This window comes from Prunus dulcis, chromosome 6 (genome assembly GCF_902201215.1).
Source record: "Prunus dulcis chromosome 6, ALMONDv2, whole genome shotgun sequence".
Taxonomy (NCBI): domain Eukaryota; kingdom Viridiplantae; phylum Streptophyta; class Magnoliopsida; order Rosales; family Rosaceae; genus Prunus; species Prunus dulcis.
The window spans coordinates 19,057,451-19,129,539 of NC_047655.1; the positions used below are offsets into that span (position 1 = coordinate 19,057,451).

At 37.8% G+C, this 72,089-nt stretch overlaps 5 protein-coding genes, 1 non-coding gene and 1 pseudogene across 8 annotated transcripts in view; 5 read left to right on the forward strand and 2 right to left on the reverse strand.

The window, feature by feature from the left end:
- Positions 1 to 12,284: 12,284 nt before the first annotated feature.
- LOC117631684 lies at positions 12,285 to 14,215 on the forward strand (annotated as a pseudogene).
- Positions 14,216 to 27,491: 13,276 nt separating this feature from the next.
- Positions 27,492 to 28,484, reverse strand: LOC117631347 (classical arabinogalactan protein 4). The gene has a single exon (XM_034364447.1). It carries the CDS (start codon positions 28,273 to 28,275, stop codon positions 27,841 to 27,843), a length of 435 nt encoding a protein of 144 aa, XP_034220338.1. The 5' UTR covers positions 28,276 to 28,484; the 3' UTR covers positions 27,492 to 27,840.
- Positions 28,485 to 31,683: 3,199 nt separating this feature from the next.
- Positions 31,684 to 31,788, forward strand: LOC117633326. The gene has a single exon (XR_004586635.1). It is a non-coding gene; the product is annotated as a U6 spliceosomal RNA (small nuclear RNA).
- A 5,309-nt stretch (positions 31,789 to 37,097) lies between these two features.
- LOC117632534 (GLABRA2 expression modulator) lies at positions 37,098 to 40,949 on the forward strand. The gene is made up of 4 exons (XM_034366034.1): positions 37,098 to 37,655; positions 37,751 to 37,852; positions 38,540 to 38,811; positions 40,575 to 40,949. The coding sequence occupies exons 1-4, from the start codon at positions 37,331 to 37,333 to the stop codon at positions 40,758 to 40,760; spliced, it is 885 nt and encodes a 294-aa protein (XP_034221925.1). The 5' UTR covers positions 37,098 to 37,330; the 3' UTR covers positions 40,761 to 40,949.
- A 15,738-nt stretch (positions 40,950 to 56,687) lies between these two features.
- Positions 56,688 to 60,039, forward strand: LOC117632980 (zinc-finger homeodomain protein 1-like). 3 transcript variants are annotated; one of them, XM_034366635.1, is made up of 3 exons: positions 56,688 to 57,738; positions 58,730 to 58,803; positions 59,685 to 60,039. In XM_034366635.1, the coding sequence occupies exons 1-2, from the start codon at positions 56,907 to 56,909 to the stop codon at positions 58,759 to 58,761; spliced, it is 864 nt and encodes a 287-aa protein (XP_034222526.1). In that variant the 5' UTR covers positions 56,688 to 56,906; the 3' UTR covers positions 58,762 to 58,803; positions 59,685 to 60,039. The 3 variants fall into 3 exon arrangements, with proteins under 3 accessions (XP_034222526.1, XP_034222525.1, XP_034222523.1); XM_034366634.1 differs by lacking the exon at positions 59,685 to 60,039 and adding an exon at positions 59,020 to 59,343; XM_034366632.1 differs by lacking the exon at positions 59,685 to 60,039 and having other exon boundaries at positions 58,730 to 59,343.
- Positions 60,040 to 63,265: 3,226 nt separating this feature from the next.
- Positions 63,266 to 64,335, reverse strand: LOC117632595. The gene is made up of 3 exons (XM_034366122.1): positions 64,282 to 64,335; positions 64,138 to 64,199; positions 63,266 to 64,020 (listed from the first exon to the last, which is right to left on the reverse strand). The coding sequence occupies exons 1-3, from the start codon at positions 64,319 to 64,321 to the stop codon at positions 63,559 to 63,561; spliced, it is 564 nt and encodes a 187-aa protein (XP_034222013.1). The 5' UTR covers positions 64,322 to 64,335; the 3' UTR covers positions 63,266 to 63,558.
- A 5,826-nt stretch (positions 64,336 to 70,161) lies between these two features.
- LOC117632073 (ATP-dependent 6-phosphofructokinase 5, chloroplastic) overlaps positions 70,162 to 72,089 on the forward strand; it is a 6,188-nt gene continuing 4,260 nt past the window's right edge. Inside the window, exons 1-3 of the mRNA XM_034365452.1 lie at positions 70,162 to 70,778; positions 70,872 to 70,962; positions 71,313 to 71,386. Coding sequence (XP_034221343.1) covers positions 70,474 to 70,778; positions 70,872 to 70,962; positions 71,313 to 71,386 — 470 coding nt within the window. The 5' untranslated portion in view covers positions 70,162 to 70,473. The remainder of the gene's footprint in view (positions 70,779 to 70,871; positions 70,963 to 71,312; positions 71,387 to 72,089) is intronic.

The window sequence follows — 72,089 nt, forward strand, 5'->3', positions numbered from 1 at the left end:
AAAAAATAGAATAGCATTGAAGCGTTATTGTTTTTTTTTTTTTTTTTTAAATTGTCTTTAATAAATTGTATACACAAGCAGCTATAGTCTTTTCAATATGTATGCATATTTTATATATATGTTGGTACGTAGTTTTCAACAGTACATTCGTGTTCTATACACGTCTCACCTTTTTTTTAAAAAGCTAACATACAATAGTCGTATTGTACAAGTACGTAAGTATTTCTAATGTTTTATACACGTATTTTGTACAAAATTTTCAGTAAGACACACAAAATTCACTTATTATACAAATAATTCTGACATATTATTTTATAAGAATAACATATGTTATAAAAATTATATTAAAATTTCATATAGTGGGAAGATTAATATCTACTTTGGATATGTTGCAAATTAATATCTACAAAGGTACAAACTAATGCAACTAGGAGGGTCCTTTTTTATTATTAATTTTTTAATTAAATAGTATAGCCAGGCGGCTATACCAGGATTTTTTATTAAAACACATGGCTTTAATCGATAAAGGTTCTTCTTTATTTTTTATTTTTTAAAGGAGTACAGCCGTACGGCTATACTCCATGTTTTTTATTTTTTTTAAAAGACGTGTTGACACGTGGCACCTAATGGTTGAAGGTCCTCTTTTTTATACTAAAAAATAGTATAGCCACACGGCTATACTCATTTTTTTAAATTTTTTGAAAATGTATAGCCTTCCGGCTATATGATTTTCACACAGTGGGCTGCTTCGTTTTTTCTTTAGAAAATAGTATAGCCGTGCGGCTATACTTGATTTTTTTTCTAATTCTTTTAAAACAATAGTATAGCATGGAAGCGTTACTGGTTTTTTATTATTTAAATTGTCGGTGGTGATCAGCAGAGGTGGTCGGCCGTTGGCTAGATATGGACATGTGGCATAGTATGCTTGCTTTAGAAGGAGTGGCATTGTGTGTAATTTTGATATTTTTTAATGATATTTTTGTAAAATTAGGTACTACATTCTGGTCTTTGGCCTTATGCTAATTAGATGAAATTGTATTCATATCTTCCAAATTAGTAAACTATATTGTGTTTTAAAACTAAAGCTCCCTAGAACCATTTTTTTTTTTCCCACTCACACGCAATATAAAATACAATGCCAAAAGCTAGAAACAAACCATAAATCCTTAACCAATAAGATAATCATTTACATCCTAAATTAGCAAGGAAATTCAAATGCCTCCCAATCCGCCTAAAATACAAATTTCCAATCCTTACACTACTAATCCTTACAATATCATCAAATATAGCTTCTATTTGGATTTAAAAGACTGAAGAAAAAAAAAATCAATGAAATCACAGACAGAGAAGACAAATCATTATGAACCATATTAGTCATCCTATCAATTCCTATAAAAACCAGTTACATTACAAACACTTGACAACACTGACTAAACTAAAAACCATCAAGAGCTTTCTCTCATTCAGTCACATTCAAGTAAGTTTAATTTTGTTCATTCTGAATGGAAGGAATAGCTGCAACGCGTTTCACACTTGTATTTGCTTTGGTGATTATGTCGTTTTTGGCTATGATGCAACACATTGTCGTTAAGGGTTCACATATGTCGTTCTCCTGAAGAGTCCAACTGCCATCCAGAAAATTGTGAAGCTGCATATAAGGATGAACTCAAGGATGATTTCATGAGGTTTGAATGTGTGCCTATTTGGTGAAGCAACTGTTTGTGTGTGTTTTAGCAAAAAATACTAGTAATTAACAATACTGATGTTGGCACTGTAAGTGTCTAATAATAATCCATGATGCATTTTTATATTGTTTATACCGGAAATAAGCGACCTATGACTGCCAAACACGTGGACTGAATTGATATTTATCACAATAAACTCTTCGGCATGTTCCCTACCGAAGCCATACATTTTGACTCTTTGCACCTGGACACGTGTCATGCCCACAATCCGCTTCTACAGTCCCACATCGGAAATATGAGTATAGTGCACGCCTCCCAAGGCCTATGTAAGGAGACCCCTAACCCCAAAAGGAAAAAAGAAGAAACTAACGGTACGCTACCGCTTGATCTGTAATCCAATATTTACTAAATCCGTACTTACTTAAGCATCGGAGAGCCTTCGGCCGGTACCACACCGGTATCCCAAGGTCTTACCGAACGTATCCTTTTGCAGGAACCCGATCTTCCGAAGACTAACTCCATTCTGAAGACATAATATCACTAAGTTAAGCGAGGACACGTGTCAAACCACTTTTTCGCATCAACAGTTTGGCGCCGTCTGTGGGAATCGAAATAAAAACCATCAACCCACTATCCCCTAGACATATGGGGACCACCTCAGTACCCACTTTCCTATCAGAAGAAGGGGTGCCGTTCGGAAGGCAAACTGGAGCTAGCCCAGCGCTACCTCCATGCACCCCCTTTGGAAACGCCCCCTCAACCCAAACAACCGTCGAAGCCGAGCTAGTAGTCCAAATCGCGTCCCTGCGAAAGGACATGGCTAGGCTTCAGGAACACAACCACCTTCTTTCGTCCAAAGTGGACGAAACCCAGCAGCTGCTGCACCAGCAGCACACGCAGAACATCCAGACAACTCACTCTTCCGAGAGCTTGCAAACCCCTCACGGGAGGAGGAAGTACGGAAGGGTAGCAAGGGCAACGCCCGCACCTTCCAAACAGCTGGTGGTGCCCACACCCAAGGATCAACCACACGTCCCGAAGAAGGTCTACTCCGACTGCCGCCACCGGCTTAACGATCGGGAGGCAGAGAAACAGAGGTCTCCGATCAGGATTAACGCTCGACTAAGGGAATCCCGGGTGAACGCCTTAGGAAGCAAGTCGCCTATTCGGAGAGTCAGAGGGCTGGACTCCGCAGAGTCGGCATCCGAGTACATCCCTTCCAGGACGCAAACCTCCACCTACCGTTCGGCAACACCTCGATACTCGGGGATAATTCAGTGAGCCCGTGAAGACGCTCGGAAGATTATGGTTTCGAGGAAATCCCAAGCTGAGACCCTGTTGTCCGGCTCCTCTTTCAGAAAGTCCAGAAAATGGAGAACGACAAAGCTCGCTCCCAAGAACCGGAATGGGGAAAGCTTCGGCCCGGACCATTCACGAGACGCATCCGGCGTTCTCGGCAGGATAGGGAAGTACAGCAACTGCGTATACCGTTCTATACTGGAACCGACGACCCCTTAACCCACCTTCATTCATTTCAGTCTGCCATTGGATGCAAAGGCCGGAGCGATGAGGGGCAGTGCCTACTATTCCCATCCTCCCTTACCGAGGCAGCTCTGAACTGGTTCTACCGGTTGGAGCCGGAAACGGTAGATTCTTTTGACGAGCTGAAACTGATTTTCCTCAATCACTTCATGATCCAAACGGACCGCCTTTACTCTGCCGATGATTTGTACACGATTCGGCAAAGGGAGGACGAACCATTGAGAGAGTACGCGGCGCGCTTCAGTCACGAATACTCGAGGTGTCCGGAAACAGACGATAGGGCAGCCTACGGCGCCTTCAAGAGTGGCCTTCGGTCCTCGCACTTCCGATACCTGGTACACAGCAGCAACTGGCGCACGTCTGACGAGCTGATGAAGCAGGCAGCGGTCCACGCCAAGGCCGAATACTTCAACTCGAAACCCAGTGTTTCGGCACGCCGAGAGGATACAGAACCAAATGCTTATCCGGCGAAGACGCCATCCTATGAGAGGGTAGACTCATATTCGGCAGACCATAAGAGGAAAGATAACCGTGCCGATCGAAGGGACCAGCAGAAGAAGGGTAAAGGGCGGTATGGTCGCAACGACAACCGAGGACCCCTGCCTAATCGAGACCACGGCAACGAGGTCTTTACTCTATTGAATACCACCTACGAGGCCGTTCTGATGAACGAACAAGAAATAATACCAAAATCGAATCAGCGAAGACCCAATCGGCAAAACAACCGGGAGACCGGTAAATTCTGCCGATACCATCAGCACAACAGCCACAATACGGAAGATTGTATAAGCCTAAGAAAGATTGTCGAACGGCTAATCAGAGAAGGGAGGCTAGATCAGTATATCGCCCAGCAGCCACCGGCGCCGGTGCCGAATCTGACTCGGCAGATAAACATGATAAGCACTATCAGCGGTGGCCCTACCGTTGCGGGAATGAGCAACCGTTCGATGAAGCAATACGTGCGCGCCGCACAGTATCCCCAGGTGTTCGGCATAGAGGTGAATCGGCATCAGGAAGTACCAAAAGTTCATTGGGAACCGATCACGTTTTGCGAAGAGGAAGAAGAGGGAGTCCTCTATCCCCACGACGACCCGATGATCATCCGAGCCGAAATTATCGACTACGACGTAGGGCGAGTACTGATCGATACCGGGAGTTCTGTGAGCGTGATCTTTGCCGAAGCTTTCAAAGAGATGGGAATAAATGACGACCAAGTCAACCGGCAGTTGACACCTCTGATATTCATGCACCCTCCCGATAGCAAACACACCGCATTCATAACGGACAAAGGGTTGTACTGTTACAATGTCATGCCGTTCGGTCTGAAGAACGCGGGGGCAACATATCAAAGGCTTGTCAACAAAATCTTCGCCGGATAATCGGCAACATCATGGAGGTTTACGTTGACGACATGTTGGTCAAAAGCAGAACTGCCGAAGAATACCTGCACAATTTATCAATTATGTTCGGCATACTGAAAGACTACCGGATGAGACTGAACCCGAAGAAATGCGCCTTCAGTGTATCTTCCTGAAAATTCCTCGGATTCATGATCAGTCAGAGAGGGATCGAAGCGAATCCCGAAAAAATAAAAGCAATCATCGATATGGAGAGGCCGAAGACGACGAAGGACATTCAAAGCCTTACAGGACGCGTGGCCGCCTTGACTCGCTTCATATCGAAGGCTACCGATAAATGTGTACCGTTCTTTAAAGCCTTGAAAGGGGGCAAACAGAATATCATATGGACTGCCGAATGTGATAAGGCATTTCAAGACTTAAAGAACTACATGAGCAAAGCCCCCCTGTTGTCAAAACCACTGCCTGGGGAAATCCTTTACCTATACCTTTCGGTATCCAGCACTGCGGTCAGTTCGGTATTGATACGGAAGCCGGAAAAGGTAGAATTACCGATTTCTATGTCAGTAAGGCCCTCCAAAGTGCTGAACTTCGGTATCCCCCATTGCAGCAGCTTGCTCTAGCTCTCGTTGTCTCGGCACGAAGACTTCAGCCATACTTTCAGGCTCGCGGAATCAAAGTCCTGACCAACCAACCGCTCCGGCAAGTGCTCCAGAAACCAGAAATTTTTGGCCGATTAATCAAGTGGGCGATCGAACTCGGAGAATTCGACATACAGTCCGTTTCGAGGCCCACCGAAAAAGGCCAGGCTATTGCCGATTTTATCTCCGAGCTTACCCCATCAACAGCACAGTCGACGCCGAGGCAGTTACCGAGACCGTATTGCCGTTTGAGCTAGACGCCGAACGCTTTGACACCTCAACTCCCGTATGGGGTTTGCACGTCGATGGCTCAGCAAACCAGCAAGGATGCGGAGCAGGCTTGGTACTGACCACACCAGACGGACTCAAGATCGAGTACATCCTCCGATTCGACTTCCGAACCTCCAACAATGAAGCGGAATATGAGGCTCTCTTGGCCGGCCTTCAGTTAGCCAAGAACATGAATGCGAAGCAAATCTGAATCCACAGCGACTCCCAGCTCATCGTGAACCAAGGATGCGTCCATGTACGCCTACCTCTCAACCGCCCATCGGCTACTCCAAAGCTTCCAAGCCTACGAGATCAAACAGATCCCCAGAAGCGAAAACAGCCATGCCGATGCACTGGTGCGCCTAGCTTCGGCGATAAACGACAAGGTCGGAAGAAAGGTGCCGGTGGAGATTCTCACCCAACCGAGCACGATAGCCTCCGAAACGTGTACCGTACGGTACGAGGATACTTGGATGTCTCATATCTACTTGTACCTGACGAACGGCACCCTTCCTGAAGATAAGGCCCAGGCCCGGAAGCTTAGATACCGATCAGCAAGGTACACTGTCATCAACGAGGTGCTTTACAAATGTGGCTACACCACCCCGTATCTCAAATGCCTTACGGCAGAACAGGGGGACTACGTCCTTCGGGAAATCCATAACGGTGTGTGTGGCGACCATTTCGGGTCCCGATCCCTCGCCTACAAAGCCTTTCGGCAGGGATACTTTTGGCCGACCATGCATCAGGACGCTAATTCACTAGTAAAGAGATGTGATAAATGCCAGCGCTTCGGTAACGTCCCGCATATCCCTGCCGAACCTCTGACACCGATTGTAAGCCCTTGGCCTTTCGCACAATGGGACTAGACCTGATCGGTCCAATGCCGCAAGGCAAGGGGCAGGTAAAATATGCAGTGGTTGCCGTCGACTACTTCACCAAATGGGTGGAAGCCGAACCTCTTGCAACCATAACGGTAGCAAAAATGGAGGATTTCGTCTGGACTCACATTTGTTGCCGATTCGGAATCCCATACGCAATCATTACCGATAACGGCAGGCAATTCGATTCGGAACTCTTCAGGCAATTTTGCACCCGCTTAAAAATCAACTTGTTTTTCGCATCACCAGCCCATCCCCAATCGAACGGTCAAGTCGAAGCGATAAACAAAATAGTGAAGAAGCTACTGAAACGGCAGCTGGACAAGGTCAAAGGAGCCTGGCCGGAAAAGCTTCCCGAAGCATTGTGGGCCATCTGGACGTCTTACCGAACGCCCACTGGTGAAACCCCATTTTCACTGGCTTTCGGTTCCGAAGCGGTGGTGCCTGTCGAAATCGGCGAACCTTCCTACCGAACGAAAAACTTCGCACCAAAGCCGAACGAAGAAGCCATGTCTCTGAGCCTTGACCTACTCGAAGAGCACCGAGCACACGCCAACCTTCGGAATGAAGCCTACAAGCAACGTGTCTCTCGGTATTACGACTCTAGGGTCAGAAACGGCTCCTTCCGAATCGGGGACTGGGTCATGCGCAAAGTATCGCTAGCAACGAAAGATGCCACGGAAGGAACCCTCGGATCTTCCTGGGAAGGACCCTATGAGATCATCGGAATCCTTCGTTCAGGAACCTACCGACTAAGAGATTCCAACGGTAAGACCCTCGGCCATCCTTGGAACGTGGAGCATCTGAAATACTACTACAAGTGACCTAGCCTACGGCAGGTCCGAACTGTAACTACTCACAATGTATTTGTTCTGCAACTGAAATTAATAGAAAGTCTTCGGTACTATTACTTCAGCCTCTCTTTAATTGTCCTACTAGCCCACGGCAGCTTAGTGTCAAAGTTAACGTCCTACGGCAATAAATGATTTTCGAGGTTTTACCCTACATATCCTATCAGGACTTACAAAATTCGAACAGTCCACATCGTCTTTATAAGCCTACGGCAATAAGCGAAGTTCGATCGGCAATTAGCCTGCGGCAATTAGACATATTCAAACACACTTGAACAAGAACAAGAACAGTTGAAATTGCTCAGACAATCGAATAAGAAAAGCCTAAATTCAAATTAAATGATGCCCTCGGCACCAATGTGTTCGGAATAACATGAAAAACAAAGAAAATTTTACAAGTGCAGAAGAAATTAAAAGGCTTTCAAGCTTCATCGCCGGCGGCAGCCTCGGCAGGGTCCTCCCCTTTGTATTCCTCCATCATTTCCTCGGTTATTCCTTCAGGAAGGGGAGAAGGATCGGCAGCAAAGTTCAGGTTCAGCTTTTGCCCAGGGTTGTACCGCTTGAATCGGTACAGCAGGTCCGCCATCTCCGAGCCGACTTCCCCGTCTAAAAGGGCAGTGAACTCTTCAGACGAGCGGTAACCCTGGATAGCTGACCGAACGGCAGCCTTGGTCTGCTCCGACTCCTCCAAAGCATCTTGGACCGCCTCCGAAGCCGCCTCGGCATCCTTAGTCGCCGCCTGCGCTGCCTCCAAGGCCACCTGCATCTCTTCCACCTTCGCCTCCGAAGCGAGAGCCTGCCGTTCGGCAGCCTCTTTCTGCTTCAGCAACTGGGCATGATCCTGGAGCGCCTTGCCTACTTCGGCAACCTTAGCCATGCCGTCGTCGTAGGCCTTTTTCGCCCGTTCGGCAGCAGTGATGGCCCAATTGACGCAGAGCCACATGTCCATGGACGCCTGCACAAAACAAAGAGTCAGAAGCATGCCCCACTTGGCACAAAAAGGAAAGGACGAACGAAAGAAGAAGGAAATTCTTACCGAAGCCTGAAGACGGAAGGCGCGTCCGGCCTGCTCCCGAAGAAGCTTCTTCGGCAGTTCGTCAATCTCCGACAGCTCCATTTGAGAGCCAAGGATCATATGGTTCACGAACTGCACTGTCTTCGACGGGCAGGCAATGGTGACGGCCTCGGTAGGTCCGTCCTCGTCCTCCACCGCGAGGACGGCCCTCGAAGCCTCCGAAGGACGGCTCCGCTTGGAAGCCGGCGAGGCTTCCAAGTCCACTGTCACCGGTCGCTTCCCGGCAGCTCTGGAGGCGGCGGCTTCGGCATCCGACTGCCTCGGTGCGGGGACTTCGGCAGTAGGCCAGGCGACGGGCTCGGCGCCCAGCTGTTGCAGGCGCTCTGCGAGGGTCACGTCCTCGGGATCCGTAGACGTCCGAAGGGTAGGTGCCTCGGGCTGTTTCTTCTTTTTCTTGCCCTCCAGGCCCATCATAAGGCGCCTCCTGGAGGACTCGTTCATCTTCTTGCCCTCGGCAACCTTCCTCGCGTCGGTCACTGGTCAAAAACAATCAGTCAGTCGTCATGCAAAATAAATAATAATAAATAAATAAATAAAGGGAAAGCACGAGTATACTTACTCTCGCCAGGGTTGACAAGACCGGCTCTGATGAGATTGTTGGTGAAGAGGAAGCGCGGGTGAACTCGCTCGGCAGCAGGAACCTTCAGCCTCACTCTGTCGAGCTGCCGAATCTCACTATCCTTAGGGTTCGGCTGCTTGAGTTTACCTGTCCGAAGAAAAAGTGAGTTACAAAAAATAATAATAAGACAAAAGAAATACAATAATTAGCCTACCGATCGGTAGCTCGGATACCTACCGGCAATTTGGAACGTCGTGGGTACCGGAAACTGCGAGGATACTCCCGATGGCGATTCCCAATCACCGGAGAGTAGCACCCGCCGATTCCTCCACGACTTCTGGGAAGTCGGCACCGAGCTGATGAAGTGCCCCCGCTCGGAAGCCTTCAGGCAGTTCGCCTGAACCCAACCGCCGTGATCGGCACTCTTGGACTTCGTGATGCTGTACAAGTACGAGAATTGCTCATAGGAGGGCTCCCCCGCCTCAGCAATCCCGAACGCAGCTATCACCCCCATCAAGGCCACCCAAAAGTTGGGATTGTACTGACCTGGGGCATACCCGATCTGGGCAAGTATCTTCTGCACGGCTGGCTGCAACGGCAACCTGACCCCCTGCAAAAGCACGTCGGTGAAGAAGACGACTTCACCATCCCCGGGGTCGCTGAGGGATTCGGTAGGGCTCGGGATCCTCATCTTCACCGAGTCCGGAATGAGGTACTCGGCCCTAATCTTCTCAAGCTCCCGTTCGGTAAGCTTGTTCGGCTCCAAGTAATCGACCCCGAACAGGGTCTTCTTCGGTACGCCCACCGGTATCCTAGACCGCTCCCGGTGGATGATCGTCACCCTCGGTCGAGAGGGACCGGCAACGCCCTCATTACGACCGGAGGTAGAGGCCTCCGGCTGATGCTCAAAGGTACCGAGGCGGGTACCGTCTTTATAGACCGCGGCTAAGGGAAGCGGTTGCCCCGTCATCAGTCCTTTGCCGATGCCGTAGGTAGGAACGGAGTTCACCTCCTCACCGATTATTTCAACGTCGGTGTCCTCTCCATCCTCGGCCTCGAGGCTCGCAGCCCCACTGGATGTGTCCCAGCCCGATGACAACTCCTCATCGAACGCATTGGGCTTATTGCCTAAGGATGACTCGCTAGCAGACATCTACAAAAAGACGTACAGAAACTACCCTACCGATGCCTACGTCACTACCTATAGCTCACTAGACCACCGAAGGAGAGTCCTACTAAGGATCGGCTAAGCCTATGCCACGAAAAGACGTACAGAAATAAAAGAAAGTATTGCGAGAGTACCGAACGGTACCTTACCTTGAGTATAGTGGGAAGCTTTGACTGCCGAATGTAGGCTTCGGAAATCGCCTTGAATGCCGAGAACTTCTGTGAAAATCGCCTGGATTGCCGTTCACTCTCTTCGGAAATCGCCTACACAGAGCTCTCGCGTCAACTCTCAAATGCAAAGTGAGCTTTACGCCTGGAGTAGCCTCTATTTATAGGGAGATGGCTGAAACGGTACGCCTCGGGAAACCAAACGGCTCATAAATGCAGCCGTCAGGCGTCACTTCGCTAGCCACGTGTCGTCTGGTGGATGGCGATGTGGGCTGCACGCCAGGTACAGAAGACGAAGTGTCTCTGCACGCCAGGCGCGGAAAACGAAGCGTCTCTGCCCTCACCCCTCTCAGCATCGACGACCCTTCGGGTCTCAGGGGAGTCCCTTCTAAACGATCTTACCGAACGGCAGGGCACCTACGAACTGCCAGGGAGAACCAAATTCCCTTCCGAAGGACCTTCGGAAGAGAACTTGGGGGACTACTGTTTATACCATAAATAAGCGACCTATGACTGCCAAACACGTGGACTGAATTGATATTTATCACAATAAACTCTTCGGCATGTTCCCTACCGAAGCCATACATTTTGACTCTTTGCACCTGGAAACGTGTTATGCCCACAACCCGCTTCTACAGTCCCACATCGAAAATATGAGCATAGTGCACGCCTCCCAAGGCCTATATAAGGAGACCCCTAACCCTAAAAGGAAAAAAGAAGAAACCAACGGTACGCTACCGCTTGATCTGTAATCCAATATTTACTAAATCCGTACTTACTTAAGCATCGGAGAGCCTTCGGCCGGTACCACACCGGTATCCCAAGGTCTTACCGAATGTATCCTTTTGCAGGAACCCGATCTTCCGATGACTAACTCCCTTCTGAAGACATAATATCACTAAGTTGAGCGAGGACACGTGTCAAACTACTTTTTCGCATCAACATATATGATTGGTGTTGTCGCTTTCTTTATCGTTTATTGTTTCGCAAATCTTCTTCAATTGCGCTGCTGTCAAACCATATTATATATTTTTTAAACAGAAACTTGGATATAAACCATTGGACAAAAGAAGAAAAAAATGTCGTAACGAAAAGGCGCACAAAACTTCCCAAGCTTACAGATTAAAAACATAAGAAATTTCACCAAAGATTAAACATGACCTTAATGGCATTGCCTCCACCAGCACTCTGATTTCAAATGCTTTTTCCACTGACCTTAAAGGTTTTCCTGGGCAAATTCAACCACCATTACATCGCTTTTGGCTAGATTGTTCCAAACAGATCTAGATTGGTCAAACACATTGACTTCAGGAATTATCCTGTGTATCTAATCCTAAACACATTTACTTATGACTGCTTATTTGTTATGCATTTCAAGCATGCATATCGTTATATCTTAGTTTGTAGTGGCTCTTTCTTTCAATCAAACCTCCCCAAATTGTACTCGTTCATTAAATATAATACAAGTGACCACTACTATCTTGATAAAACTGAAATTACACCGAAATTAAACTGTAACATTACTAATTAGAAAACTAAAATTAAACTGTAAATACAGAAATTATCGAAAGAGAAAAGAAATACACACTGAACACTGAAGAAAATTTAGAAAAGAACTAACTGGTATATTCAATAATGAAGAGTAAAAAAAAAAAAAAAAGTGGGTCATGGTAAAAGTTTGCTTGTAAACTAGGGATTCTCCTATAAATTATAGGCAACACTAAACGATGAGGACTCCTAAACGAAAGGTACGGAACATTTTATCCAAGATGGGCATCTTATTGATGATATTAAGAGGAGTCTGCAACACTTTGAAGATGTTATTATCTTTTTTAGTCCAAGAGGGGTTAACCAAGTAGCGCATTTTCTAGCAAAGCATGCTCTTAATTGTAATACTATGGTAACTTGGATTGAAGAGGTTTCCTTCTGGCTAGAATCAATTGTAAACGATGACATAGTTATATTTTCTTAATTGTTATCAAGTTCTTCTTTCGGAAAAAAAAAAAGAAAAAAAAAAAGGAAAGTTTTTGTGGAATTCATAATAACACGGACTTGAGCTTTCTCGAGGAAACCAGTTGGAGGGAGGTTTGAGCGCCCTTTTACTCAGAGATGCTGAAGATGATGATACGGACTACAACTGCTGCTACTTCTTCTTGTTATTACTGGAGCAGCAGAGGTATGAATTGTCTTCACTCTAACTCCACTTTTCTCGTTTTCGTCAACAATTACTATGCTTTCTTTCACTCTCAACCTTCGAAACCGATCAAATCTACAAGAACCCAACTAGAGCAGCCAAAAAGAGACTTACCCAAAATCACAAATGTTGAGGATGCTTTCAATGTGTTCGATAGAATGCTTCAAATGCGCCCTCTGCCTTCTGTTGTCCGTTTCAATAAAATCTTGGGTCAAGTTGCAAAATTGAAACATTACTCGGCCGTCATCTCATTCTATAACCAAATGGGTGTGTCGAGAATTGGACATGATGTTTGTACCCTAACCATTCTCATAATTCTTATTGTCAACTAAACCAAATGGGGTTTAGTTTATCTGTACTGGGAAAATTCTTCAAACTTGGTCTTGAACCAAGTGTCTTTACCTTCACCACTCTAATCAACGGCTTTCTTCTCGAGAATAGAGTGGTTCAGGCAGCAGAACTTTTCAATAAAATGATCAACGCAGGTAATTGTCAGCCTGATGCTGTTACTTATGGCACGCTAGTAAAGGGCTTTTGCATGAAAGGTAACAACAGTGCTGCTATTCAGTTGCTTAGGAAGATGGAGGAAGGAGCTTGCAAGCCTGGCTTAGTTGTCTATAACACAATCATCGACAGTCTTTTTAAGGATAAACTAGTTGATGATGCATTGAACCTCTTATCAGAAATGATGAGCAAGGGTATTGCCCCAGATGTCATTACCTATACATCCTTGATTCATGGAGTTTGCAAATTAGGCGAGTGGAAAGAAGCTAAAAGGTTGTTGAATGAAATGGTGAGTAAAAGCATATTTCCAGATGTGCGCACATTCAATGTCTTGGTAGACACACTTTGTAAGGAGGGGATGGTCTTGGAAGCAGAAGGTGTGGTAGAAATGATGATTCAAAGAGGTATTGAACCTGACACGGTTACGTACAGTTCACTCATGGATGGTTACTGTTTGCGAGGAGAAATGAGCAAGGCTAGAAAAGTTTTTAAACTAATGCTTAGCAAGGGATCGATGGTTGATGTTATTTGTTATAGCGCATTGATAAATGGATATTGTAAACATAAGATGATGGATGAGGCCATGATGCTACTTCGGGAAATGACTTGTAAGGGACTGGTTCCAAATATCGCTATTTATAACACTCTCGTCGACGGTTATTGCAAAGTGGGGAAATTAGGTGATGCACAACAGTTGTTCTCAGAGATGCAAGCTTGTGGTCAACTTCCAGATGTTCAAACTTATGCTATTCTACTGGATGGCCTATGTAAAAACCGACAAATTTCTACAGCAATCCAACTGTTTAAAGAGATGGAAGGCAAGAAGGTGGATGTAGATATTGTGATTTACGCTATTCTTATTAAAGGTTTGTGCATAGCTGAAAAAATTGAATCTGCAAAGGAACTCTTTTGTAGTTTATCATCAAGAGGGCTTCAACTGGATGTAAGGACATATAACATAATGATTAATGGACTCTGTATTGGGGGCCGAACAAGTGAAGCAGAAAAGCTGCTTATCGAAATGGAAGAGAAAGGTTGTTCTCCAAATGGGTGGACCTACAACGTAATTATTCGAGGGTTTATCAATAACAATGAGACAGTAAGGGCGATGGAACTTATTCAACAAATGGTGAAGGGGCGTTTCTCTGCAGATGCTTCAACTACAGAATTGATAATTGATCTATTGTGTAAAGATAAAGTAGATCCTGCATTGTTGCCATTGATGCAAAAAGAGAATTATGAACTGAATTTGCCTCAGTTAAAGTTGAAAAGATCTTCTGACCATCCCAATAAACATTGAAGCTCTTCCACCTCTGGCAACCATGGATGTGTTATATCTATTATCTCTTAATCCATCATGTGACAATGTCGAGTAGTTAGTAGATATAACTTTTCCAATAATCGTAACATCTTTGAAACAATTGGCTAGTTTTTTTGTACGCAGGTCTTTTTTAGTTTCTTTCACACAAACATTGTGCAATTGACTGACTGCATGTTTTTGTTATTTTGCGGTATACAGACTTAGTTATTAAAGATATCATTGGGGGATATCCTGTGATCATGATAGAGAAATTTCAATGTTACTCTTTTAAGGTTGTTAAATTTATTAGATAGAAGCAGGGTATTTGGACTGATATAATCAGATTTTTCAGCTGACCAAGACTTTGCAGTTTCGGCAAAAACCAACCAGCCTTTGATTAAGGTGCCTTGTACAACTTTTTTTCAATTTTTTTGATTTCTAATAATTTTGTGAAGGACATGGTGAAATTTGCTGACCCTTGATTGGTTCTGAATGCTCGTTTCAGAGTGATTTAAGATGGGGCAGAATCATTTATGGGTAGAAGCACTTCAAAGGTGCTCATTGAATTGATTTTCCATAGAAGTGATTATTGACCCATCCAAAATCACAATCAAAACGCGCCCTTTGATCCTTTGGTGGTGAAGCGAATTTACACTGTGTTTCATTTTGAGTCTAGCTTTTCTGGTCAGGAGCCTCTGAAGATGGGACTTGGTTTAATTGATTTGCCTATGGTTCTTTTATTCATCGGTCAATCAAATTTTTACATGAAGCCAAATTTTTACCAAAGCTTCTATTAGCCAAAAAGCAAAGAACGGTTGGTAAACCTTGGAAATGGAGACAATATTGTTGATGGGCCAGGACATGGTTTTTGTCATCATGGAATTATTCATTTGGCCGTTTACGAGGTTCTCTAATGAAGAGAGTTTTTGGTCATTTCGCAAAATGAAAAGAAGCCAAAGAAATCCCATGGATATAATATTATGCCTGCAATCTAAACCATAAACAACCCAAATATTGGATCGGCCATATTGCTCAATGTACGTTATGAACTACTTTTCTTTTTCCTTTTTTTAGCATAATCTACATATAAAGACCAAAAAAAAATTTATTTATGGAAGGCAGAATTATATGTAGATATCCACCTGTATCAACCTATGATGAGCCTCAAACAAGACTAAATTTATATTCTACATTTCCTGATAGATATCCTCTTCTATTGAAGGATCCCTCAAATAATTTTATTTTAGGGACGCCCTTTAAGGTACCCTATGAATTTTATTCAACAAATCCAAACGATCTATTTTTTAGGTATTCATTCATAGATCATCCTTACAAAAAAATTAGACAAATCAGAAATCATTTCGATATCCAATTGTGTCCTACAAATTCAATGAATATGGTGCTTCAAGAAAGTACTAAAATCTCAATAATTCAATTGAGTGATAATTTGGACATGATGTTTATCTCTTTACTTTGAACGACATCTCAAGTTCAAAGTTTCTCTCTACCCCATTGATAATAAAGAAAAAACTTGAGAAATATATTAACTGTTATAAAGAAATGAAGCCCACATAGGTAAAACTAGATGACAATTAGTCAAAAGATGGAGATAAAGCTAGAAGGTATTAGTCAAAAGATGGGATAATTATGTTGGGGAGAAATCATTATGTCTCCCTTAAAAGTCATTTGCTTTGCCAATAAATAGGCATTATATTTGCTTGTAAACATATACGAAAGAGAGAAGAGAATAGAGTGAAGAGGAAGAGAAGGAAGAAAGAAGGTGAGTGAGTGGATAGGAAAGAGAGCAGAGAGAAATTCTCCAAGAGAGAAAATTCAGTGAGCCACACATATTGTAAACACTAAAGTTGTAGCCCTATTATTTTATATAGTGAAAAGTTACTGCTGCTGCTCTCCGAGGACGTAGGCATAGTCGAACCTCGTTAAATGCTGTGTCTCATCTACTTTACGTGCAGCTCAATATTTTAGCACATATTCCGTTCATTTTATAACACGTTACTGCCAGCTCTCATATCATTATCATCATCAAGGATCTTCAGGTCCTGATGTAATTGTATGATGAGGATCAAGGAACTTTATTTGTAAACAAGTGATCAGACTTGAAAGTCCTTGATCCTTGACCTGTAAATAAGGACCTAGAGTTCATTGATGATATAACAGTACCGTATTGGTTAAAAGTGCCTTACACATGAATAATAACTGTACTGGCAAATGTACTATACACATGAATAGATATGTATTCATGACTTGATGAATAGTACCGTATACATGAATAGTGACGTATGCATAAATATTAACCATTTTGGGTAAACCGTCACTATATACAAAAGGAAACCTGCAATTCCTTAAACTCATGGATGAGCAATTAAATGAGATGCCAGAAGTTTCTCAAAATATGGACAATTATGTAAGGGCTTGAAGTCCCAAAATATGTACAGAAAATTGTAAAAATGTCCATACCATGAGAATATGTGATTTTTGGCCCGGAGTTCAAAATCTAAGTGGATTGAATGTCTATGCCATGAGAATATGTGATTTTGGCATGAGATTAAAAAAATCTAACAGTGTTGAGAACCTAAAATTCCAACAGTTAAACGGACAACCCTTGAGGTATTATTGCAGATTGTGGTACGCCACATATTTCTTTGGCATAAGAAGATGATGAATTTAATAAAGTTCGATTTTGTTATAATCGACACCTCAAGAAAGAAATATATTTTGTGAATTCCGGTTGTTAAGAATACACCGTGAAATGGATAATATCAGTATAAACTTCAAATGATGAATTGAGGCTCCCCCCATATTTTGTTATATCTGGGCCGGAAGCCCATGGATCCAAATATATGAGAGATCCTGAACTTGAAGTTGTGGGTATATAGTAGTTAATGCTCTTCACTACTATATTGCGATATTAGCGTGGCTTTTACTCAATCCATATTTCATGTCCATTTGAAAAGAGCGAATAAATTCTGAGTATGTGTTTAGCCCGGGCCAGAAGTTACGGGCTCACATGCGTTGAAATATGAAATTTGGGAAAGTCAATTTGATTATTTGAACCTGTAAGGCACAAGGTTCCAAACCGTCATTTTAAAAAGACGTAAAAACCACAGGTACAAGTTTAAGAATGTGCGCAGTTATTATAACAGGAAAGGAGCATATAACAGATAGATTTTTTTCCACCTGCAATGAAGGTGCAGGCCCGGTAAAATCTATAAAATTACATTATGTTCTGGAAGCCTCTGAAGGAAGAGGACAGCGCCAAGTTGACAGGACCTGACCCAATTTTCGCTTTGTAATTCGAGCCAAGTCCTGTGCGTGTCCAACACCTGGCTAATGTCGGGCACAAAAGACCTTTTTACCCTACTCGTTTTAAATTCTTTTTAAACTTTCCCTTAGACTTCTGCCGAAAATTCGGCAGAGTCTCCCCTGAATTTTGACCAAACCCAAAGTCTTCCACCTGTCAAACAAGCTCAAAAACCAAACCAACTGCCAGAATATCTCAAATAACAGGTCTCAACTCCAGTTTATCAGTTTCAACTAGATATCAGAGCATTTCTACACATTTACAGAACTTTAAGGAATTTACAACGAGATCCTACACTTTGGTGGTGGGGCGAAAGCTGGGAAGATGGCCCGAGTGGTTTCCTTCATACTTCTACGGCCTGGGGGAGAAAAACAAGTTTAAAGTTGTGAGTGGACTTCTTCCATAAATGATTTTATACAAATAAGCTTTTATAAATAAGTTTATATGGGTTAATTTCATTATAAAATCATTATAAAATCATTTCTTTTTTTCATAAATGATTTTATATGCCTCTTAAGCTTAGCCATGAGCCTCTCGTGGTCTCCCAAAATTCTTTCATTGGAGACCTGTAGCATGTCTAGCCTTCTCAGTGTATCAACAGAGTACGAACTCACCAGTTTCAACAAGGCATTATTCTCTCCTTTAAGTTTCAAAACCTCTTGTTGAGACTCATGAAGCATTCTTTGAAGAGACAAATTTTCAGTTGTTAGCTTCTGAACCTCGTTTGCTCTAGCACGAAAACGATCAGCCATGTTAGAAACAGAAGCAGCACTCTGAATGCTAGAAGCCATTGAGTCATCAATAGCCTCTTCCTCAGACCTCCCTGTTAACAATATTTCATCCATTGGAGTAATGAAATTCCTAGCTACTATGACAGCAGTAGCATCATTCATCATCATAGAATCATTAACTGTGAGATGACGATTTTGGGATACAAAGGATGGACGCCAAACTTTGGCGTCACTGGTTGTTGTGGGAGCATCATTTAAATTGAAATAATTTGGGTAGGAAGAAGAGGAAGCCATTTTAAGAAGGTTTCGAAGAAAGTCTTAGAAAAACTAAAGTTTCAGAAAATGAAGGAAGTTGAGTTGAAACGCAGTTGCTCCAATCAAGTTTTGTAAAGGCAATATCTATAGACGAAAATGTGGCAACATTTCCAGGATCCCAATATCTTCTCGAATCCCCATATTATCTTTTTCTTTCCCAGAGTCCAAAACTTCACGTGGCCTCTAATAATGTCTGTCGGCACTTTCGGCGTTTTCAAGTATTATTTTCGTCAAAGCCGATCTTGCTTTACGGATTTCACGGAACTACTTTTTCAAAAGTACCCCGAGAATCTCGCAATTTTCCTATGGTTAATTTGAAATTCACCGGTTCTACCTATTCCTCTTATTTGTGTATAAATGTGTTACTAAATTTTCTTTGCAGAAGACATCCAGTTTTCTCCATACCTAGTGATGCGATATCTACTTGTTTTTCTTATCAGTAAGCACTCAATATGCCCGAGAAGCAAGACTATCTCTGATCATCCATTTAGGAAGCGAGACTATCCCTGATCACGTTTTCGCTACATCAGGGAACTGTGAATGCGACCTTATGCTCTAATCTCCTGAGGTCCTTCTAGACTAGGAGAAATGAGAGCTTGTTGTCTGCTCCCACCAGCTTCCTTCCTTGATTGCTTACCTTACCTTGCAATCAATATCACAATTTTTATATTTTTTCTTTCTTTTTATAACTCTCTGTTCATAAGGGATTTTATTTCTTTAGAATGAACATCCGAAGAAAGAATCCATGAAGTGATCCTAACTCTGAGGGTTATTTGTTTTGACAGAGGCAAAAGAATTGTGATTTTTGCTCTTGCAGGATATAACTAGATCATCAAGCGCTACATTATATTTACTGGGCCGATATGAGCTTGAATGATACTTGAGAAAAGTTTCTCCCACCTAAGGATGTAAGCAATACTTGTGTTATTTTATGCTTATATACTTATTTGATATTTTATCTTGAAAGGTAACCAAATGGGGAGATAAGTCCGTTCCAAAAGAATGGCTTGTATGTATCCATGAATTATTAATGCAAATTTTACAGATTGCAAGTTGGATACATTGATAATACACTGCACAGATTAAAGTCCCATAAGAACAAAATATGGGTATAGCAGTGATCAATATGATGCACACCTGTTGCGTAGCAAATGATGTGGATTGAAGTCCCGAAAGGACAATCCTTTGACATGTCAATATTGATATTGTGCACGCCTAATGCGTAGCAAATTGTATGGGTTAAAGTCCCAGAAATTAATTGACATGTATGTATTAATCTGTGGCATGCCTGCAGCATGATAGATATATGGGTTCTAAATGTTCCAACTCCTAAATGGAGATTATCCACGCCCTACTATAAAATAACGCTCCATTGGAGGTTATAATCCACATTCTCACATAATAAAAGCCCCCTGCAGTGGCTTGGGTACCCAAAAGCAAAGAAATGCTTATAATTGATGTATGCACATGCACATGAGAATGGTGGGATCATGAATTGATGAATGACAAATTTTGATTTTGGAGTAGCTACTCAAATCATCAATGGGCTGTGTTGATTGGAACCACGTTCAATTATTAAATGTCGACAATATCATTGGCCAAAATGGAATGAGGTAATTCCATTATAGATAAGAATGAACGTGAAAGAACAAACCCACAATACGAACCCCAAAATTTGTTAATATTGAAAGTTATACTTGGGTGTTCGGAATAAAAGGGAATATACCTACTTTGTATGACACAATGTTTTTGGCATAAACAAGGAATGTTGGGTTTTCTCCATATTTATAGATTCAATTGTGCCACTTTATTGCACATTTACAGAGACCAACATGTTATCTTTAAGGGTTTATGCACGGAGCATATTGCCAGAAGCGATTCCCTAAAGATGTATAAATAGCTGGGTTAAAGCTATATAATGTGTCATAAAGTTTAATCTCTTTAAAAAAAATCCTTGAAAGGATTGAAATTGCATGAAACAAGTCCCTGAATGACATGTGCCTGAAACACAAAATCTGTACTCAATGTTAATGTGCATAAATTGCCTCAGTGAGTATATTGATTATAATGTGTTTGCAACACATTAAAACTTCTGAAGAGTTCAAGAAATATTTGTCTCGACTTAAAGATCGAGCATTATGCCAACGAGATTCTTGCTTATACTAAGAAAGTATTGAAGCATTTTTATGAGGATTATCCGTTGGACACTTTAAGGATTTTTCGGAAGTATATTGGACCGGACATCATATTTTCCAGATAGAGCTCAACTCCATCACCATCATTTTGGGATGATGTGAGGTATATTTGATGCTATCTCCGCATAACACCATGTACGGGCATATTCTTTCAAGTGAACTTACAAATAGCCCAAGTTTTGTTGGAAACGCGGACTCTGAAAATTTCTATGATTTACATAGAGATAGCTCACTGGAAATATATTTACTTACTCAACTACGAGAATTGTTAATGGCTACATCCTCCACTCACTCCGAAAGATTCTCACTCCAAAAGATAGTCATGAAGACATCAGGGGGAGATATTAATCAGGGGGAGCATCTAGAAGTATGTTATACTGATTGTTGTACTCTTCTTTCTTCCTTCCATCAGTTTTCTACCTCACTAGGTTTTCTCCAAGCAAGTCTTTAATGATGCAACCGACATATCATTTGTGGTCTCCAAGGGGGAGTGTTGTAAAGTCAACAATGTGGATCCCAAAATGGCAAGCCCCACTACCCAATTGATTGAAGAATATTAATGATGTTTGTCTGCCAATTATTCGAGTGAAGCCAAATACTTGTGAAGTGAACAGCCAATGTCTTTGGCCTATAAATAGATACCTCCATCAGGAGAAGAGGGCGCTTAGAGAAGAGGAAGAGAAGGAAGAAAGAGGGTGAGTGAGTGGAGAGAAAGAGAGCAGAGAGAAATTCTCCTAGAGAGAAAATTCAGTGAGCCACACATATTGTAAACACTAAAGTTGTAGCCCTATTATTTTATATAGTGGAAAAGCTACTGCTACTGCTCTCCGAGGACGTATGCATAGCCGAACCTCGTTAAATGCTGTGTCTCATCTACTTTACGTGCAGCTCAATATTTTAGCACATATTCCGTTCATTTTATAACATTAACATTTTTGTGTATGTGGGCAAGCAAGGAATAAGGTAGACAGAGCAATATCAGTAATAGTTGGGAAATTTTTATTATTCTTTGAAATCTTAATTATTACATATACAAGACATAATTTTACCCCAAAAAACAAAAATAACAGAGAGAGAGAGAGAGAGGGTAATTAAAGAGAGTAAGGTGAAATCAATAATCCCATATTACCAGAAGAAGAAGTGGTTGCGATGGAGTTATACACAACATCTGAACGCTCAACTTGCATTTTATCATGCACATGCCAAGATACATTGCGTTCGAGATGCACTTTCTCGTACATATTCATACACCATAAAGAAGAAGATGGCCATTTGAAACCACATGATTATTCGTATTGGAAGTATCAGAGACATCATCAACTTGATCAAGAGTCTTGGCATTTTGAACCACATTGCTATAAAGAAGGATTGATACCATCTTGAGTTGATATTGCAAGCACAAGCGTGCTCAGCAAAACCACAGCCCTCAACACAATAGCATATCTTGATGGAAAAACAACAATCAGTGATTAATAAAAATGATCATATATCAACAATATATAAATACAACAAAATTGAATTTATCACAAATTGTAATTTGAAATAAACTTCTGAAACCTTATCAGAAGAGTCACTTTTTCTTCTTTCTACCAACGTGGGACAAATGTCATTGAATTTCATTCAAACTTCCAACATATCTATACCTCCTCTTTCTTATTTGATGAATTATTTCTTCAACTCTGTTTGATTGTCAAAGTTTGTTGGAGGAAGTGGAAGCTAAAGCCCCAATTTATAAGGAGACCCTTTGGCCATATGTGGAAATCCCAATCATTCCAAAACACCATTTTAGCCAATTACATACATATATATATATATATATATGCATTAGAAATATAATGTCATAGGAAATTAGTAGTGTTATTACCCTAGATTGGAACATTACAGGAGTAGACATTCATTAGAAATAGGATGTCATATGAAACTAGTATTGTTATTACCCTAAACTGGAACATTACAACCATTAATCAACATGACAGTAAACTAGCAGTGTATTACCCTAGATTGGAACATTACAGCCATTAATCAACATGACAGTAAACTAGCAATGTTATTACCCTAGACTGGAACATTACAGGGGTAAACATGCATTAGAAATAGGATATCATAGGAAATAAGCAGTGTTATTACTCTAGACTGAAACATTACAGGGGGTAAACATGCATTAGAAATAGGATGTCATAGGAAAGTAGCAATGTTATTACTCTAGACTGGAACATTACAGTCATTAATCAACATGACAGAGCAGTGTTATTATCCTAGACTGGAACATTACAATAATTAATCAACATGACAGTAAATGTGTGGAACATTACAGTCATTAATTAACATGACACGTTAATGAAGCTACGGTTTTCAAGACGTTTTCTTTGTAATGAATTGTTTGGGTTTTTTTATAAAATTGGGATGGGTTTGTTTTGGGTGCTATTTAAGTTTTTTGTATTGGGCTTCTTTTTTAAGTTGAACAGCGGCAGTCATGTAATTTATAATAACTTAAATACTAATTTCTTATGTAGTAAATGAGTTTTGAGTGTGTTTCTAAAGTGCATTCCATGTGGGGGTTTTTTTTTTTTTTTTTAATATAATTTCAACCCCTATTTTGGGTATATTAGTAAAGCTCCCTAGAAATAATTCCTATAAGGTTCAAACTTAGTATCACATGTAATGAACAACAGTCCTGATCTCTTGGACTACAGGGGTCCAAGAGATTTGTGGTCACTCACCATTGAATGTAAATTCAACGGTTCACTAACTCTTGCACTTCTTTTAAGAAACTTTTTTGAACCATTGGATTAATATCCAACGGTAGGTGACCACAATCTCTTGGACTCCTGTGGTCCAAGAGATCGGGACTGTATATTAAAACTCAATAGTAAATAATAATACAACTCTATAATTATGACTCAAAAGAAATACAACTCCATAATAAAATAACTAGCCCTTTGGCACATGCTCACGCATGTGCCAATTAGTTTTCTTTTTTCTTTTTTCTTTTTTCTTTTATTTCTAGAATTAAGAAAAGATAACATAGGTAGTTATGTTTCATAAAAGTATGACATATTATATGATTTTAATTTTAATTTTAATTTTTTTAATATAAAAATGTGAATTTACCATATTATCCTCATTTAATTAGTAATTTCAATTCTTAATGTTTGAATTAACCAATGACATTTTTTTTACCAAAAAATTAACCAATGACATTTTTTGGTATTTTGAATGTTTCATCATTCTCTGCCTTTTGCTTTATATATATATATATATATATATAAGACATTAAACTGATTAAATTTATTCTAGGGAATATTAAAATAATAAGTAACATTAAAAATAGCTTGCAGAAAGTTGAAGGACATTATAAATGTTGCACGTTGTAGTTTATGATCACACACTCATATGCAACACGTTGGATAAGTCTCAGTATGAGGAAGGGAATGGAAGGGAATGAATAAATATGAGTTCTGGTAATGAGATCTACAACGGCACACTATTTTGTTTTGATTTCAACTCATTTTTATCCCAATAAGACTATAACCGCATTTTAAATTTTAGAATTTTGTGGGCAATTTCGCTTTTTGGTCTTCTTTAGAGAAATGCTCACAAATACCACAATTATTATAATGAAGCTTTCAAACAACACTATTATTGGAAGAGAAAAAAAAATAGTCTCATTAGATCGATATCATCTCAATATATTGTCGTTATTGTCTCATTAGATAATCATAATATGACATGAATAAAGTATCAATATTGAGTTGATACTTTCGATATTATATTGTTGATTTGCTACAGTAATAGTAGTAATTCAAAGCATTTCTCTGTATTTTGATTAGGTCTTTTATGTTCTACTTAAACTCTTTTCTAAATTGTATGTAGCAATTTTCGACTATGAATTTAACAAAAGAAGAAGAAGAGGGTTTTATCATACTTTGGTAGATTACATGATTGGTCTTTGATTCTAGACGCTTGTCCGAGTCTTCCATGTGTTTGTGTTGCATTAAAAAGTCTTTAATTTTTTGTAAGATGTCGAGGATTAAGTAGGTGTCTCCTCTATGACTTATGAATGATTGATTTCCTTGAATTCAATTGCTCCATCTTGTGCTAGTTATGGGATTTCTTTTTCTCCCTCGGCCTTTGGAGTTCAAAAGACTAGAAGTTCCTGCACATACAAACAACTACCATTAATTTTTCGGTTTCTTTGCTTTCTCACTTCCTTTTTTATCTGAGGCCCTTGAATTGAACATTGTCCCTCAAATCAAATCAAAGATCTAGCTTCATTCTTTATCTTTGACAAGCTTTTTTCATTTTTTTTTATAATCGAATTAGAAAATTGATATTTGGTAATGCAATCTAGCTTATCAAATCTCCAACAGGTCCTACACAACTCATTGTTTTTATTATATCTACACCCTTTAAAAAACCAAAAACCTTTTGGTTTTGATTTATCAACCAACGGCCTAAAATGAATGGGTTTTGTCCATTATACGCAAGTAGGAAAATCACCATGTTAATTTGGAAGAAGAAGGTTTAAAACTAAGCAATCAGATGAACAAAACTTAAATTATATTTGAGTTGAGTCACCATGTTAAAGATAAAAACAAAACAGATTAAAAGAAAACCAATTAGCTCCTTTTTGGGTTGAGTCAACAAGATTAGAACCAAAGGTCATACGAAGTGTCCATAAGATAAGCGTGGAACATGACGGACATTGATGGATGTAACAATCGTATACTTGTACTGATTTGATTCATGAGAAATATAGTAAGGCTATGGGATCTCGTGTTTTGTCTTTGATTGTGAATGACAAAGTTCGTTCAGATCTTTTGGTGAAGCATATTGAAGAAGAAGTCTACCAATCGTGATGCTCGATTCAGTTGAAGATGGTTCTTGCTTTCAGAGGATCTTCATTTGTTTCAAGGCTTGCATTGATGGTTTTCATTGACAGGCATTGGGGCGTTTTGGGAAGGTTGATCATGGGAATCCATTGGCTACAAAATCTGAAGTTATATTGGATTGGATATGATATTTCCAATTTTGAAACCAGCAATTTATGTCAAGCAAAGTGCTTCTCTTAATTATTTCCTAATTATTTCCTAATTATTTTCCTTTTTCCTTTTTCTCATAGTTTTCTAGTTTAGTTTCCTCCAATAACTCAACTGTTATTTGAAACCCTTTGTACCATAAAAATGTAAATCTTTCAACATAAAAGTACAATGTGTAGAACTTAACATTCATCATTTTGAACTATATATGGTGACTGTTACAGTCCTAAAGATGTGAGTACTTTCCTGACTAGTAAGAACATATATATCATGCAAACATAATGAACTTTTTACTATCTAATCGGCATTTCCTAACTACTAAGATTCTTCAAAAAGAAAACGAAAAAGAGAAAAAGGAAAACCAGCATGCATATTATATTATAGGTTACTGACATTTCTCACCCTATCATTCTGGACAACCCAAGTCTGTCTACATACATATTTGTTTTAAAATTTGGCACTCATCTATTGTAGCCTTGTGTTAGATGCGAGTTATTCTATAGTGAGGGCCTTATTAGATGAGCCTCTCTATCTTAACCGTTGAATCAAATTGATTACTTTGATCCCTAAATAAGACCTCATCTAATATTTTTATCTAATTTAATCCAACGATTAAGATATAAAGCCTCATCTAATGTCGTCATCTAAGGCCTTAACTATAGAATTCTACGATTCTTCTTAGATGTCTGGTCTGAGATGCCATAGTTGTTCTGTATGAGGGCTTACTACTTACAAGGCCCAATTGTTACATAATATTTTATTCTTAGGTACAGAAGGCTCCCAATGCCCAAACTAGCAAAAGCTTTACCAGCCAGGACATGGGATGGGATTAATGAATCAAGAACAATTCCAAGCCAATAGGCTTCTATTACTAGGTGGCAGCCAAATTTAGGGGTGGTGGTTGTGGGTGCGGTTTAGTGTGGTTTGGTTTAAGCCTCAAATAGCACAATGAATAATGTGACGTTGCAGTTCAAATTGATCTGGTTCAGGCCACATTTTATATTTTATAGTGATCAGTCTCCCTTCATAAGTAATTAAGGAAATATTCATCAAAAGCAGAGGCAACTTCATACCCTAAATTTACATAGTAGTTGAGAAAATGTCTAATCGTTGAAGATGGAGTTCGAATAGGTTAACAAACTTAGGCTTTAGTGTTAAGTGGTTGATATCAATGACTAGGATGAAACATAATAGTAATTGGTGATGACCAATAAGAAAATAACAAGCGTAAAGTTAAATCAAACCGTTTGGATTTCCACATAGAAAAGAATACAAGAATTTTAATGATTGTATATTAGAAATGCTATAGTCTATCTAAAGTCCAAATCACTTTCAAAACAAAATTATTACCACCTAATTTCCTCCTTTTTTCTTTTTTTTTTTAAACTTTTCATCTACAAGGGATCACACGTGGGAGAAACACTATGGAATCACACAAAAGAAAAGACTCAAGTTTAATGGAGCACTTGGAAGAAATGATGGTAACTTTTGAAAATTGTTGGGTCAACGTCAAGCATTGGAAGAAGCTTGTAGACAAGCCAAGGGAGTCGGATTCCACATCTTTCTGGCACAGCATATGCTTACCCTTTGTCAAAAGGTAGAGCCACCTAACCCTACAAAATTATGCCTCGATTTTCTCTCCAAATTACTTCCTCATTGGAAATGTGGTAAATTAGAAAAATGAGAAAGAAAAAAAAAAGAAAAAGAATTGCAAACTGTTTTATTCAACTATCATCAGATGTACATCCAAACGACTCATCTACAAATGTGTGCACGTGTCGACTCCGAAACAATATGAATCACCGAAATAATTAAGAGCACTAATCACCATCCAAATATCCCCCATGAGTCAAACCCAATAAGTTAAAAGGAAGAAACACAGCAAAAAAAAAAAAAAAAAAACCACTAAAGCAGAATCAAATGAAAATAATAGATCTCGTCCGTCCATCAAAACCCAGATCCAGCAGCCTACGAGTCTCCAAGTGGACGAACTGCAAAAAACCCAAGAGAGCCAGCCAGCCAAGGCCAAACTCTACGAGCGTCTTAAGCCAACACAACGGCAAACAAGGCTCCGGCGAGAGCAGTTCCGGCAATAGCAGCGCGGCTGGCCAATCCAGGAGCGTAGTTCCCACTGGGAGGAGGAGGAGCAGATGGGGTGTCGGCAGTCGGGGAGTTCGGGCTGCCGGCTGGGCCCGCGGGTGCAGGTGGAGAAGTTGAAGACGGTGTCTCGGCTGAGGGGGGGGAGGCTGGCGCTGTGGTGCTTGGAGCTGGGGCTGTGGTTGGAGATGGAGTTGGTGACGTGGTAGGTGCCGGGACTGGTGCGGGGGATGGAGGGTTGGCTGTGGGTGGTGTTGCGGTTGGTGGCTTTGCGGTTGGTGGTGTGGCGGTGGGTGCGGCGGACGGGGCTTGGGCTATGCATGATGTAGCCAAGAGACCCAAGACCAAGAGAACTTGAAACCCAGCAAAACCCATCTTCATTTTTTGTTTCTCTTCTTCTTTTTGTGGAAGAGAGAGAGAGAGAGAGAGAGAGAGAGAGGTTTTGATGAGTTTTTGAGAGTTTTGGGAGAGTGAGAGTTTGGGGAGTGAGGGAAGGATTCAAAAGGAGAGGGGAATATAAAAGGGTTCAGGGAGAAAGTGGGGGGCTGTTGAGGGACAGCTCCTTTCTAAATTCAATAATGTGAGATATTGAGATTCCTTCATGGAGGGTTTTAATTTAGGGTTTATTATATTTATACATTAAAATAAAATAAAATAAAACCACATTGCATTTGCATTTGCATTTGCATCTGCATATGCACCCACCACGACCACAATACATATTTAATTGTAACAAATTTTTTATAAAAAAATAATTACTAATTTAATAATGTGGTTAAGCCAGCGAGGGCGGTGTGAATAATTGGTCAATTCTTTCAACTTTCTTCAAGGATCGGGTACGGGCAGAACCACCTAACACGAATTGCTACGCTTCGACGCGTGTCCTAATTAGGGTTATATCGGTGATTTAATCACAGTGTGAACATGGTTTAATGGCTGAGATTGTGTGATCATGGCAATTTGGGTTGGACACGTCACGTGTTATGGTTGCTTGAGGGTTAGTAGAGTGTCTTTTTCTACCACATATTTGGTGCGTTCGCATTTTCGGCTTGGCAATATAATAGTGCGGAGCTTAGCTTTTAACAGTCTGGATTCAGTTGTTGCCCTTTTCAACAACTCCAAACGTGGTCGGTGGTTTTACGGAAATGACCCTTTGATTATTAGTTGTTGCTAATTATCATTAACAATCACACTAAACGCACACCCACACACAGTGTTGCCTAACCATCTCATGTAACGTAAACAAGTATTGCTAAGTCTTCAGGCTTAGCCCAACTTGTGATGGTAGGTGGGAAAATAAATTTGAAGACAATATTGTTTTACAATCAACACAAAAAATGTAAGTAGGTAACCTTATTTTGTTTATTGTTAACAATAATGCTGAATGGACCATATTTGTGTATCGCTTTGTAAACTATATTTCTAATAAGAATAAGTCGGGACTTATAGAGCGCATGACCTCGAATGCATAAATAACTAATATTAACCATTTAAACTATAAATCCTTTGTATATTAAATCTTATTCTAAAATTAACCGTGGTTATGTTAAATACGATGCTTGAAATGAATACCTAAAACTTATCCTATTGGAGTTCTAGAATACAAATGGCGTAAACATAATTTGTACACATGGCCAACGCCCATTGGTGGCTATGATAAAAACGGTCTAATCAAAATTGGGATCCAGCCACGTTTCGGTTAACTGTGTTTTACTTCGGATGAAGACCTTTTGTTGTATGCAAGAGACTTCCTTTTGTTTAATCAAGTTGATGGCTTTTTTGTGCCAGCTGTGTTCTGTTGTAATTAGGCGTTCTTCTGTGGGATAATTGGGGAGAGAGAAAAGAAATTTATAATATTATCTTTTTATCAGATTATATTATATGTTTAATAATGTTACCGTTGCTTCGTAGCAAATGGAAAACAACTAACATGTTCATCTCAACGAACACGAATAAAAAATACCTTGGCCTCCAAATTTTTCTTGTCTTGTTGTCGTCTTTTGACTCCGTGCATAGAAGTTTGGAAAGAAGTACGTCTACGACAATATTAGTGTTTCAGACATAAACTAATGTATCGATTTCTTAATTGCTGTTGTTTAAATAAGGTTTAAATAAGTTGTAGAAATTTTTTGGGTTTTTTGTATAGTTTTTATCTCTCTTTTTTTAGATTTTCAGCTATCTTTTTGTGAGAGCCTTTTTTTTTTTGGGGGGGGTCAAAAGGTGCTTGCTCATTGAAACAAAAATTTCAAATACAGACCACCAAACAAAAGGAGGCAAAACCTCAAAGAACAGACTGAAAAACGAGAAGCAAAACAGGACTCGACAGAGACCAGCAGGATGCCTTTCCTCACACAGATTGCAACCTTACATAGAGTTGCTAAGAGGGCATGGCAAGCCATCAGAGACCAAAACGTGCATAAGACATTGTGGTGGCCAGTAGGCCCAACTTTCCAATTCCACAGCCCCAAATCCTATCGATGTCGCTATGTGAGCAGCACGATTTGCATTCCTTAACACCCACTTCCACAGGACATCATGAAAACACAGACTAAAACTCTTAATTTCTTCCTGATTTTGAAGGAATTCAATTCTTGGGTAGAATGTGGTATTCTAATTCATGAAGAACTAACCCATTAAAAATTCATCTTTTTTACCTATTATATCTTCACACAATTTTAAATTTTCAAATTTGCCATATACATAACCCAACAATGAAGACGTTTTAGTAATTAGCAAACAACTTCAATAAGAATTTGAAAATCTAACTCTTCTCAATCCATATGGTTTAGTAAACAATTTCCATAAAAATCTAGAATCTAATTCTCCTCAATTCAACTCCTCCTCAATTCAATTCCTTCCTATCCAATTACAAAATAGTAACCATACCATTAAGAACAATAGTGTTTGGAAGATGAGGAAACTTATTCTCGAAAACAAAGTAGAATCTTACTAGATCCGCATATTGTATCCCATCGCAGGCACCAATTAATAAGTGGAATTGATTTGGTCTTATTTTATATAGCAACTTAGTATAAACATATTTGTTTAGTTGTATTATGAATAGGAGCTGGCAGAAGCTGGCAAGAAAGAGATGGAACATGTGCACCACTACCTGATCGATATTGCTGAGAAGAAGGTGTTCATTTTTATTTTATTTTATTTTATTTTTTAATTTAAAAGACATGGAGAAAGATAAATGGCTCTGTGAAATATACGTGGGAATTGGTGTCGCACGAAAAACGTCCAAATCCAACACAAAAAGGGTTGTGGGGTTTTACCATATGATATCATATGAAGTGGAACATTCCCGATTATTGGTAAGACTTTTAGACCTTTTCTTGTAGTAATTGGATTCCAAATTCAGTGTTTGGGAATCAGTCTTACCGGCCATCTTCCACTCGTAAAGAATGATTCTCACTTCTTCTTGTTCATTTTTTTTTTTAATTTTTTTTAATTTTTAATGAAGTTTTATGAAGTTTTCGGTGAAGGTTGCACATGGTTTAGATCTATTCAAGTCTTCCCCTAATTAAACGCCTAATGTAGGACGTGTATTTTTCTTCTTCTTCTTCTTATCTTTAAATAAAGTTTAATTTAGTTTATTTCATTTTTATGAGAAAATGAACTTTGTTAACCAAAACAGAGTATCAAACAAAAGAGTATGCATTGAAATCCAATTGAACTGCCAACGGGGCCTACCTCAATTGAACCCTAAACTACTAGCTTCACTTAGGTTTCTTGAATTATTGTTGTAAATGTTTATAGAAAAGTTCTTTTTTATGTTTTGTAATTGTCACGATCTAAAGACGTCGGATAAAATTAGAACAACAAAAAGAAGATTAGTATGACCTATGCACAAGAATGACAAATATAAATCGAAAAATGATCCAAATCTTTTAAAATGTAACACCCAAGTTGTGCTACAATGTTGAGTTCGACATCAGTAAATTAATGGATCAATTTGGACTTCAGAAGCGATTGTAGAGAGCCTCATTAATTAATGACTAGTCTTTTTGAGGTATAGCGCTGAGGTGAAATGCGCTTCCTTGTGTCCTGGCATTTAAGTGAGGGAAAATGTGACACCCCAGGTTGTGCTAGCATGTTGGGTCGCACATGAGCATCCTTGACAATCTTTGTCAAGGTCGACACTTATGCCCCGGAGTTCATATGGTAGAACCCACCAACATGGCTCTAATCCCATTTGTCATGTCACGATCTGATTCTAAGAAAGCGCATGCCACCTCGACGCTAGTGCAACCTCAAGTGTTACAATAATCTTCAAACGCGTCATTTTAAAGAGATGATGATTAGACATATATGGAATGGGAGGATTTTGAGGCACCAAGGCACACCTTCTAAGAGATGATGATTAGACAAATTGATGAGCCACGCAAAGTAACCTTAGGTGACCTAGCATTCCGTGTGATTTGGTCAACTAATTATGTTACGACATATGTAATGTAATGAGCTCAATAGTCATGCTCAAGATTGAGATTTTGTTTTTCATATTGTCACTATCCCTCGCATCCCAATCAATTCACAATAGTAATTATAAGTATATATGGTAAGGGTTAGCCCAGTGAACTAGAATAGGATATTCATTAATTACTTTAAGAGATATTTAGTCAAATACCCATTCTTAGCACTAAAATTATAAATAAACCCTACACTATTTAATTTCTATAAACATACCCCAAAAAAACCCAAAAAATAATAGCTGGCCCTATTGAATTTAATTTTAATTATTAAATTACTTTGATACCCCATTGAGTGTTTTGGGCTGTTTTATGAGGTTTTTGGGTTGGGTTTGTTTTAAGAAATCAATGGCAGTTTTGTAATTTAAAAGAAGTTAAAAGCCTTATTGTTATGTTGTAAATGAGTTTTGGGTGTGTTTCTAAAGTCCATTTCATATAGGATTTTTTTATAATTTAGGCTCCAATATTGGGTATTATAGTGAATCTCCCTAATTTTAATACAAGTGATATTTTATTTGAATTTAATTTTAATTATGAAAATAAAGATTCGAATTCGAGTGTAGAGTGGGGAGCATATTCACTATAACTAACTTGACTAAACCTATATATGCGCATACTTATCTTTTCGCTTTTGAGTTCCATTGTTTTTTTACATATTATAATAATTTAGGTTATAACTCATATAGAAAATAGAAAATAAAAAAACCAAACATTACCCCACTAGTTAAAGTCATGCTTATCTCTAACAGTAATATTATCCAAATCCAAATCATGAGGGACAAAACAACAAATAAGGAGAATTTTTCTCCAAAAGAAGAAACGCATCAAGAAATTCCAAAATCCAATTGAAAATTATCCCCAAGTAAAATAAGGAAGATTACTGCTACCACAAGAGATCCATTAAGAATATTGGTAATACGATTAGCTGGTTTTAACATATTCTAAGGAGACAATGTCATCGTTAGTGACATTTGGCCTCCGTAGTCCTTATATGGAGTTGTTTGGTTCTCTTTAATGTTATTGTAATCGTTTGAAATGAACTCAACAAAATTACTGTTTATTATATCCTATTTTAATTTAATTTATCAACACATGTGATAATGATAGCTGTTTTGTTCTTACACTCAACGTGCTGGAAAATTATCAATCGTGCTCAAAATGAAAGCGCATTTACTGCTATCTTTTATTTCTTTTCTTTTTTGTACAATTAATAATTTAGAGAGTTGATTTCCCCATTCTTTTTTTCTCTAGTTACACTCTCTTTTGTTTTTTTAAATGTCTTTTAATCAATTTTGTTTTCTTTCTCTTTCTTATTTTATCCGTGGTGACGTGACAAGTAAGATACCCACTTTAATGTTGATGTGTGAAAAAAAAAATATAATAAATATTTTTAAAGATAAAACACAATTTTGGTAACTGGGTTTAGCCCGAAAACATATTTTGTCACTTGTAATTTTACCAATTTGACCATAGTATTTCATTTCATTAGCAATTTGAGTTCAATTTTTAACTTCCGTCATCTAAAATTTAAAAATAGAAAATAAGATTAAAATACAAAAATAACTTGGAAAAAATAGAAACAAATTATTATAGCAAGCAACCACCGCCCCTATCAGTCCAACCCACCAAGCCACCACCTCTCTCTCTCCAATTGATCATCCCTACCCCCTCACCAGCCACCGCCTATGTCACTCCAACCCACCAAGCCACCACCTCTCTCTATCTCTGATTGATACTTCCGAGGGGTGGCCTTAATGGTACTGGATTTTTTTAGGTCATAAACGAGATGATTTCATTAACTTCACCAAAATACAAGGGAGAAGCCTTCAAACAACGAAGACCAGAAAGATAAAAACCCCACAGTGATATCAATCGATAAGCCAGGGAAATACAACCGCCAAAAAGAAATGAGAGCCAAAACAGTAGCAAATTAAGTTATTGAGGGACCATGTAGATCATCCCTCGAAAAGAACCTGCATCAAGGTGGGTGGGGGAGCTAGATTCACCGATCTTGGGGTGGGGTTTGGTTGCTTTTTTTTTCTTCTTCTTACGGTCTTATTTTTATTAGAAGTGAAGTAATATAAAGGAAATAATATATAAGTGAAGTAAAAAGAAATTAATGTAGGTAATGATAAAATAGAAAAGAGAAAGAGAGTGAGAAAATTAGATCCTATAATTTAAAGGTCATTGTTTCTCAGTAAACTTTAGTCGCTTGTAAAGTTTTAGTGTCTATAAATTACTTGAAGATATATTTTTTTAATAAAAAAAATCTTGGTACCATGATACATAAAACGCAACAATTCAAATTTCGATAACCAAAAAAAGAAAAAAAAAAGATACGACAATCTAATAGTAAATTACATTAACCCGCTTACATAGAGACTATAACAAGAGGTTACGGTGAGAGACACTAACCCAATAAGCCTGTGATATACCCACCATATCTCTTCTTCTTCTTTTTTGGACGAAACCATATCTCTTCTCGAGGGTAGTTTTTATAGAAATTAACTTACAAGAAGTTTTTGAGATCAAATTTATTGGCTATAATTCACTAGCTTTCAAACTTTTAAGTGCGGTCCAAATACAAGGATGAAAAGCTAACACATATGACATGCAGAAAGACAAAAAAAATAAATAAATTAAAAACATGTAATTCTACTTCATAAGCATCACAGGAATCGAAAATGGATTTTAGATTTTGTGACTTCAAACAGCTATAAAGTACCATAAATTTTCACCTTTTTTTTGCCCTTTTGGCTGGAAATACTTTATTAACTAAATAACAAACGACAAACTTAGCAGTAAACAACTCAAAAGCAACAACAGAGTTATTAGAACCCAACAACAAAACCAAACCAAACCCTGTACTCCATCCACAACACTTGTATTAATTTGAATACAACCTTCAAAATTTATGGGTCATCACACATCAAGAAGTGAGGATAAGGCTTGATCAACCCTACCCTACCATAAATTTATCTCAATAGAAGAAAATAAGGCTTTTTTCGGATGGAAGGATTTGAAAGAAAGAATTTGAATTTGACAACAAGGCTAAATTTGCTATAAAAATAAGAACCACATTATGTATTTGAAATAACTAGATGTAGTACATTTGAAATGGACTGAAATGACTACATGCGAGGACGGTCTCATGAACATTCTAACCTGGGCTATAGCCAAGAGAAGTTGTTTTTTTTATAGACTAAAGTAATACCCTAGCCTAGGCCACTCAAATAAAATCTTATTAACTAATCCCGCTAGGCTGCACATGTGAAATATTAGACTCTCACTAGGCTGACCGCACGACTAAGCAAACCACAAAAATTCCCTCTCTCTTTCTCTTTTTATTTTTAATGAAAATTTTTTAGGGATTATTTAGGGTTTATGAATTATGAATTAGGGAGTTATAATTGAGGTTTATCAATTAGGGATTTGCAATTCAAGCTTATCGGTTTATGAGTTGTAATTGATTTTGGTTTGTTCAATTATCAAATAGGATTTGAAATTGATTTTGGTGTTCTTGCTTGTATGAATTATCAGTTAGGGATTTTGATAAAGGGCTAGTTTCTTATTTACAGTTAATGACATTTTCAGGATTTTGATTAGATATTTAACTATTTAAGTATGTTTTTATTGGAATTTTTGTTAGGGAAACATCGAAATGTTAAGAGATCAAAGACTCTTCGAGAATTTTTTTTAAAGAGAAACAATGATGAATCATCAATTATGTCCTCCATTTTTTATTATCAATGAAATTCACTCGTACCGTCAAGTTTTCTATAAGTTTGTACGTAAGGTAAATTTAGCCCATGCCATTTTGAAATCCTTAGTCCGTCCCTAACTGCATGCAAGAAATCATTTGAAGTCCATTTACTTTTTTCATTTCTTTCTGTTTTAATCTCAACATACATGAATTGTAATAGTCTATACAAACAAATCTACCTTACAATAACATTTACTTTCATAAATTTGGAACGCTCCATCCAAATGGAGCATAGTGCTATCCTCCAAAGTTCAACATTTGGACCTATCGCACAAATGAATATAAAATCATATCATTTTTATTTTTCAAATCTGTATAACATGATGAGCAACGATAAAAGGCACGAGAGTCCTAGCTTTTTTTCTTGTACAATTTTATCTCTGATTATCTCTGATATATTTGATTGTATTTGGCCCACCCAACCAAGAAAATAAAGAATTCAGCACCCAAGGCCCAACCCACCCCAGCCTTGTAGGTTGGATCACGTACAAAGCTTAGCCTAACCGAATTTTATGTAGGCTGGATCCACCCAGATGAGTTCGGCTGCAAATTCAGAATTGGTATGTGCTGGTGTTTCGGTTCTCTTCCGGCCCAAGTTTTAAAAAAATTATTTATTTTAAAATATAAGTTATATTAAGGGAGGAATCAAATTTAGGATCTCAAGTGCAATAGTAAAATTCTTAATCATTTGAATTACAAGTTCTTTGCATTGACAAAATCTTTTAGTTGAACCTTTACCCCACAATCAACAAAAATAAGTGTCGCAAGTAACTTGTAAATCAACTAGTTAAAAGCAGTTACTCTCATGGATTCAAAGTCCTGTGTCGAATTCCCATTTCTTAATATATCTTGTGTGAAATAAAATGTAAAAGCAACACCTGGCAGTCAATGGCCGGGAATATAAATAGCCACCCCGTCAACGGAGGGTCCGAAGTCCTAAAAAACGAGTATCTATCGGTATCAAGTTTTTTAAAACGCTAAAAACAAATGATTTGCTAATTCTGCTTCCCACCGTTCTTATCGCTAAACCCGTCCCCCTCCATTTCCCTTCAAAACTCCAATTTTACGAAAAAAGAAAAAGAAAAAACGAGATAAACAAAAAAAAAAAAACACACATAAAAATAACCCCCCAAAAAAAAACTAGCTCTCCACGCGCCGCCTCACGCACACCGTGATCGCATTCTCCCAAGCTTCTAGAACCATGGACCCGCCCAAGCCCGTCTCCGAGGCCGAGGCCAAAACGCACGCTCCGAACCAGACTCAAGATCCGAACCCGAAAGCGGCTGGCGAAGCTCTGAACGGGGATCAGAACTGGGCTACCTTCGTCATGGGATCACAGGCTCAGACTCAGACCGAGGCCTCCGGGACTCCCACGGGTTCCGGGCCCAAGAAGTCGGTTCATTGGAGCCCCGAATTGGTCTCCGAATCGCACAACAGTAGCGCCGGTGTCGCCTCTGATTCGCATCAGGGATCCAATCCCTACGTGGCTCCTTCCCCAATGCTCACCTCCTCTTTCTCATTCAAAGGTAATATTTCTGTAATTCTACGTGTATATACGTATTTGAATCCGTATATGTATGCTTATGAAGACGACGTATTTGTGTATTGCGTGCATGGTCAGATTCGGTGGAGACTGTAAGGGGCGTGTTTGGAAGATGGAGAAAGTCGGTGGGGGAGGCTACTAAGAAGGCTGAGGATCTCGCTGGAAACACGTGGCAGCACTGTGAGTTTCTGCTTACCTTTTGCCTCTTCTTTTCTTTGTCGATCTCTGCTGATTAACTTGCTTCAATTTTTCTTCTACATGTTGTTTTGAAAATTATGGGAATTGTATTAAGATAAGGTTCCAAATGTCTTGGTTGCTTTGTCATATTCCATTTGCCAATTTTGCTTCCTTTGCTTGTAGGAATTGATTGGCTACTATCATCCATTTTTCATGAATATTAGGAGTTGACATTTTAATTGTGTTGGTTATTCTGATTAATCCCTGTTTCTGAGATTTGTGAAAAATAATAGGTGTGGTCTGTCCTAATCTTATTCGGTAGATTTATGGATGAATACGAGAATCGACAAGTTTAAAATTTGTGAGGAGGATTAGCCAAGCAACCTCTTGTAAAACGCTTAGCCAGGTGCTTGAAAAGTGTTCTATATAGGCTGGCTGTTAGTACCATCCTCTAGTTTCTCTAACCATCTGAACTAATTTCCTGTCGAATGCTTTTGTTTTGTTGTTTCACACTGAATACGCAAATTAAATTCTGCTTTTGTCAGGAAAAAAATGGAATTTCAATCTCTCTTGATCTCCCCAGTTTTGCTTTTGTTATTCTTATTTTTTACTTTGTCCATTTTGTTGATCCAAAAATATCGTGATTGTGATGGATGAAGTCACTAATCATCCTGTTTTATTTCAAACTAGTGAAAACAAGCCCTAGTTTTGCTGATGCTGCCATGGGAAGAATTGCACAAGGAACAAAGGTTCTAGCAGAAGGTGGTTATGAGAAGATCTTCCAGTCAACCTTTGAGACAGCTCCTGAGGAGCAACTTCAAAATTCATTTGCATGTTACTTATCCACATCAGCTGGTCCAGTCATGGGAGTTTTATATGTTTCTACCGCAAAACTTGCTTATTGTAGTGATAATCCCATTTCATACAAAGCTGATGACCAAACTGAATGGAGCTATTACAAGGTAAGTTTGCATATGTGCTTACTATTGTGTCTTTAAAAGGTTTTTCAAATATGGGATTTCAATTAACAGTTAACTTTCTTACCGAAGCATTATTGAGTGATTTATTTTGTTTATTTCTATGACTGCATTATATTATTATAATGTAGAAAATCGTGATAGTGAATCAGGATGTGTGTAAGACATTTGAAGGAAGCTTCCCTCTTGTCTTCCATTATGATGGTGATTCTTCATCTAAGTATTAAAGGGAACGTAAATTTTGACAGTGGGATTACTATCAAGGCTTGATATGTGACACTTAGTGTATATAATTTTATTCTGACTTGATTCTCCTTAGTCAGAACTTATGAACCTCTGTACTGCTGATCCTTTTAGCCAATTTCAACTTTAATCATAACAAGTCTTTAACATTCAAATTTTAAAAAGTAAAATAAATTTTTAGAGTAAAAAATTGGTCCTGTGATAGCACTTTTAAAGGTGTCTGTTCTTGGATGTCAAATTATTTTAAAATGGAGCTACCATGAATACTCCACTGCTAGTTTGTTGAAAAGTCTCTGTTTTGTGGATAGAAATTGCTTTCCATCTATCTTTATTTGGACCCATATTGTTCCCAATTGGAGGTGTAAATTGTGTTTATGACCAACTCTAGTTGTTTTTTGTTTCAAAGTATGGATTGGGGCTTAAATTGATGCACCATATTGTTAGGCAATTGCTGAGCTAAGCCCATGTATGGATGAAAAGCATTCATGAGGTTCAAGCTTGATTTACATTTCAATGAGCTTGTTAAGCCTCAGGTTCACCATAGGCTCTTCAACTTTCTATTTGAGCACAAAAAGAGGAGGACTAGATCCAGAAGGGATGTTCAAACTGAAGTAGTTCTAGAGGGGGGAAGCATATAAGAGTATTATGCTAGATCCTAATAAATGAGAAGCAAGAAATTAATTTCCAACATAATTTTTGTTTTGGAATTTGGGGCCTTTGTTGTGATCATTTGGTTCTTTTCTTTTTTTCTATCTTCAGTGGGCTTGTGATCTTCATTACTAATGAACTTGTTAAAGGTAGGTTCTGGCTAGATTAGCTAGTGAATTCTCTTGGCAGTTGGCATTGGAACGAGACCTAGAACACATTATATGGGGGAGGCTGACGGCTAACCCTTTTTGTGTAGCCTGTTTGATCAATATTGATTATGATATGAAGCTTGTTGATCTAATATTTCCATGATTGTTGCTTGTTATTAGGTGAGCCTAGTGTTGTCCTCGAGTGTTTTTATTAAAAAGAAATAAATAATTACTCTACTGCTTCTACTTATGTTTGCCCTCACGTTTTCTTTTCCTGCCTCTTGGCAAAGATGTATTTGTTATTTACTGTGTCGCATAAGAGCGGTGGTAATTTGCCCATAGTGAAATTATGTCATCATTGTTGTGAAACCAAAGATGAGGAACAACTTTTTCATTTTACATTGGCATAAAAAATAGGGAGTTACATAAAACTAGTTCTGATTTTGTTATTCGCTACTAAATTATGGCAGTTGGTATATAAGATATATCTTTGTGCTTAAATGAAATCATATTAATTAATTCAAAAATAGTTTATTTGGTCAAGCTTCGTGATATATTCCTACTTCTTAATAATATTGTTGAACTGATGTTTTTCAGAAGACATTGTCTTTGTAAGTTCTAATTCTTTTATTTGTTTTTCTTTTGATGAGTATTTTATTTTTTTAGCAATTATTTTACTCATTTCTTTGTACTTTGTAATATTGGTAGGTGGTTATCCCATTACATCAGCTTAAAGCAGTTAATCCTTCATCAAGCAGATCAAACCCTGCTGAAAAGTACATCCAGGTTATCTCCGTTGATAACCATGAGTTTTGGTTCATGGGCTTCTTAAATTATGATGGTGCTGTGCAATCCCTACAAGAAGCTCTGCAAGCCCGGAGCTCATGTGTGTGATAATTATTCTTGTGGGACAGAATTTTTGCTTTTTGCCCATCGTAAGAATTTTTGTAACTGATAAATTTATAGATTAAATTATTCAACATTGATTTTGATACCGTATGCCACACTTGTGCAAATTCTTTGAAAGTCCTGTGAAAATGAGATCCAGTAATTTAACATTTTTCATATGGTTATACTGTTTTAGGAGAATAGTTGGAATGAGATTCAGAATTGTTGTTTTTAGTCCATATGATGATTCTTGTATGCGAAAAACCGAAATCGCATAAATCTTTTTTAGTTTATTTCTGCCTTTATTCATGGAGATTCTTGATGCCCTTCTAGTTCTGCCTTTATTCATGATGATTCTTGGCGTTGTTTGCTTTGTGTCTGATGCCAAGCATGGATCAAAGTGAGGTTCATTGTCATTTGGTGAATAATTCTGAGATTCAGGAGGCATTTTTCACTGTCATGTGGTGAATTCATGCGAGTGTCTAATACTAACACCTTGAGGTTGCATAATTTTGTGATCTCATGGGATTGGTGATCTATTTGTGGAACCGACCAATGCTGAAGTAAATTTGGAGGGCATATGTCAAGCTTTTAAACTCTTAGAGCACCTCCACTCCAAAGGACAAGGGCAAGGCAAAGGTAAGATAAGGTTTGACACTATTCACATGAATAGTGTTAGCCTTGCCTTTTTTTATTCCACCCCAAAAAGCAAGGGCAAACACTATTGACTTTAATTTATTTTCCTTTTTTTAATATTTAAACTATTAATTTTGATAAGGTTTTCAGATAATATTTTAGGTTGCCACGTGTCACTATTTATTATAAAATTCTCACCTAAAATTTTCAAATTAAATTTTCAGATAAGATTTTCGGTAGCCATGTGTCCATCAAATTTCAGATAAGATTTTCGGATGAGATTCTAGGTTGCCACGTGTCTTATTTCAGATAAGATTTTCGGATATTTATTATATAAAAAACATCTAATTTTAGATTTCAGATAAGATTTTCACCTTCTAAAATTGCGCCACGTGTCCTATGTCAAATAAGATTTTTAGATTTTTGGATATTTATTGCGCCACAACTCCATCAATTGTTTATTTTTAGTAGGAGAAACAAAAGAGAGAGTGAGATTGATGGTGATATGAGAGCTTAAGAGAAAAAAAATAGACATAAGCATTTTTTTGGTTTGCTTTGTTGATTGGAAAAAAACATTGAAGGGGGTTATAACGTGCTTCCCTTTTTTTATTACAGAAAAAAAAAAAATTTGTGTTGAAGGGAAAAAAAAAAAATTAATTGTGTTGAATGACTAGTTACGTGTTTTCTCCTTATTTTTTGGGACATGTTTCTTTTTCTGTTTTTAAGTTATCAAAAAGAAGAGTACAAAGAAAATATATTCTAGTACCTAGTGTTGGGTTTCAATCCTGGGTAACGCCAATGAGAATCATGCGAATGAAACCAACTTAACAGAACGTTCATTTTTGTCAATGTACTGGAACAGGATTGACTCAACATCCACTTATTTATTAAACGAGTCATAGCAGATTGACTTGAAAATGACCTGAATTTTTTTCATGCAAGTTGAACCCATTAATTTTTTATGTGGATTTCGAGGTATCATAAATTCTCTCCCTCTTTTTTAATGAATTAATATTTTAATATAAATTGACGATTTTAACTTTGAAATTAATGGTAATATTAACGGAGTGTAACGGTAGGAGAAATTCGTCGAATAATAAAGAATTGATGGACTATTTAAACGAATAATTTAGTTGAACGATCAACTCGAGTATAAGTGCAATCCCACAATACGAATCCCACCCACCAAACGTGGCTTCAGGTCTAGGAAAATTGCAAACGTTGTTACTAAACAAAAATCTGGTTCTGTCTGGGTCTTGAGATTATTGGAAGGCTAGAAAACGTTGGTGAGTGGAGTGGGTGTTTGGTATGCAGCATTGGCAGCAGATGATGTGGTGGGGCAAGGCGTTCTCTCCCTTTCGGCATAAATGATTTCCACAAATCCTATTTTGATCATTCTAATTATTGGGCCTATAATGTCCCAAATCAAAGCATCTATAAAACAACAAACTGTTTACGAACATGCTTAGATTAGATAGATTAGATTAGTGACCCACATCTTTCATTTGCACGCGCAACCGTCTTGTCTTAGGATTTTAGCCTATAATTGGATCTTAAAGTGTGATTAAAGCAAATTCATTACGAAAGTCTTCCAAGTCTGCTTCACGCTTGACCGCCCAAGTGCCATCATATGGCTACCACAGCTTCCAAGCCGGACTTTGTGATGATTGTAAGATCATTTCAGGGAAAAGAAAAAAGCAAAACAAGAAAAAAAAGGATCTTGTTGGGTGGTTTAGGGTCTAGTAGAATAGGTAAAACCAAACCGAATATCTCGGTAAAATCTGCTTTTGTCAATTAGGTTTATGAAGATTCTCAATTTGAGTTGTGATTAGACCCTCAATTCATAATGGTTTGATATTTGGTTATTTTGGGCACAAATGACCTCCTCCTGATCAGATTCGGTTATGGAGTTGTTATGGTGTAAAGATAATCACTCTTCTGGCAAAGAGTTGAGCATAAAAATATTTTGTATGTCCAAAAACAAGCTGGTCATTGATGCAAGCCTCAAAATTTCTTAAGTCCAGCAAGGTTGGGCCACATGCTATGCTATGATCATCAATGATAATTAGGTCAATAGGCAGTGGCCCTTAATTTCCAGTTAAAATAGGAACTTGATGATGCTTGAGTTGAACTAAGCAAAAGGATTGGGTGGGGCAGATCAAAGGGGGATTGATTAGTAATGATCTTCGTCTTCTTAGAACTTCGTTATGTCAAATTTAATTATCGAGAATATTATTGTTTTTTCGGGTCTATAATATTTTGAAACATATTCATATACACGACGTCGATAATTTATCTCACACTTCAGCAACATTTGGCCAAAATATCGCTATAATATCTAGATGATAAAGACAATGAAAAATTTGAAGAGTTATTTACACTAACACCCTTTGAGGTTTCTTGTGTTTTCACAAAACCCCTTTTTATTGATTGTTTATCCAAAAATTGATGAATTCATTGAATTTTTTTTTATGCAAATGACAAATTTAACCTCAATGAAGTATATGCAATCTAATCTCAAAGGTCAACTTTGTCATTTAGAGAAATGTTTTTTTGGGTATAAAAGCATCAATCTTTGGATGAAAAATAAATGAAAATGAGTTTTGTGAAATCAATTTAAAACCTTAGGGGGTGGTCTTATAATTTCTAAACCTCAAAGAAGTTTTGTGAAAAAGTTAAAAATCTCGGGAGGTGTTACTATAAATAACTCAAATTTGAACCTTATAGGAACTCTATATGGTACTAAGTCACTTATGTATCTTATTATGCAATGCATTTCTTTCCAAAAAAATTTGTGATAAAGTAATAGATAATTGACTACATAAATATCCTCCAAAGTTTCAAGGAAAATTTTTAAGTATCTTTTTATACAATTTTCATGGTTTTTATTCAATTTTTATCGATATCAATAATTTCTCAATATTTTCATCAAAATTTGCGTATTTTAGGACCACCAATATTTCCAAAACCATCAATATTTCCAAAACCATCAATATTTTAGACTTTATCCATATCTAATCTTCACTTTTCTTTTTCTTTTTTATCTTCAATTTAAAATTCATTTATGTATGTGCCCATGTTTATGTAACCTGATAACCCTGCACTGCACATTTTGGAAGCCTTCATGGCATTCATAACCCTTTTTCTCTCAAAGTATGCAATTGTACTGTTCCATTAAATAATCATTGTCCTTCAATTCATGACAACTCTCTCAGCCATCAGTCATCAGTCATCAGTCATCATCATGTTTTATAATCTAAGTGTATCTGATTAATTAATTAACTTTCTTCCTTAATTAATAAAAACCTACATGTCGGTGGCCTTGGTTATGTATAGGCAATCATGGTTGCTAGCAATTAGCTTTAGCTGCCTTTATTTTTGTTCCCAAATGTTTCTGGCTTCTTATGGACACTTGACAAGTTAATATTTTATAGTGGAGGTCACTTTGGAAGCTTTGGCTTGGCCACTCAATAAGCAGAAAAACTTAATAACCGAAATAACCTGTTTTGAAAATTTAATAACTGACATAACACTATTTTGTTATTCCGTTGTATGAAAATTTTTCTCCTCAATAAAAGCTTGTTGTGTTTGTTTAATTGAGCTGCACTGTTGCTTGACTCAGAGAATATGCCAACACTACCCACTAATTAAGTAATACTATTATTAGGATCTCACCTTTCAATTCTTTCATTAATGTGTGCTTTGATTTCTTTATTTCATGTTTAAGGTTCATGGTTTATGGTCCTACTCAAGATCACTTACTTTCCTTTTTGCACTAACTTGTAGATTTTGAGTTGCACAACATCTTCTGTTTCATGATTGCATATCACTAAGATATTGAACTTGTATAGGTGACTTAACAATGTTCATTGAACATGTAAGGAGTAGTAAACTCATATACATTCATTCACAAAAGTAAAATATATAAATTTATCCAATACGTAAGAAAGTGGTTCGTTGAGTTTTTCTTTGTTGTAAAAGAAGAAAAATTCAAGATATTGATTTCTCTCTTGCCATCTTTTCTGAAATTTTAACAGAAAATGTCTACCCGTTTATCTTGTAAGCAAAAAGAAGTAAAATGTTTTAGTTGCCCAACTTTTGTGTCGTGGTCATAGTTTGTTGTTGTGAAAGGGAAAGAGAAGTCTCTGCAATTAGAGAATTAATTTAATCATATAGCTAGTAGAATAATTGAGTTAATTCAACTCATGATAACCTGTGTTTTTTTAATATCTTTTCTATAAACTATGATAGCTTGTAGGACAAAGCAATGACATTGAAGAAAAGCAGAGTTTCAGAGAGAGAGGAAATGTCATATAAGGTTATAGTGATTATGATGAAAGAAGGAAGAGGGACAGGGGGGACGGATGGGTAGGGAGTTCAATTACACGCAAGAACTGGTGAACAGTAAGGAAGGATAGACTCTCTCTCTCTCTTTAGCTGCAAGCTGGATGGTAGTGGAGGAAGCATTTTACATTGTCAGCCCAAATATAGCATGGTGATTCATTTCTTTTTGCCTTTATCAATATTTCTCCCTATTTTTAATGTGACAAGAGATAAAAAGTAGTCATATATATGCTTAACATTTACCCCAACCCCCACAACTTTTCTTTGGTCGTACCTCCAACACTCACAGCCAAAAACATTTACATTTAAATTAGTAAATGTTATTTTACACATGTACATGCATATGTATGCTTCAAACCACTGATTCTCACCTCTATTAGAGCACTTTCACCTATTTGTCATGATAAAGGGTAAGAACAAGGCAATGGTTGTTACTATTTACGTGAATAGTGGCAGCCTTTGCAAAAGGCTTGTGGTGTTTCCACCCATTGCCATGGCAAAGAGGAATTTGTACAGAGTTTTGGTGTGGGAAGTGAAGAATATGACTAAGTATTTATTTTTAAAAATTCTGAAATTTTTAGTCTTTTTTAGATTATTTTTTTTTTAAATTTTCTTCGTTGCTGACGTCATCGCTGACGTCAGCAAACCCAAGCAACAGCCCATGCTGTTCTTGCCTTTGGGCTGGCCTGGTTTGCTTGGACTCATGAGCTGCCAGGGCTATAGAAGCCCGCTGGAACTAAAAATTGGGGTTTAGGCCCCCAGTTGCCCGAGCTGGGGGGCACCGGTGGAGATGCTCTTATACTCATCCCACGACATCTTTATTTAATCGACAAAAATAAAATCAAAAGACATTTAGGGATAAATTAATTAAATTGGACCGAATCACATCATAAGGTTTAACGAATTTCTTAATAGAATTGAGAGAATGTGATTAAATGTGACACAAAGTTAAAAGTAAATGAGATACAAGACGACAATCGAAAATAATTAAACTTTTTTTTCTTTCTAGATTGTAGCTTAACTTTACTAAGATATTATCAACAGTATATGAGGCTCTTGTTTTCGATTTGAGAATAGGTACGGACGTAGTAGATTTTGCAATCTCAAATATTCTCAATGCATGGGCATGGGCATGAACCAAAGGTTAAGACACAAAAGATGTATATACATACATACGTACATGGGTTAACTTATACATATTTTGTTGGTTGTCTAAGGCGTATCGTACCCTACTCTTTTGTATTATCTTTTCCTTAGAACCCAAGATCATCGAATCAATGGATCATCTCCATTCCATATACACACGCATATATAATATAAGGATGAATAGAAAAATGAAGAAGTAAAGGAGATGACCTTTATGCTTGTGCCTAATGTCAACCAAAGCCAGTGTTTGGTGGGGATGGAAATGTCAGGCATGCACTGCTGCCTTCACAATTACTACTGTTAGAGAATCACCCATGTAATCTTTCTATATTCAAAGGTGGTCCTGATAATTATTACGTATAACTCTCTCTGATGGATCCATGTCCATCTTCAGGTTCAGAAGCATAATAATAATAATAATAATAATAATTAATAATACTTGTTAACAGCAATAGGGCAAAACCCAATTACCCAAATCAGTGAAAACTGATGATTATGAAAAGAAAAAGATGAATAATTTCTTGAAACAAAGCTAGCTAGCTAGTGTATAATGTGTGTGTTTGTTGTTGATGATTTGTCCCATCCATCTTCTGATTCAATGAGCTGTAAAATCCAAGCATGGAAATGATATGATAGTGTACAAGAAGATGAGAAAGAAAGAAAGAACACTAAATAGCAAGCTACGCTGGCTAGCCTTTTCTTTTTTTTTATTTTTTTAAAATAAATAAATAAATAAAAAGAGATGCAATATCAGAAGAAAGAGAGAATATATTATTGTGTTAAGTAAACAAGCAAGAAAAGACAAAGAAGATCATGGGTTATGTTGGTGATTTGGTTATTGGGTGGGGGGAGGGGGTGATGGTGGTGCAAGAAAGAAGCAAGAAGCAGGGGATGGGGGCCACTGTTGTTTAGAGAGGAGAGAAGAGAGAGGAAGGCTGCCATGCCAAGATTGCCAAAGAATATAAGAAATGGAAAATCACGGTCGCCCCACTCTTTCTCTTGTATTGTCAACATCCACTCCCCCTTTTTCCCGCAATTCTCTCTTTTCTATAAACTTTCTTCTCATTTCTCAACGGCAAATTACCTTGCTCCGTTCCGTTCCGTTCATCATTTGAACAGTGTTCTCATGAGAGTCTTTATAATATATATATATATATATATATATTAATATAGTTGAAGATGAAGATGATGATGATGTCACAATGGAATTGTCGTTTTTCTGATTCTGTCTTTCATATATATATATATATATATATAGAGAGAGAGGGAACGGTTTCCCGCCAGCTGACACACACAACGTTACATACAAATACACAAAACACACAACACAAATACAGAGACACAGTCAGCTAGAGAGAGAGAGAGAGAGAGAGAGAGGATGTGGATGATGATGACGATGATGCTGATGACGGTACACTCTGTCTGTGCTCTCTGTGGTTGGTGTCAGCACGTCCCGTCAGACGTTTCCCCACCACCCCCGGTTGGCTGTTTTTGGGGTGGTGGGAATCACATGAAACCCAAAAACCATGACATTTCCATTCCACCATATAGTTCAACACTTCATCCTCATACTACTACCACCACTTCTTTTTTTATGTTATCTTTTTATCTTTTTATTAAAGGATCTTTCTCCACTCTCTTTTATTTTTTAATATTTTTTTAATCAATTTTATTCTTTTTATTTTCTATTCTATTCTTATTCTAAGTTAATTTTTTTTTACTTTACTTTTATATTAGTTTTTTTTCGTTATATTTAATTTTTCAACTTGCACTCTATTTTCAGTAATTTATTTTATCCTTTAATCGAGTAAGAATTTTTTTTTTCCTTTATACTCAAAATGGAGTGTAAGTTAGAAAATTAAGTATAAAAAAATAATAATAATATTTAAGTGAAGTAAAAAAGAAATTAATGTAGGATAAAGATAAAATAGGAAAGAGAAACAACAAAATTAATTAAAAAGTATTAAAAAGCAAAAGGGAGTGTAAGTGGAGAAAAGATGAGTTGGAAAATCAGCTCTTTTTGTTAATGTATATATATATATATATAATTTTTTTTTTTTTTTTGAGAAAGAGAACCAAATATGTACAAAGAACCACATGATACAATGGCCTCGTTAAAACCTTCATAGTACAATCTCATATGACAAACTCTAGGGAAGGAAAGAGTACCACACATGTCATAGACTAACAAGAGAGTTCGATTCAGGTCACTTTGGACCATAACAATAAAAGAACAAATAAAAAATGAAAACTAACGCATAAACCTCCGTCGAGAACCGCAACTATAGACGAACACTGTAGACCCACATGAGAGGACCGCAGAACATCCCAACTGTCAAAAAAAGCATTATATGAGCAAAATCATATTCATTTGACACCCACACAAACTGCAAGACAAACCATAGCAGAAACCAAAAGATAACACGCATGAGGAACACATAAATAACAGTAAAAAGACCCCTGAGAAGCATTCCACTTCAAATCAGAACCGGACAAAGAAAAACTTCTATGACCAAGCATAGTTTTTTGGTTGGTGCAGAGTAGAGAAGAGCACCACATCCCAACAACTACCACCAGCGTCGTTGCTGCCACCGTCGTCGTTCAAAAGAAGACAAATATCAGCCACCAGCTATCACAACTCTCCTGAGTAGAGACACAATCCAGCTTCACCACACAAACAACAACAAAAGGACCCATGAGAAGTACTCCACTTCAACTCAGAACCGAACAAAGAAAACCTCATATGACCTAACATAGTTCTTTGGTCGGCGCAAAGTAGAGAAGAGCACCACATCCCATCAACTACCACCAATGTCGCTGCTGCCGCTACCATTGAAATAGAGACAAAACATCAGCCATCAGTAGACCTCATCATTTGGCCCGCCGGCTCATGGGCCGATGAGGGCCCACCCGACCCATTGAAAAAAAGCTCGACCTGACCCGTTATGGGCTTTTAGATGGCACGGCCCGCCTTGTGCCAGGCTAGGCTTGGGCTTGGGTGTATGAAGCCCAGCCCGGCCCATAGGCCAGGACAGATTAGGCCCAAGAAAGCCCGGCCCGGCCCGTTAGGCCCGCATACATATATAATTATGAATAAATAAGAGTTTAGGATTATGATTATATCACTTAAATCACGTATATAATTTGTTTCATTTCATTTACTTTTCTTTACTCATTCCTTGTTTATAATTGGATGATTAGCACATTAATTTGTGTCAATTATTAATACAACAATTATATATATAAATGAGATGAACAACATATCATATCACCAAATATAATCATATCACGAAACATAATCGTACCACCAAATATAATTATGTTTTTCTTGAACACATTACCAAACATTTACATATTTATTTATACCATCCTTTAAAAAAATATCTTTTTGATGCTTATTATTTAAAAAAACTTTAAATGGGCTAAATTAAATTGGTCAAATTAATTTGGTTCACTTTCACACTAAAATCAAGTGTAACATTTGATTTGGTTCAATTCAATTTGGCCTAATTTGATACCACTTATAATTTTACTATTTTTACACATGATATTTTCTTATTTGTTATCACAATTTTCTATTATGTTTCATTCCGCACTTTGGTATCAATAAAGTTCCTAAATCATTTGAATATGATGTTACCTCTCTTTAAATTTCTTCATAAACTATTGTTCAATTTACAACATAATGTTGACTCAGTAAAAAATTACAATATAATGGGTTGGTTTGGTTTGGTTAAGCTATTCTATTAGTTTCATGCCTAAATCAACCCAATTCAAACTATGACATTATGTTGGTTTGATGTGCAATTTAATACCCTAAACCTTAAAGACTCGTCTATTTAAATGAGTTTTGGAGGTAAAGAACCTATTAGTGTAGTGGTTTGGAACAAATGCTCCCTCTAGGAAAAGTTTGGGTTCGAGTCCTAGCATTCATGTAGTGTGTGTGAATTTATCGCCCATTTCAATAGGAAAAGTCATCAAGAAATGAGTTTTTAAGATGTTTCAATGAGATACAAAAAATATGTATCTATACTTGAGGGAAGTTATGTCTTGGGGAGGAAAAGGTTTTAGAGAACCGTACGTGTTTTTGAAAAACCACTAGTCATAAGTTTTGAATTTGTTAGGAATTAAGTATGGATTGTCACCCTAGAGTGAAAGGCCTTAAACATGATCACGATTCATTTATGTACGGTATATTTGGTAACCATAATACGAGGCAGTGATTTGAATTCAAGAATACGGTATTGGGGTAACCAATAAAAGGAATTTGAAATATTTTATCTTTGAAACAAGAGAAACCACCCAAACTTTATGTACTATGTATTCTATAGTTATTTTAATTACTAATAGTATTAAACCAGCATTTCAATCTTATTCTTTGAAATTATGAATGTGTAAATTTGAATGTATATGCAAAAGAGCATTTCCAGCAATGAGCCTAGTCTAGGCAAAAGGCCTCCCAAAATCCTTCCAGTGGTGAAATCCAGCCCTGGCAAGACGCGGGCTCCATCAAGCTCGAGCAAGGCCCAAGCAAATATCACCCCAACCTACTGCATGCGGGCGTTGATGCTAGCAAATAAAAAAAATTAAAAATTAAAGAAAAAATACCAAAAAATTCAAAGTTTTTTTAAAATAAATACCTAGTAATTTTTTATTTATTAACATCATACGTATAAATAAAATAACCCCATATGAACAGTAATTTGTCAAACAAAGTAGGGTAAAAATTCAGTTATGCTAAGATACGCTCATATTTGTATTCTTCTCCAACATGGAGGTATTTCTATAAGTACAAAGATGTGTTGACCCTAAATAAAATAGGAAATATATCTAAATTACAATAGGAAATAAATCTCTATTACAATAGTACTAAATAATAATTGATAAGTAACCAAAATTCTAATGAAATAAGGAACCAAAATCCTAACTAAGTAAGAACTCTCCAACACTCCCCCTCAAGTTGGGGCAAAGATATTTCGCATGCCCAACTTGACAAGCGAGTCATAGAACATCATACTCAAGAAGCACCATTTGTAGAGCAGGTCTTTTCGTCAACCACGAGTGAAACAAGTGACAAACTAAAGCAAAGTTCGTAGTGGAAACACAAGAGCAAAGTTCAGTTTAATCATAATGCTATGTCCTGTGAGCACGGCAGCAGATAAGGCAGAATATAGAAACTCTGTGAGCACGACAGTAGGTAAGGCAGAACACAGAAACCATGTGACCACGGCAGTAGGTAAGGCAGAACACAGAAACCCTATGAGCACGACAGTAGATAAGGCAGAACACAGAAACCCTGTGAGCACGACAAGGCAGAATACAAAAACTCTGTAAGCACAACAGTAGGTAAGGCAGAACACAGAAACCCTGTGAGCACGGCAGTAGATAAGGCAGAACACAGAAATCCTGTGAGCACGACAGTAGATAAGGCAGGACACAGAAATCCTGTGAGCACGGCAGTAAATAAGGCAGAACACAGAAACCCTGTGAGCACGGTAGTAGGTAAGGCAGAACACAGAAACCCTGTGAGCACGACAGTAGATTAGGCAGAACACAAATCGAAACGCTGTCAACACGGCAGTAGATAAGGCAAAATACAGAAACCCTGTGAGCACGGCAGTATGTAAGGCAGAAGCAAAGGCAACATCAATGGTGGCAAAATCGACCATAACATAAACACACCAGCAAAGGCATAAGCACGATAGAAGCAACAACAATAATGTCCCCAGCAAGAGACAACAAAACTGACAGCAGCAATAGCAACACAAGGCACTAGCACCAGCAAGACAAGGCAAGGCAAACAACTGTGGTACCAGTAACAACAGAGACAACTTCTCTTCACTCTCCCTTTCCCCTAAAGAGAAGGGGTCGATAGAGCCATATGATCAGTGGTACTTAAGAAACAAGTACGGACAATCAGCCATGATAGATAGGTAGGTGAATTGCAATGGAATAGATGAGCAATAGTGTCACTCTCCCTCAAATCCGACGATGTATGAGAGTCGAGATTCGGAGAAAGTAACACCCAAATAAACAGAGAGACAAAGGCCAGCTAGGAGAAGGCTCGGCGAGCAATGACGAGGCTTGCGAAGGTTTAAGATGGCTCGGTGAGTAGTGACGAGGCTCATGGAGGAAAAAGATTAGGCCATCAATGGCCAAGGGGCGTGTTGCCCATATGGTATACATTTAAAAGAGAGGCTCGGCTGTGAGCGCAAGAGACTGAAACTAACATGGGCTCAATCTGATTTTAACAAAAAACAAGCTCATAGAGAGATGAAAAGTAAGAGAAAAAGGCAGCAGCAGGCATAGGTATAGAAAAAGAAAGGTAATGACTCAACATAAACACGGCAAGGACAGAGACAAGGGTAAAATTGAAGAAAGGTGCGGTTATGGCTGAGACAGAAGAAATATATGTTGATTATTAAGGAAAGGAGAAACGAGGATTTATAGCAAGGTGAAGACCCATGATGGGTTAGGAATTAGGAACGCCAATGACTCTCAATTTGGCAGAGGTTATCACAGGTTAGGAACTTGGCTCTGATACCATGTCAAACAAAGTAGGGTAAAAATTCAGTTATGCTAGGATACGCTCATATTTTTATTCTTCTCCAATATGTAGGTATTTATATAATAACAAATATGTGTTAACCTTAAATAAAATAGGAAATATATCTAAATTACAATAGGAAATAAATCTCTATTACAATAGGACTAAATAATAATTGGTGAGTAACCAAAATTCTAATGAAATAAGGAACTAAAATCCTAACTAAGTAGGGACCCGCCAATATGTCCTTGGGTTGCCATGACAATGGGTGAAAAAAGAAAAAAAAATTGCTAAGGTAGATACTATTCACGTGAACAACAACTGCCCTTACTTGCGCTGATCATTTACCATGATAAATTAGTAGAAGTGCTCTAAGAGTAGGTTTTTTTTTTATATATATCTATTTTGGTCGATGTATAAGGGTAGTTGATGTCAACTGTTGAATTCCATTTCGGCCATAAAACCCCCAATTTTGAATAATGGTATGAAATGACACTTGAAAACTAAAGTGATGAGCATTCTTCTTTTTGTTTCATTTTCTCTTGAAAACTAAAAATGTTCAAGTTGTTTGTTCAAGAAGAGGGATTTGACAATACATTCATGAAAATTAGGCAATTGGCGGGCATGCAGTCGGATCAAAGGTCACAAGGACAGGGAGGAGGAGGGTACACCAAAGAGGTGTCAATTTGGTAATGGTCAAAAGCATTTTGATGGATGTGGAGGTATTAGCTGAAACTCAAAGACAACAACCAGCCAGACCCCCCCAGGGAAGGCATTGCTTTGCGTTGGGCAGATGAGTTTCTTCAAAGCTCCCCCTACAATAATACAATCAGTGCCATTTCTGATTTTCATGTGATAAGACTGCCAGCCATCACCAATTATACTGGTTTTTATGGTTTTCTCAACCCCGAAAAGGACAACAGCGACTCTCCCAGCCATTATACGTGCGCCCATTTGCTTTTGCTAGTTTCTTTTTTCCTTTATTTTTTTTATTTTTTTTTTCATTTTTCATTTTCTCAAAAGTTCTTATTTTATGAGTTTTCTCTTTAAACGTTGTTATTTTTTTATTGAAAATCCAATCCAATTCAATCCAATCTAATTTATTTTATAATTGAATTCGATTGATTGAGTTCAAGATAAAAACCTATAGCCTTTTTGCATTGATGCATTGAGTTCAGTTTATTGAGTCTTATTTTTATATTGTGTATTTATGCCTTTTTATGTGATGAATTTTAATTCCGAAAAAAAAAAAATTCAAATGCAAACTTCTTCCTTGATCATACATTATATTCGACTCATGGTTTCTTAAATTAACAATTTTTCTTTTTCTTTTTCTTTTGTTGAGTTATATATCAGTCATTTGTGATGTGCACTGTGCATGCATGTGTTGTGAATTGGATTTTGATGATTAGGGTTTAACACATTTTAATACTACTACTATAAAGGTGGCAATATCCTAGCTACAAATGAAATCATTTGCTACTCCACTAATCTCATTATTAATTTCAAACCTTTTGAAAATTACAACCCACTCATCTTAGTATGCACGAATGTTTCACCATCTTTGTCTCTCTGTTGTTCGTCACCATGCTATTTCTGCCCTTATTTTTTATTTTCTCAAGTCATGGATGGCGGCAGGCAACCAACTCACAAGCCTCATCACTGTGTCGAATCGAATAATACAATGCTCATATAAAGGATCTTTGAGCTCAACTTTATCAGCCAAATATACCAAATCTCAAGCTTGGTTGTTTCTTAAACAAGCCAAGCTCAGACTGACTTGGTTATGTTACGAGTTTAGACGAACTAAATTTAAGCGAAGTTTAATTTGAACTCGAGATCTGTAACGAGACGACTTATAGTTCTATTCTAAGAGCATTTTCAATGGTGAGCTTAGCCAAGTAAAAGCCCCCTTAGGCTTCCAAAACTAGCCCTAGTGGTTTGTTATTGCCCTGGCAACACATGGGGTCCACCAAGCCCGGGCAAGGCCCAAGGCAAGATCAGCCTGACCACCTGCTCGTGGGCGCAGATGCTAGCTTGACGTCATCAAAGAAAAATATCTGAAAAGATACCAAAGATTCTGAGTTTTTTTTAATACAAATACTTAGCAATTTTTTATTTATTAATCTCATACATATAAATAAAATTAATCCTATGTGAATAGTAATTGCCTTTGAGTTGTCATGGCAATAGGTGGAAAATCAAAATTTTTTTTATTAATGCATATACTATTCATGTGAACAGTAACTGCACTTACTTGCTATTTGTCATGGCAAATAAGTTGAAGTACACTAAGTCATGGAACAACGATTTGACCTCTAAAGTGATCATATTGAGGTTGAATTTTTTGTTTTAAGAAACTTACAGAGAAAAATGCACCAAATTATTTATTGGCTATTCAACCTAAGCTTAAGAAAAAAACAATACACAAATTGTACTAGCCAATCGATCAAATAAGGATTTGCTTTAACACTTTTGGAGTAAGTAGGGAAAAAATATCTAATCTACTTTTTCTGGAATAACTAAAAACTAATTTCATCTCGTTGTTGTTGTTGTGTAGAGAAAAGAACGATTATGTGTTGGGATGGAAAAAGACATTCTTTTTTAAGACCAACATTATTCTAGTTAGTAAAAAAATAAAAATAAAAATAAGAAAAGCGTGTCCCACAAACACCAAACTGAAGAGTGGGTATGTTTACAAAAAAACCCACCCCATATTCACTTCCTTTTCTGAGACACGAAAAGAAATATTTGAATAAGAAAGATGGAATTTTGACGCCAAAAAGCGCGTCACGCATGTCGGAGACAAGAGCACGTACCCACAGCTGCCTTAAATGCCGACAATTTATTTTTTCCTAAGTAATGCCGTGTCCTGACACATACTCACACGCACCCAATCACCATCCACCCCTCTCTCTCTCCCTCTTCCACAGTACCCGACACTTCACGCGCCGCCACCACCTTTCTTGCTGCCGGGCGCGTGGGGCAGTTAAGAAAAAAAAATTCCCTTGCCTTTTCCGTTCATTTCTCTTTTTCATTTTTTTGTTTTTTGTTTTTTGTTTTCAGACTCGTACTAGTAGCAGTGGCAGTCTGACACTCCCAAGCCCATCTCTCTCTACCTCTGAAATTTACAGCGCGGTGAAAAAACTGGGACAGAAGGTGAAAATGACCGGTTTAACCGGGAGTAGCCGGTGGGGGTTGAGAAAACGGGAAAGTATATGAAGGGGGTTTGAAGGCGGACAACGCTCCTTTTGCAGGGAGCTAAGCAAAGTGTTGAGGAGAGTGTGTGAGAGGAGAGATAACACTACAAATTTACACCTGACACATACACACAAACACTCTCTCTCTACTCTTTCTCTCTCTAAACTCAGTCCTCTTTATCTTCTTTCTTCTTTTTGGGTTTTTCTTTCTGGGTTGATTCTCTGATTCATTAATTTCTGGGGGGTTTTTTCATTTTTGGTTCCCCTTAATTAATTGATATGGAGTTCGAGGATCAAGAGGAGCACGACGAAGAGATGGAGATGGCGGCGAGTTACGACTCGCTCGGAAACTCAGCGGGTGGCGTCCGGGTCAAAATGTCGAGTTCTGGACCCGAGGGCGTGGCAGCAATAACGGCGGCGGCGGCGGCGTCTCAGCAGCAGCAGCAGCAGCAACAACAGCAACAGCAGCAGAGGAAGGGCGCCTCGAGGTACAGAGAGTGCCTGAAGAACCACGCGGTCGGGATTGGAGGCCACGCGCTCGACGGCTGCGGCGAGTTCATGCCGGCCGGTGCCGAGGGCACGCTCGACGGGCTAAAATGCGCAGCCTGCAACTGCCACCGCAACTTCCACCGCAAGGAGGGCGACTCGGGCGGGCTCGCGCTCATGACCCCCGACCCGTACGGGCAGCTGGTGCCGCTCCACGGGCAGCACAACCACCCGCAGTTCTCGCCGTACTACCGGACGCCAGCAGGGTACCTCCACTTGGCGCCGCACCACAGGCCTCTGGCCCTGCCGTCGACTTCGGGAGGGGGCGGGACCCACAGCAGGGGGGAGGAGCAGGAGGACGACGTGTCGAATCCTAGCGGAGGCGGCGGCGGCGGAGGGGATTTGGGAATGGGAGGGGGGTTACATGGAACGGCGTCTTCCGGGAAGAAGAGGTTCAGGACGAAGTTTACGGCGGAGCAGAAGGAGAGGATGTTGACTTTGGCGGAGACGCTGGGGTGGAGGATTCAGAAGCAGGACGAGCCGGCGATTCAGCAGTTCTGCAACGAGACTGGAGTGAAGCGTCACGTCCTCAAGGTTTGGATGCATAACAACAAGCACACTCTGGGTAAGAAACCCTAGCTAGCTGATCATGCTTGTTAAGCTAGAAACCAAACAAACCCAGAACAAGGAAGACAATGAACATGAAAAACAACCCAAAACCCACAAGTATATCATCATTCTTGGTCATCTTCATCTCATCATTTCTCTCTTTCTCTATCAGTCGACCGATCTTCTGGATCTTTTGTACTTATTAGTTTAATTAGGACAACACTTCGCTAGCTCTAGCAGTTGTAGTAGGATTTATCAGCTAGAGGTAATTTTCTTCTGGTCAAGGTGGCGAAACTGATCAGGAACAAAAATCAGCATCATGTGCCTGCAGCTGACTTTGTTGAGAAATTCTACTGCTTTTCCGGGATTTTAATTAGTGTTTTAATTAGGGTTTCTTTTTATTTTAAATCTTTTTTCTTAAATTTATTGACTAGTGTAGTGATCATCATCCGTGTTATTTGAACACTTGATTTAGATGAGTGTGAAATCTCTCTCATTGTTGTGATCAATGTCCCATTTGATCGTTTCATTAATTAGTGCATGTAAAATATATTAATCATATATCTTTGCTTAATCATCCTCCTAATTTAATTATATGGGTTGATCAATGTTGATGAGTATGCAGTGTTTAGCTGTTGGTTATGATCATCATAGAGTATAGACTATAGAGGGAGGACCATCTGTTCGTAGGCTTTGTGTGGTCTTAATAATAAGACTTGTGCGATCCATGCTGCATTTTCCGTTTTCTATATGTACCATCTCTTTTTTTTTTTTTACATGTGTTTGTTTGTACGTTTCTGTGTCATTCATTTACTTCTCTTCCCTTCAATCCCATGCCTTTTTGTTTTCGTCCACGAATCTCAGACTCTGTTGATTTTATGTTGAGAAGCATTAATTGTATGAGATGCTGTTGTTCAATGATCAGTACTTTATCTCTTTCCTTTTTTCACTGCTTAATTTAATTTTTTTTCTCTCTCTCTTTGTCTGGATCTCATGCTCTTCTGAAGGGCCTTCAAATGATGAACCCAACCCGAGTTGAAAAGGGATGATGATCTTTGGGACCTAGCTTTCATATTCTCTGGTCTGTTTCTTTCTGCTGCCAAGTTTTTGTCTTTGCTCTTTCTTGCATTGCAAACACTGCTTTTACTTTTGCAGTCATGAGTGCAGAATATATATATATATATATAAAATATTAATTGATATCCATGAATTTCTTTCTTTTTGAAAAATTTAGAGTATTTTATGAGGTTGGTTACTTTGATCCATGTAATCATATGATGGAGCTTGTCTGGTGTAGAGGGTAGAACCCAGATGTTTGATATCCCTGATCTGATGGGGTCACCTTGGGAAGGAAAACAAAGACCTCAAAGTTATTCAATTATTTGATTTTGTTGTTAAATAATAATAATAATTATTATTATTATTATACTATTCATTTTTCTACTGTTTTGTTTTCTCTTGGGAAAGAAGATATATTATCAGCTAGAGAAACAGTAGTTTTTGTTTTCATGGAAACTCAAGTCCAAAATGTGGGTTCAGTCCATGTTGGAGAGAAAGTTGATAGATCCAAAGCTTGGTCTCTATCTATCTGCAGATATATATATTTCGTTTTATTAATTTCTCTATCTTTTTCCAAATTTCAACGATCTGCTTCAAAGGGAACATGTGGGCACTCCCAGCAGCAAAAAAAACTCATAATAAATGTACACGAGGGAGGGGGACACAGAGCTTTTGTCTGCAGCTCCCTCAACTGCAGATCTTTTAGGGTTGGTTGATAGCATTCTTTCCAAGAATCTTTCTCAATCTTCCTCTAATTCTCTACTATAAAGTATAAACACACACCCATCTAAGATTATTTAAGTTTAATTATTTCTTTAATTAGTGTTTAACTGTGGTAATTAATTAACAAATCTGACTGCCTCAGCCTGTAAAGTATAGTCATGGCTCAGCTTAATTTTTCAGGAGGACCGAATTCCATTTTCAGGGTTTGAAATTGTGAGGTGTGCTTGTTCTTGGGTCCTTTTACTTGTTCTACTTCTAGCATTTGATGTTTCAAGTTTACTAGCAAGAAAGATATAAATATATACATATATGTAAAACTTTTGTTGGAAGTTTTCTTCTTGTGAGAGTCCAAGCTTACCTAGATGAGATCCTTGAAGATGCTTTACTTGTTTTGGTGGAACCCCAACATCAGTTAAAGCTGCATTGTGGTCCATGGACTTATTGGGAAATCTGGTCAAAGTTCAAATTAGCAGATTCAGACAGTTGTAAATCATCCCACATAATCCATCCCCTTGTCAATATGCTTCATTTTTCATGGACTGTCTTTTCTTCTCCTTTGCACATTCAAAGTTCAGCCAAGTAGGGAACTTTTCGTCCAAAAGTCATCACATATTAACTGGAAATCTGCTGTGGAAGTAATGTGGTTAACTTTGCAATTAATTAAAGGATCTAGAGTTGTAATATGTCTTCAATGCATTAAGTTGTTGCAATGGTCTATTAATTTTTAGGGTTTGAACTGTAATGATCCATGAACTTATGTCCGAGATTCATTTTGGTTCTCCAACTCATTTTGAGTTGGTCTCCAACTCTCCCACGTGTTCCAATTTAGTCATTCCTTCAAATTTTGTGAAATTTTCCGACTATTTGAAGGGTAAAATCGTCAATTTAGATATCTAAAAACCGAAAAGAAAATGTTACGGAATGACTAAATTAGAATATGTGTCAGAGTTGGAGGACTAAAATGACTTAAAAAGGAGTTGAATGATTAAAATAAAATTCGGAAATAAGTTCAGGACGATTGCGGTTAAAATCCCTAAGTTATTTATGGCTATATGGAGTCTTTTGGGATCAAACTCATCAAAAGATGCAAGGGCTTGCAGAGATAGAATTGAATTCCTGCAAATTGGATAAGAATTTCCACGTATTTATTGTACTCTGAGCATCTACATTAGAATTTGAGAATCCTAGCCTCCTTTCTGATTCCCATGTTGTCATTTCTGCTATCTCGAAAAAGGGCCGGCGTGCTCCTCATCAAACCCTTTTCTTGCCCAAACACAAAAACAAAAGGGTGACTTTTCTAAATCTTTGAACATTTTGTGCTGGAATTTTACATCTGCCTTCAATTTTAGTAGGCTTTCATATGGCTAAAACAATGGAGTTTCTCTGGTTTCTCTTTGTAATTTTCTTTCTTTTTCGGCATTAAGAAGAAAAGGAAAAAAAAAACAAAAACTTTGTTGCTATGAGCAGTTTTTTGTAAGATAGATAGATGATTTAACAAGCATCAATTCATAAACATGGGGGAATGGGTTGCACTTTCGGCTAAGCATATCGATTTTCCTGATCTGACATTCATGCAGACAGACAAGAGTGTGATTAGATTAAAAATGATCAAACAATATTCGGCAACCTTGACGGAAACTTGTTGTCTTATACAAGGAATTAGCTACTGCTTTGGACACTTCAATGAAATTCTAGCTAGCTTTATGCCTAAACCCTAGAACTTGATGGTCATCATCATATCAATTCTGGTTCATGGTCAAAATTAGTAAAGCTGATAACTGACTTGCCCATAATGGTTGGATTAGTTTTGTTGACTGAATTGATCACTCTGGGCTCTTTGAACATATATTGCAACGACACCTGGCTGGCATATTACATGTTTCAATGTGTACATTACACATCTTGTGCGATTAGACATGGGAATAAACTTAAGAAGTTCAGTCGGTGAACCTAACAAATATACGTGCATAGAGTAGTATAACTTGCAACTTTATTTTGCAGCTATGGCTAGTTGATATAAAGTCATAGATGAGTCGAGGTGCAGAAATAAGACATTGTAAGAGAAGATGAAGAGGAGGGAGGGGGGCCTGATAAGATTCTTTTGGATTATCCAACTTTGGAAAGCAAAACCTTGAAGAGGATTGCAAGATTTGAAAGTTTGAAAGGAAGTTGGATTTGGCATTGGCACCTGATATATATATATATATATATATATATATATATATATATACATTAATTTAGATGATACCTTTTTGACAGTCAAACGATTAAGACCATTCAATGGTACACCAATTCTAAATCTGGGGGCCTCTGGTCTGGCTGACCAATTAAATTTGTTGTCCCTACTCAATCCAACCTCCAAAGAGTTTTGATGTTTTCAACTTTTGGTGTGATTCTACTAGTAATGTCTTGGGGGGATGCCAGGCCCACACCCTCATTGTCTTTGAAAACATATTTAATATAATGTCTACCTACACAATTAATAAGATACCAACTTGTATTTTGCAGGAAATTTTCTTTTTAATTAATATACAAACTAATAATTGGTTTAGTTGGGTGAGTTGAATTACATTTTAAGTTCCAACCTCAATATTTCATATCAAGAAAATTAAAAATACACATAATTAATAATTTAATTTGATAGTTTGACGCCAACTGGGCCTAGTCCAGTGAAAAATGATATTGAATTGTAGACTAGTAGTCTCATATTCGAATCTTCATTGCACCCTTGTATGTGTGTGTTTAACAATATATAATGTTTTCGAATAATATGACATTTACTTAGAGTCCATTTGATAACCATTTCATTTTTCATTTTCATTTTCATTTTCATTTTTTGTGCTAGAATATGGAAGAAAAAGAGGAAGAATGGAAGTGAGAATGAGAGTGGATATGAGATTGAGAGGGGAGAGGATGAGAAGGAGGGAGGAGTTACAAAAGTACAAACAAAAACTTGAAAGTGAAAACAAGTTCAATCTCATCCTCATTCCAATTCTCAATCTTATTTTCCTTTATACTCTAACACAAAAAATGAAATAGTTAGCAAACGGGCCTTTAATTTATAAAAAGGAATTAATAATTCATTTATTGTTTTGACTTGGTTGATTAAGAGGTAGAATTCTATAGCTAGATCCTTATATGAAACCCTATCTTTTAACTATTGAATTAAATTGATTAGCTATTGAATTAAATTAATTAATTTGATCCAACAATCAAGAGATAGTTCTTCATACTATAGAATGACTCTGATTAATAGTGCCTGTCTTTGTGGACCATTTTAATGACAGATCCTTTAATAAATTCAACTTCACTCAACTCAACTCAAAATTATGGAGCTCATGTATTTATGTGAATGTGAGACAACCCACCAGGGCCACTGCTCACTCATGCACACAAAATATTGCTGGGCCACAGGCATAAAACCTGCACGAATTGATGCCTTGTTTCCCCTTCTGGGTGTGAAAGTAAGTAGGTCAAATAATATCAACTAGGTTGGTATCATGATCAGTAAATATTGGAAGATATCTTTATCCCCATTTATAAAACAAAAATGTATTTCAAAATATTAAAAATATTATGGGTTGAGAGATGAAGATATGGGATAATATTTAGAATAAGCTGGGTTGAGAGCTATAATTAGAGGGGAGGAAAAATATTAAGTCGGTTAAAACCTGATTAGTATATTCTGCATACAATGAATCTACGAATAAATACTTTTGACCACTAGAATTACGAACATTCATTTACTCTTCTCCCGTTGCTTCTCTATCTTCAATTAAAAACAAAAGCAAAGTAGTTTCCACTACAAATTTTATTTTTCCTCTTCTTTTTTGGAAATTGAGTTTACATAACATTCCACAACTTATTTATATGTCTCACATAAAAATCATAGGTCTCATTAGCACTTCCCAACAGCACTGATATTATTGTCATGTTAAAGAGACCTCAAGTCCAGACCCCTAACAAACCAAAACAATCTCTTTCCATCCCAGTTGAGAGAAGATGTTATCAGTACCCTATACGTATACTTGCTTTGTCAAGCCCCTTAACAAGTTCATGTGGGCTGCCATGGTTTCTTTGTGAAGGCTACAGGGCCAACATTTGACCTCAGTGTTTTGGCCCAATCAAACTTCTTGGAATTTCTAGCCATCTTCACAAATGGTTGCATATAATTTTCTGATCTTGAACCAGACCAATTAGGACCACTACCCTTTTGATCAGGAGGTGCTGGTTTCTTGGTCTCTTTTATTTCGATCTTGGTTCCTCCTTCCATTTTGATGTTTATGTTCACCTCACAAAATGCTTTCTCCATCTTTCTTTCATCTCTAGCAGCAAGAGCAGCAGCAGAACTTGATCTTCTTTCCTTTTGGTGTTGATAAAGCCTGTGCAATCTGAGAGCAAGATGACATATCCCGTCTTTGATTTCTTCCTCCAAGTCTCTCTCTATATCCCTCTCGACCTCACTCCGAATCTTCAGCTCTTCTTCTGAGATAAGGGCCCCAGGCTTTTCATTTAACTATACCATAACACAACTACATTACTACATGATGAAATTGAACAATGTACTCAAATTTAACTAGCATAAACGAATTCAATAACAAATAATAAGGGGGCTTAGTTCTTTATGTGTCACCAGCCAAGCACCGGTGCTGTTGATTAAATTCGTGGCCTCGTTCGACTGCAGCGTTGAAAAATCTGCAAAACCCACAAAAGGGTTACCGAAGTTGGATAAGATCCACAAGAAGAGCACATGAAAAAGCATGGAAATCAAAGGAACCTAGTATCTCCGAATTGTTGCATTTTCCTTGCTGGTCCATACTTTGTACTTTGTGTCTTGTGCTATTTTACATGTCTTCTTGTGCTTGAAATCAACCCATTTTAAACCCTAGCGGAGCGATTAGGACTGCTGTGAATGGGACCTGTGGTTTAGACATTTGTGGTTAGAATGAAGACGACATAAGTTGGGTTGCCTTAGTGAGAAATGGCCGTTAGAGACGTTATTTTGGCGCCAAATATCTCAGCCCAAATTAAAAATTACTGAAGGTAATTTGGTTGTGTTGGGGAATAAGAAAAGAGAGATTGTTTCTCAAAATAAAAAACTGCTTTACTTGGAAGGAATCAAATGTTTGGGTTGGTCTTGAAGCATAATCAACCAACACACATGACGGGCCTATGAATATATTGCGAAATACTAATTCACATTTTTTTTTTTCTTTCTCCATAATATCAGTGTCTAAGTTACTTATATTGATAGACAATAAATCTAAACCATTAATTAAGTTGATTATTGTGTAATTATATTCTTAACAACTCATTAACAGTGCCGGCAGCTAGGCACTATTTGGGCAATGATTTTGATGATGTGATGGCTTTGTATGTTTATGGCTTCTAATGAGCCGATATTTCTGTTTCAATTTCTTTGGCTCACTGTTTCTGGCCACTGTGCTATTATTTTGTATTTCAAAATCTGGCTAGAACCCTCCTTTTCTGGGGTGAATTTGCTGCTCAACTTTCTGTAATGGCCCCATTTTTTTTATGAAATGAACCTTCATTTTTGTCGCAAAAAAAAACTAGAACCGTGGACAAAAAAGAACTCGTACATAAGAGATAAATTATCCCTCCCATACCTCTTCAAGAGGCATATATAAGTTGAACTTGAGATGCAAACGTAGTCAAGCAATTTTAGTGTGAGAAACTTGTAAAGAAAAACAAATGATGGAGTTAATTACCCATGCCAATCTTAGATGAGTAAGATTGGGAGCAAAAGAACTTAGATTGGGGGGAGGGACATCGGTTACAAAATTAGAATTTTAACAATTGCATATGTAATGGCACGTATAGAATAAAAGTCGAGCATATTCAAGAAATTGTGTTTCTTTATGTTCTAATACAATCCATTATATTTACATAATAAACTTACATATAATCATAATTTAAATGAAGTTATGTTTATATACTTATGGCTTTGATAGTGATGAAGAGGGTGATGGATCCAAGTAACAAATGTCTTTTAGAGGTTGATTCCAACCCTATCATCCATGGAGTCCACTCCATAAATCCTATTTTTGTTAGGCTTACGTTTACAAGCACGCCAACTCATCTATGCAAATTATTTATATGATTGTTGTCAGCTCAAATTCAACTTATTTTTCTTTTTTAAGTTTGAACTCAAATTAATCCTATAGAAGTATTGTTGGCTCTAATTTTTTATTTATTTTAAAGTTTGAACTCAAATTAAGCGGTAATTTGGTTGTGTTGGGGAATAAGAAAAGAGAGATTATTTCTCAAAATAAAAAACTGCTTTACTTGGAAGGAATCAAATGTTGGGTTGGTCTTGAAGCATAATCAACCCACACGCATGACGGGCCCATGGATAGTTACCCTTCCCTTGGGCTGATGTAAGTTGAAGTGCCTATGAATGAATTTGCAAAATACTAATCTCTGATTAAGATGCTTAGAGAAACTCCACCGAGGAGCCCAAGCCAGGGGCTGGGGGGAGTTCAAGCCAAAAAGCTAGTTTCAGCGGGTCACTTTTGCTCGGGCTAGAGGTGGGACCCACGAAGACGAGCTGGCCCGAAGGCAGCTTTTGCCCGAGTTCGAGCCTAATGGGGGGATGATGTCAGCCCTGCGCTCCACCAACAGCTAGAAGACATGTGTCGTCGTCTGGACACTCCGATCGCCTGCTCTTCTCCAATCCAACGGCTAGGCTTTTTTTTGCTATAAAATAATGAAAAAAATTTGAAAAAAAATTTAAAAAATACCAAAAAATTCTGGATTTTTTTTTTTTTTCTATAAATACCTACCAATACTCTTTACTCTCAACACTAAATCCTCATGCATTTTCTTCTACTTATACTATTATTAACTTTTTACTCAACATTTTATTCACTTTTAAATTGTATTTTTATTTATCATCTTATCCGATTGAGATATGAATTTTATAATAAATATTGACATGTACGAACCGAAAAATCTTATCCAAATTAATTGTTTAGGTAAACAAATTTGTGAAAAAATAAAAAAAATAAATAGCATTTGCCTTTTGCCATGGCAACGGGTGGAAACACACATTGCTTTTTGCAAAGGCAGCCACTATTCACGTGAATAATTGCTGCCCTAGTCCCCCCTGCCATGACAAAGGGCAAATAGGTGGAGTTGCTCTTATATTGACAGACTATGAATCTGAATTATTTGAATAAAAACAAAATGAATCTGAACCATTAATTAAATTAATTATTGTGTAATTATATTCTTAACCACTCATTAACATACACAAAAAAATACACACTTTTATCTGCATATTAATGCTATTAGAATCAACATATCCACAAGTATAAGTGCTATGGTTGCAAATTTTGGCACCTCTAGGGTTGATTCAGCAAGAGCTTCACCAAAAGGAGGAGACAATGATTTTGATCCTTTGGTATATACCATGGTGTTGTTGTGATTGGTTGTTGTTTTCTCCTTAGTGCACATGCGGACTGGGGTGTGAAGTAGAAGGTGACTCTTGGAAGAATGCACTTGTGCTGATGTGTTTCTGTTTATGGGGGAATTTTATTCTTGGCGTAAGATCGATGGGTCTCTATGTGCAGCTATGCTGTCCTGTGTGGAGGATGTGAATCCCCTCCTTGTGGCCGTATTGGTGCGGTCTCCGGTACCTTTGCAAGGACGGTGGCTCTGTTTTGTATTTTATTTTGATTTTGTGTGTGGAAGATTTGTTATACTAGACTGTACTGGTTTTTAGCTTAATATTCCCTGTGCTTGTGGTACTTTATTTATGCATTTGGCCTTTTTGGCCCTTGTATTCTCTGTTTTGTTATACTAGACTGTACTGGTTTTAATGAACATCAATTGACCAAAAAAAGATATTAGAACCGTGTACAAAAAGATAACTCGTATATAAGAGATAACTCATCCTTCCCATACCTCTTCAAGAGGCATAAGTTGAACATGAGATCCAAAGCAATTTTAGTGTGAGAAACTTGTAAAGAAAAACAAATGATGGAGTTAATTACCCATGCCAACCTTAGAAGAGTAAGATTGGGGAGCAAAAGAACTTAAATTAGGGGGAGCGATCGGTTAGCAAATTAGAATTTTAACAATTGCATATGTGGTGGCATGTATAGAATAAAAGTCAGCATATTCAAGAAATTATGCTTCCTTATGTCCTAATGCAATCCGTCATATTTCCGGGAGAAACTTAATGTAATCATAATTTAAATGGAGTTATATTTATATACTCATGGCTTTGATAGTGACCAAGGGGGTGATGGATCCAATTAACAAATGTCTTTTAGAGGTTGATTCCAACCCTATCATCCATGGAGTCCACTCCATAAATCTTTTTTTTGTGAGGCTTACGTTTGCAAGCACACCAACCCATCTATGCAATTATTTGTATGGTTGTTGTCAACTCAAATTCATCTTATTTTTCTTTTTTAGTAAGTTTGAACTCAAATTAATCTTATAAAAGTATTGTTGGCCTCTAAACTATAGATGCCACAAAATGAGACAAATTAGCAGCACGTCAAATATCACTTAATCGAATTAACAACATTTCTTTGCCTTATTATTGAATCATTCAGTTTCACTATTTACAAAATTGATTTGGAGGTGTAAATCAAACATCATTTTCTCAAGATTTTCTTACCAACCAAACAGTTTTCGGCTGTGTCGATATGGTATTGGCACTGCCCGCTTTAAGTCAATTCAAACCAAATATGTTTTTAAAGAGAAATGGAGCAAAATGGAAATCAATACAAGCTTGAGCAGCTGAGCTAAGCAGCTTTGGCATTATGTAAAAGACACCAAACAACCCCACATAGTTTGGTATTCACATGGTCAGATTGCCAACCAACGAACCCGAAGTGTGCTCTTTGGAATAGGAAATGAGAAAGTCATGTGCCACCTTTTCAGAAAACAGTGGACCTTCTTGGCTTGAATATTGTATTTTTTGGAAATTAGGGTTGAATATTGTAATTAATTAATAACCCACAAGTTATGAAAATGTCAGCTTTTTCAACTCGGGCATGCAATGCCAAAGTACAAATAATTTTTACGGCTTGATATAATTTTTTAACTAATAAACCTCATTATACCTGTGTGTGTAAGTTTCTCTCCTTCCCTTCTTAACTATGGCTAAAATCAAAGCATTAGTTAATTTGGTTTTTAAATTTTCATGTACAATGCAAATGAATACAGTTAGTTTGGGGTCAAAAATCCGGCCTGATGTTTGTAACTTTCTTATGACCATTCAAATGGTTGCCTTAAAGCATCTCCAACCTATATGTCAAATTGCCACGTGAATATGAAATGGCAAAAATTGTAGGTTGAACTTGCTCTAACTGAGTAGTCAAATCCTACATGGATTTGAATGCTGGAAGAAATATGTAAAAAAATAACATATCAAAAAGCTTAATGTCAAATATTTTTTTAGTTATAGACCCCACTACCATTTACTCTCTTTTAAAACTTTATGCAACATATGAGTCCCATTTGCTTTTAAAAATATAATAACATAATATGATATTTGGCATTTCAGGTGGAGTTAAATTTTTTCCAAAATGTCGAATTGCTACATAAGCGCGTCAAATTTAAATTTAACATTTTGCATTTGATATCTTCCTTGAAGATGCTATTTTAGAGTTCGAATGTCGCATATTAGTATGCATTATCAGCGGTATAATAAGTGCACACTATCCCATTTTTTACTAGCTTCTACTTCAATAATGTGTTTTGACATGAGATGAGTTTTAAAATCTACCTCTATTATACCCACTAATTTTTGGTCTAATGTTACTTCTCTTTTAAAATAAAAAATCAACCTCTAAGAGCGTCCACAATGGGAGGGTGTATAAGGGGGTGTATATTAAATATACACTCATTGTCACCAGAATCATCTTCAATGGAAAGATGTAAAGGGTTGTAAACATACATCACCAACATGGAGATGTAAAATAAAATGCACATTTGCATCTATTTTTACATCTTTTGCAGGCAGGACCCACCTGAGAAAAGAGAGAAAAAATTATACATCTTAGATTTATATCGTTTCCCATTGGAGCAAAAAACTTATTTACAACCCCCGGAGGTGTAAAGGGAATGTAAAAGTGGCTTTACACTCCCGAAAATACACCATCCCATTGTGGATGCTCTTAGAGCATCCACAGTGGGGGTGTATGTTAAATATACACCCCTTGTCACCGGAACCATCTCCAATGGGGAGATGTAAAGGGTTGTAAACATACATCATCACTATGGAGATGTAAAATAAAATGCACATTTGCATCTATTTTTACATTTTTTACAGGCGGGACCCACCCAAGAAAAGAGAAGAAAAATTATACATCTTAGATTTACGTCGTTTCTCATTGAAGCAAAAAACGTATTTACACCCTCGGAGGTGTAAAAAGAATATAAAAATTACTTTACACTCCAAAAAATACACCTCCTACTGTGGATGCTCTAACACCGTGTAATAAGTGAAAACAGTTAAACAATAGCTAGACTTAAAACATGCAAGTATGGACTCCACTAAAAATATGGGAGAAATTTAAAAATTTTATTAAATAATAATAGGAATAACAACCTAATCACAAAGCTAAAATTGCTTATAATACCACATCAAATCAAACCCAGGATATTTTATTTTAGTCCAAAAGCAAAAAAACAAAACAAAAAGCCGGCATTTTGCAAACGTTGAAAAGGGCAAGGCGGACGGTAGGTAGGCAAAGAGAGAGCCAAAAAAAGAAGGCTTTCTCTCCGTTTCTCCATAACCAAGGCCCTACATTTGACAGCTTGGACCAAAGCTTTTCCTACTTCTCCCAAGCTTTTCCCAAGTCAGCTCGTACGGCATCCCTCCCTTCCCCATTACTTTATACTCTCTCTCTCTCTTTGCGTCTCTCTGCAACTCTTCCAAACACTTGCATTGATCGAAACGAAGCTCTCTGCGCCTCGAAATCTCTGTTTCATGGGCACTCTCTCGCATGCTGCGATCGCCCCCAGACTCGCCGCCCTCCACCACCACCGCGCTTCCCATGGACTTTCGCATCCGAGTTCGCCGTCTCTGAGGCTGCCTGCTTCCAATGGAGTTGCCAAGAAGAGCCGCGTCGTCTTCGCTCAGAGCAAGAGCCACAACCAGGACATCGATTTCAGCGATCCTGACTGGAAATCCAAGTTCCAGAGGGATTTCGAGAGGCGCTTCAACATCCCTCACATCACTGACGTATTCCCCGAATCTGTTCCCATTCCTTCCACCTTCTGCCTCAGGATGAGGTCACTTCTCTCTCTCACTCAGTTGCTTTCTTTGTTCTTTAGTTTTGAATTTTTAGTTCTGAGTGCCTGAAATTGCTTGAATTTATGTTGCAGGACTCCGGTGATAGAAGACTTTGCAGGGGGGTACCCATCGGATGAAGAATGGCATGGTTACATAAACAACAACGACCGCGTACTTCTCAAGGTATGTATAAGTATTACTCTACTATTATTCTTGTATGAATCTCTGTTTCTACAAAATTTCGTAATCTGAACTTGTTGAACCACTATTTAGTGTACCAGTCTTTGTGATAGTCTGTTTCAGTCAATGATTGATTGATGGGTTTACTAGTCTTGAGAAATGATGAGAAACTTTTTTTTTTGGGCCTTCGTTTCATTATGAGAGTACCCTTTTTTATTTTTGTTACTTATGTTGAACACAATTGAATTGAATTGTAATAATATGATGGTTTTTTTTGTTCCTTTCTGTTATGTGGTTCCCATCTGAGCAATGCTAAAGACTGTTGCTTTGTTGTTTTTTGTTCAATATTTCAGACTATATACTATTCGTCACCTACATCTGCTGGTGCTGAATGCATTGATCCTAACTGTACATGGGTGGAGCAATGGTAATTATTTCTCTATACTCTCTTATAGTTGCTTGTGGATTTCCTACGTGAGCTATTCAGTGGCAATAAGTTGATGGTTTCCAGTAAGGTTATGTTTTTGTTCCTTGGAGGTTTGCCAATCAGACATAGAAACAGATCTGTTTCTGTGAGTACTAGTGGGTGGTTTGGGGACTGCGTATGGGTTCTCTGCAAGACCATTTTGACAGGGGTTGGTTTTTTTTTTTTTTTGGGGGGGGGGGGTGGGGGGTGGGCGGTTGGTGGTGGTGGTGGTTGAGAGGTAATGGAGATATTTACTAGGATCAAACTTTCAGTAGAGAGTAATGCTGGAGGGTTAAGAGATAATGGATATATTTACTAGGATCGAGCAGTCAGTAGAGAGAGATTGTGGAAGACTTGTAGAGTGGAGTGGACTGTGGGAGTGAGAGAGAAGATAATGACTACCGATTAAAATGAATCGTTTGAACTTCAAAGTTTAGAGACATGAACTACTTCAAGGAGTGATCCATTGGAATGGCTGTTATCTCACTCATGTTGCCATGTGTCTTTAGAGGATTTTGAATCAATTGACGTTATTTTCTTCAACAACGCTTCAATCAACGAGTTAACTGAATGTAGTACTCTTCTTTTTCGACTTTCTTTTAGTGTTCATTAGGTGATAGTCATATCAATTTGCTATATATAATATTCAGCAGGGAGCACACAT

Excerpts from the sequence above, each read along its gene's own strand:
- LOC117632595 (XM_034366122.1), bottom strand. The coding sequence starts at position 64,321 with ATGGACCAGCAAGGAAAATGCAACAATTCGGAGATACTAG. Across the intron at positions 64,200-64,281 it reads CAACAATTCGGAGATACTAG|ATTTTTCAACGCTGCAGTCG; the intron begins GTTCCTTTGATT and ends TGGGTTTTGCAG. Across the intron at positions 64,021-64,137 it reads ACAGCACCGGTGCTTGGCTG|TTAAATGAAAAGCCTGGGGC; the intron begins GTGACACATAAA and ends GTTATGGTATAG.
- LOC117632980 (XM_034366635.1), top strand. The coding sequence starts at position 56,907 with ATGGAGTTCGAGGATCAAGAGGAGCACGACGAAGAGATGGAGATGGCG. Across the intron at positions 57,739-58,729 it reads TAACAACAAGCACACTCTGG|GGCCTTCAAATGATGAACCC; the intron begins GTAAGAAACCCT and ends GCTCTTCTGAAG.
- LOC117631347 (XM_034364447.1), bottom strand. The coding sequence starts at position 28,275 with ATGAAGATGGGTTTTGCTGGGTTTCAAGTTCTCTTGGTCTTGGGTCTC.
- LOC117632534 (XM_034366034.1), top strand. The coding sequence starts at position 37,331 with ATGGACCCGCCCAAGCCCGTCTCCGAGGCCGAGGCCAAAACGCACGCT. Across the intron at positions 37,656-37,750 it reads CTCCTCTTTCTCATTCAAAG|ATTCGGTGGAGACTGTAAGG; the intron begins GTAATATTTCTG and ends GTGCATGGTCAG. Across the intron at positions 38,812-40,574 it reads CTGAATGGAGCTATTACAAG|GTGGTTATCCCATTACATCA; the intron begins GTAAGTTTGCAT and ends TAATATTGGTAG.